Source organism: Amblyomma americanum, chromosome 10 (genome assembly GCF_052857255.1).
Source record: "Amblyomma americanum isolate KBUSLIRL-KWMA chromosome 10, ASM5285725v1, whole genome shotgun sequence".
Taxonomy (NCBI): Eukaryota; Metazoa; Arthropoda; class Arachnida; order Ixodida; family Ixodidae; genus Amblyomma; species Amblyomma americanum.
Genome location: NC_135506.1, coordinates 71,904,212 through 71,975,515, shown reverse-complemented (window position 1 = coordinate 71,975,515; position 71,304 = coordinate 71,904,212). Strand labels below are relative to the sequence as shown.

Here is a 71,304-nt window from a genome sequence, read left to right as displayed (position 1 = left end):
GTTTGTGTCGCAGTCGTGACCACCATCCCTAGGATTATAGGCGTGAGCCGACGTAGGACCTTCCGCCGCCTTCCTCGCGTGCGTCATACGAGCCGCCTCCAGATTCATCTTCTCCCAGTTACCATCCCCGCTCCCATCGCTCGCCGTCTCCTGGCCACCGTTCCCGTTCTCCGATGCTACGCCGCCAAACCGCCGTCCACGCAAAAACTAACTGCCGCAGTTCCGGAGGCAAGAAATGCGTCTCCAGCGACTAACTCGAGACCTGTTTCTGTGTCTGCCAATAATATTACCGTGTTTGTTGAGGGAGTCGCCGTCGAAGCACTTGTTGACACTGGCGCAGCCGTTTCCGTTCTTAGTGACACCCTCTGTCGCAGACTCAAAAAAGTGACGACGCCCCTTCCTGCCGTTTCTCTCCGCACCACCAGTGCTCAGGGCATTCGACAGTTAGCCGGGTGCACCGCCCGCCTGCTCATCGAGAACGTTCCCTACACAATCGAGTTCATCGTCCTCGCATGCTCCTCTCACGACGTTATGCTTGGTTGTGACTTCCTCTCCTCACATCACGCTGTTATTGACTCCGCACCTGCTCAGCTTGACTTATCGTCCTACCGCGACGCTCTCTTGGATGTATTCGGTGCTGCTGCCGCTACTGTGGTCGTCTCAGAGGAAACAGACGTTCCGCCTTTCTCTTCAGTGCTGGTGCCTCTTTCTTGTGCTGCTCTCTCAGATGCAACTATCACGTATACGCCTATTTACGATGCACTGACCAGAAGTCTGTTTTGCTGCCTCATGCCGTGCTGACAATTGTTCGTGGCTCCAGCGCTATTTATGTGGCCAATCCGTTTCCCTGCCCTACCACTTCACTCCGTGGCCAATCGCTTGGTAGTATTGCCTTTTTTGATGCCGCCTCGGCATATCTCTTCGTCGATAGCACGGCGGACCTTCATGTCAGCTTCATTACGCCTGTTCCCATCGCCAATCAGTCTTCCGTCGACGCCGCCTTGACGTCTACCCGACGAGACCATCTTGTCGCTGTTCTGCACCGTTTTCAAGCTTCGTTTGGCTACCAGCAACCTTCCTTGAGCCGCACCCCCATCGTTACCCACTGTATTGACACTGGAACCCATGCCCATTTGCGCCAACGTCCATGTCGCGTGTCAGCCGCTCAACGCCGCCTCATTGATGAGCAGGTGACCGACATGCTCAAGCGCCACGTGATACAGCCTTCGCGAAGCCCGTGGGCATCGCCAGTGGTCCTGGTCAATAAAAAAGAAGGTTTCATCCGGTTCTGCGTGGACTACCGTCGTCTGAACAGTATTACACGCAAGGACGTTAACCCTCTCCCCCGTATCGACGATGCCCTCGACTGCTTGCAGGGCGCTGAGTTCTTTTCTTCAATGAACTTGCGCTCCGGTTACTGGCAGGTGCCGATTGTGGAGGTCGATCGCCCAAAAACTGCATTCGTCACATCCGACGGGCTCTATGAATTTAATGTCGTCCTTCGGCCTCAGCAATGCACCCGCCATATTCGCGCGCATGATGGACAACATACCCCAGGTAGCACATCACCGCGGGTCAATATTAGAAAGCCACAGACAAAGCATGGCCCTAAGTAGGCCCAGAGTTGCCAATGAGGATTCGATATTGGCTGTGCTATCAAAAAATCATGGCTATGATGGGCCATGTTAGCCAGAGTTCTCCCAATCATTGCCAGAATGGGCTAAGCCATTTTCAAAGCCTGGCTATCATGGGCCATGTCAGCCAGTGTTATCCCACTCTTCGCCAGAGTGAACTAAGCCATTTTCGAAACCTGGCTATTTTTGCCTTGGCTTGCCACCCCTTATCCAGTTTTAAATGTATACTGGCAGGTGTTGGCGAACATTCACCATCCATTATACAGGGTAGAAGATTGATTTTATAATCCATTATTTATTATAGTTTATAATTTTCGAACGCGCTAAAACTCGTTTGAGCTCCTGGGCTGCACTTGGGTGAGTTCAAAGATTTAAAGTTTTATTAATCTTTTTCTTACCGAACACTTTCGTGGTATATGTGTGGAGTTGATTAAAACAACGAATATTTTCCGACTGCGCTGTCTGAGATAGAGGCATAGTTACGACGAAAAAACTCAGTGAAACTGAATTAAGCTGTCAGCAGATAGCGCCGGCCAGAAGGAGTTCTCGCACAAAGGAAACTAAAGGAGAAGCGTGTCGACGCCATCGAGGCGCGGCGCGGCGACGTCTGCCGCGTGCTCCGCCGCTGATGAATTGTGTTCTAAGGTGCTTCCCAACAATTTCCAAACACATTCCGAAGCATTCCAAACCCATTCGCTCGCTGTGTGCTGCTGCCATCGACTTTTGTTTGGTCCGTTCGCTGATTTTGAGTTGTGCAACGACATCACGGCGACTTCGGTGGTGGTCAGTCGCGTGTGCATATTCCGCCACAGAGGAACCGCTCTGTCCATAAGGCCCGTTTCACATGCGGCAGCTAGAACGAAAACAGTCGGCCTAGCCGGTGATGCTGCAGTGCGATTTTCGGCGAGTGCTTTCACATGCAACTCCGCAGCGAATTCGGTCAAAGGTACAGTCCAGGTTTCTTGTTGTTTGTAAATCCAATCTATGATTAAACGCGACAGAAACGCTGCACGAAATGTGTTGATAATGTTATTACGAGTGTATTTTTAGATGTGGGGCATTATTTCAATGTTTTGATTACAATAAATAGTTTTCCTTCCACCGCGGCAACAGCTCCCACGTGACCGCACGTCGCACGCAGTCTCGGTACTCCCCATTGTTCAGTCTCTGAGCAAACACACCGAAGCTGGGACTGAATATCAACCGGACGGAACTCGATCGCAAGCCGTCTGCGACTAGACCGACGGCCCTCCTCAGTCACAGACCGACGGAGTTCGCTGTGTCTCAGGCGAAAACTGCATGCTTGTGAAACGGGCCTAAGGCCGACGACGACACCATCAAGACAGACAACTATGGATCTGTAGAATTCTATCGTTAATACTGGGAACTAGAAGCGGCTGCAACTAATCACTAAAATATGTTTGAAAAGGTCTGGTAAATTTAGTAATTAACGAATATGCGCTGGCATGACCCAGTTGCAATGATTCGTGTAACTATATATGGCTTAGCCACGCCGCTGATAAAAAAAAAATACTTTTTTGAGAAGTGCACAGAGCTGATGCTGTTGCCTTTGTCCGATTCCTGGGCATAATAACCCGCCTATTTGTATGAACTTTATGTATTTTAAAGCGTTTTTGCGCGCTCTGTTTGCGCGAGTATCTGAAAACCAGCCCAAGAGGGCTTCCTTTTAAAAAAATCAAATGACTTTCATTTCATGATTTTTTTAATGAGAAAAGCGCTTTTTTGCTTCACTCTAGAGAATTCACTGCCACACTGCGCAGTGATATGCCCCACACTGCGCAGTTAATAGAGATACTAAATCAAACGTAATAACTTAGTGCAAGTGCATTCCCTAAGCCGACTTTGTGCGCAATTTTAGCAACGTCCAGAAACGAAGCTGTGGCCTCGTAATTTACAGTTATAAGTTGCGCACGCGCGAAACACTAGGCCGCCGCTTCAACACGCGCTAACAGATTCCTACGCTTCCGTACGACGTTCCCTGTGGTCGCGCCTTGCCCTGTGCTTTCCGATTTTGTTTTTCTTCTTTTCTCCAGATCGTGATGTTTCAAAATGTCATTTTTTGTGCATTTTATTGCTCTGTTGCGTAATTTGCATTGAGGGCTATAGCTCTTGCTGACGTCTTTACTTATTTGCTCACAAATTAATTTTTTTTCTTTCGATTATTACCTTTATTGATGAAAAGCATCGGAAATAGTTGCGAGCAACAGTTCAACACGATGTTGTTTCTTTTGGCTTTTTGTATGAAATTTCCACACCAACAAAACGTTGGAGCACTATTCGACGACCAGCGAATAAAACTATTGACAAATGGTGTTAGACGCATGTTAACCTAGCTTGTTTGCCACATGTCCCGTATGTAATACTATGAAAAAGTGCGAATTTGCTTGCATAATGTTTAATTTATTGTTTTATGTTTTTGTTATTTCATGTCATCATTTAAGCCATCTTGAACTAACACACGGCCCCGCAGAATGCGCGAGTGTCTGGGGTCGTTTTGGCGAAGTCCATCTCGAGCTCCACATTTTTACTTCAAAGTTTTCGGTCGCCAGACATGATGCTTCTATAGCCGCTTTGCAAGAAAACTTTGACGCTTCCGCGTTTTCCACATCCTTACCCACGGTGTAAGAAATATTTCTGGTGTAGTAACAGCGCCTCCGCGGCCGCGGAAATCGCGTACCAACTTCGACGCTTCACCGTGAGATGGCGCTACCGTACAGGAGGCTTTCAAATGTGCGCCGTGACGCGTGCTATAACAATTCTAGCGTTGTCGTTGATGCGTCACCTGTGCGAAATGAACTTAATTGATTTTAATGGTACTTTTCAGCGAAATTAGTCAGCTAGATTTCCAGGTTATGACCTGATGTTACTTTAAAGAAGCGATGGCGTCTGACACCGCGGTAATTTTTGGCGTGTGGTCGGCTTTTCCTCAGGCAACGAACGCCTACCATTGCCTGTTATTGTGTTGATAAAAAAGCACAATCGAGCTGCAACAATTATACCACGGCTAGCCATGTCTACCAACGTCCCCTATTTCGCATCGCCACTTTTGCTTTCGATGTGTGTGTAGAACAGCAAGACACTGATGTAAATAGCTCAGTAACAGGTCAGCATTCTTACGGAATTTAGAACCAGAGGTATTGGATGTAATACTGACACCTACAAAAGTACTGACAAGGAGTATGCGTGTATATTTTTTTCTCGTGGCACACACACGGCTTTTCACTACAAGTAGGTGTTTGTTGAGCTCGGGCTAAAAAGAGGGAAGCAGCTGCAAGAATTTCAAAGCCATACAGAATGCACTTCAATTTATTCTCTGAAAACACAAGCAATGAAATGCACCAATTCATTACGTAGTTATGACAACAAACTGGCCCCGCGGGCGATACTTCACTCTGTGACAATGCAACGAAAAGATAGTACTTCAAAGTTTCAACGAGGATAAAACAGTTTTAAGCTAGCTTCGATAGCTTGCGCAGCTTTTGTGTTTTGTTTTCAGCATTCTTTTTCAGCTGCTTGCAATACTGACGCATGCGTAGTGCTACGTAATAATGCACGACTTGTGCCATTATGTCGACTTTATGCTCACTGCATGGAAATGACATCTTATGATTGTCTAGAATGTAGTCTACAGTTATGTCGTAGACATTTTTATCAGAAGCATGCTTCTGAAACTGTTCTTCTATTTCGCTTAAGAGAGAAAATATGGCAACATTTGCATGTAGCAGCCCTCCTCGCGTTTTCTGCAAAACTAAGGCTGCTTTGGGCCTCGTCACATTTGCAGAAGCCGTTAGCCCAGTTTTGCACGCTGAGCAATCGGTGCATTTCAGCAGTTTCCTGCATAGAAACCCGGTCACATAATAAATTATACAATCGGTTACACTAGCTCAGCCGGGTTCGTTGTGAATCAAGTCCTCACATTCACTCTCATTCTCTACAAGACCATCAAGTTTGGCCTTCAGCTCATTGATTCGTGGCTCGTAAGGTTCTTTGAAGGCTATAATCATGTCGGACAGATTTATCAGACGCGAATCTTCATTGTCATGCACCTGGCAGTTACCATATCTTGGAGGTTTCAACATGCTGTACACAGAAAGCATGCTGTACAGCTGCAAGAAAGTTGGTAGACACGGGTGCTCATTTTGCCCACCTGCTTGGCGGATAATAAAAACACCAGTCCGTGGTCCGCTAGCTTCTCTGGTGCTGCCACACCATCCCCGAAGTCTGCAAATCCAGTGTAGGTCATCGTTCTTGCGTTTACTCGCATCTCTTTCCGGACGTGAATCTCATCGAAAATAAGAATACCATGCCGCTGGAAAGTGTCTTTTTTTGCGAGCTTCTTCTCAAAAGCAGCAAAAAAGCGTGGATCAAAACCACAGTTCACACGTACCATTGACAAGTACTTCTTTATAGTTGAGACACACGGCAGCGGCAATATGTCGTTATCCCTCAAGAATGAGTACGCTGATGGGCTGGGAATGTGAAGAAGCAGGCAGAGTAGTAGCCAATGTTCTGTGTAACGTCGGCCACTTTTGTTCGTGCATTTTGCAGCTGCAATGCACTCTTTTATGGCCGTTGCTTGGCCTTCAGGAATATTTAAGCCACTTAGCTCCTCACTTAGGGTTTCATCAGAAATTGAGGAGAGTTTATTCTTCGCCTGCTTTAGCTGTATCGTGATTGTTCGGAGCCTTTTTCGTAGAGAGTCAACTGACCTCTTCAGCGCATATCGGGCTCTCCTGAAAGCAGCTATGTTACTGGCTCCGGGCACAGTCATGCGGAAATAGCGAGGACACTTTTTCTCTTTGTTTTTCTCGACCATTCGTTTCTTGTGAATTCAAAGTGTCGTTGGAACACGCTCACAGTTATAAGCACACGCTTCCACTGTGTTTCAGAATCAACGCACATTTTTTGTGCCGCCACTGGCCTGTGATGTCAACAAACGCACTTTCAGGCCGGACTTCAGGATAGGCTCTAACGTTCGGTCCACCAGAACACAAACGTGTTTCGTTGACGCGGGCGATCAAGGACTCAATATCTTGAACACAGCTAACCTCGGAAGGAAACCTACAGGAGCGAGGGGCTTCTTTTCCGAGCAGCGCAACAGTAACTTTCAGCTCGCTGTCAATAGAAACTGCTTTTCTTGTAATGACACGGCTTGGAGGAGCAGTGAAGTACTCGCTGTCATCGTTACCTGACGCGGTGTTTGAAAGCAGAGTTGCTGACTTAAGAAAATGCAATTCTGCATACACAACTGTTCGCAAGCCGTCCAGGTCAATTTTATGACAGGCCCACGCAGTGTTCGGGAGTGCTAGGCTATCTGCCGTTTCGAAAATCGCAGAGAACGCATTTGAAGAAAGCATCGTTGGAAGTGCTACATGAACAATAGCCTCCCTCAATGGATCTGGCGGTTCCGACGGCATGTCACCGGCAGCGTCAGTAGCAGTTGCAGATACAGGGCAGTCAGACGTTACACGCAGTTTTTTCCTAGCTACAGGCGGTTGGCAGTTCGCGGGTTCCTTCCTTTTTCTTTCCTCCATCGACATGTAGCTAGGACAACCGGGGAATTTCGTAGGACTGCGTCCTTCGCCAGGCTAGCTCTTCGCGGCGCACTAACCAGCACATGCCCTTTGTAAACAGCATCCCAAGTCTTTGTAATATATTTTGGGTCAAAATGTTTTCCGCAGACGTAGTCCGTTGCCTGCAACACACGGTCTTTACGCGGAATAGCGTGGCGCCATACCTTCAAGCGTTCCTCTTCTTTCGGAGCCGCAAAGAGCGATACTTTGTCAGCTCAGCTCTGGTACCCGGAGTTGCACCGGGGCACAAAGCACTTTTTCCCCATTTCTCTTGCCTTCAAAGAGACTACTTGACTACACGCATGAAGAAGATAATCTTTGGCAACCAAAACGCCACCACACAAGTGAAATCATCACGAACAAAGCAAGACACAAACGTGAAAAGCAAGCGCAAAAGCAGCACGCTACGAACACAGCGCAAGGCGCGAAACCCCCTCGGCCCTACTGCCATCTGGTGGCATGGGAGAGAAATAGGTACTGGTTTCCCCTCTCCGGCCGCCGTGTGGACGGCGCGGTGAGCTGTATCACCTGAAAAATTTCTTACACCGTGTCCTTACCTTCAAAACTGCTTATGACTCATTCTCGGAGAATTCCAAACCTCTTTGACATGTTTCCGCCTCCTCTCTCTCTTGAAGTCTCCTATCTCTTCCAACCGATCTCACGGACGTGCCCTTTCAAGGCAGCGCGCTACCTCCCCCCCCCCAAGGCGCTTTTTTTACTCACTTTCTCCTAGCTGCTTCTCCCAAGCGCACGTATGCGCTGCGCCTCTCGTTGCCCCCCCCCCCCCCCCAATGATTTTCTTTTGTCTACCTTTCAGCTCGAAACTTTTTTTTGGACCACAAAAGCTGCGTAAAAGAAAATGACTCCCTTCCTTGCTGCCCCTCCCTCCCATCACCGTCGTCTCCCCTGAAATTCATCACAGCGCGATGGATCGCCACGACACATTCTTGACCGGACGAGTCTTGGCTTGCCTGGCACGGGGGCACCGAACCGCACAGCCATCGCGACGAAAGAGCATGCACACTCGAGCTGGCTCCGTTCACAGTCTGCGCAAGCGAAAACCCACATCCGATACTATGTGAGAGCTCCTACGCGGTTCACTACCCTGGCCTGCAATACCTTGCTTGTAAGTACTACAAATATTTTATCTTGAGATACGTTCGGAAATAAATGTGATTTTGGGAGTAAATGTTGCTCTGACTACATGCGGCTTTATTTTTTCTGGCAGGAGAAGAGAAGGAGACAAAGCACGAGGACGACTTCTATGTATCTACTCTCATTGCCAAATGTCTGGCTTGACGTCGTGCGCAGTTCAGATCTGCCCGAATGGTAAGAATTTTATTTTTCGTCCTTGGTGCAATGAATTCACCAAACATTCACTAGTTCGTCGAACAGCGGGTTTGGATTCTTCTGACCTTTCATCCAATTCATTCAGCAATACGTTTGTCATGTAAAGCTTATGCAGGATAGGAATCGAACTGTTTTGTGTTCCACTAGAGACCAGTCGGTAAGGATATGTATACTACTTCTGCGCTCTTTCTCTGTGGTTAACACACTTGCAGGTGCAATTGAAAATCCACACTTTAAGGCAAATGCTTTTGCCAAGTTATCTCTCAATGAAAAAAGAAGCAGTTACTCTCTACTGTCAGACGGGTGTTTTGTGTGCTTTTCAAGTCAGTTTCGAATGTCTATTACATGCATTGGAAGCGACTAAGATAAACTGTTTAATTTAAAAAAAAACAGAGGTGTTCTGAGTTTTTTTCATCCAGCGATTTATTTTTAACCCCATCCAAACAAACAAGCTTTGTTCAAAACTGCTGTTTTTACGTCCATATAGAGGAGATACTACATCCTGTGCATCTTTACCTGAATAAAAAATGCGCTCTCAATTTAGAGATACGTAGTTATGATAATAAACAAATTAAAACATTTACTTTCTCTCAATATTACAATACTTTGTTTTTTCACATTGAATACCTTATTGGAGGTGCGAAACGGCGCAAATAACTAAAAATCAGCAATTTGGGACAAGACAAATTAAATTTCACTTTGTGCAAAAAATGCGGTGCTAGTTGTTACAAATTATCATGTATAATGTGTGTCGAGTGTTTTCACGCCGACTGTTCCCCACAAAATTCAGTGTTATTTATAATTTCTGTTTTTGTCCTGTGACGGTCATATTTAGGTTCATAATGACATCATACCTCTCTTTGCAGGCTCGACGCATTGTGAGGTCATCGTGGAAGAGTTGGACAAGCAATTTGAGTGCAGTGGAAAAGTCCTTTTGCAAGAGGAGTGCAACGATTACTTCAGATATGACTGATCAGTTCACAGGAGGACAGCTTCGGTAAGCACTTTATGGATCTCTTAGCCGTGCTACAGCAGATTTCCGAGCTGTGTTGTCTAACCTGAATCATCGGCACGCAGCAAACATGAAAATAAATGTACCCCACCCCAAGTTCTGCCCAGGGCCCCACCACAAGTCCGGCAGCCCGCTTCAGGTCCTGAACCCTGCCCGAACCCTGCCTATAGGCACACCACCTCAAGAGCCTCTCAGCTGCTTTGAATAAAGATCTTTTTTTTAATACTTTTGGTTGGCTCTTTTCTTGCTTACCTTCCTGCGGGCTGGTAGGTGGAATAGTACCATGTTTGCGAAAAGGAACCAGGGTGCAAGGATTGCATCTCCGTTGTATAGGGCAGCCCTTACCTAAAGACGAGTGTTGGATTGTAAGGACGTCCTAGGGTTCTTACCCTGCACATACTTGTCACTCCAGGCAAGAAGCCAGCCATATAGCCTGGTTACTTTCGAAGAATAAATCGAAAAAGCTGGTCAGTAACCAGCAACCGGGTTTGCATGTGCCGGTGTTCGAAAGCTGGATACCATTGCTCAAAAACTGGATGCCGTGGTTCGAAAGCTAGATACCATTATTCTAAAGCTGGGTACCAATGTTTGAAAGTTGGATGTCAATCCGAGACGTTTACTGGCCCATGTTGCATAAAGCTGGATGTCATTGTTCGAAAGCCGGATAGCAATGTTCGACGGCTGCATACCAATGTTAGAAGGCTGGATGCAAATGTTCGAAACCTGGATGCCGATGTTCGAAAGCTGCATGCCAACCTGCGACCTTTACTGGCCCATGCCGCAGAACGAACGCCAGGCCTACGTTGGCTCCTTGATCGGACGTACATTGGTCCTAAATTGGCATGAAAGTAGGGCCAATGTGTCAAAAAGGTAGCCCTCAGCATAAATGCCAGTGTAGGACCGATGTTCGTGCCAATTTTTGTCAATGATAGCCCAACGGTCGACCAATGCTGTTGTGCTGCCTGGGACTCCGAGGGCTTAAGTAGCAGACATACCTTTGTTGCCTAGACGACGCTGTGACCTTTCCTCTGGACATTTCGCCTCTCCTCCAGAGCCTTGAGACTGTTCTTCGCTGCCTGGCCGACGGTGGCCTCCAACTCAATTTGAAAAGGTACCGCTTCGGAGCTCGGCAAATCACTATTCTTGGACATGACGTGTCGAAGGATGGCGTTCTCGAAGACCCGGCTAAGTTGCGAGCTGTGATCGAATTTCTGAGCCCCACTTCTGTAAAACACCCCCGCACCTTCGTTAGCCTCTGCTCCTACTTCCGCCGCTCTGTCCGCAACTTCGCCAATATCATCTCCCCTGACCAAGCTCCCTTCCAACCACGATCTTTCGGACTGGTCGCCAGCCTGTGATAAAGCGTTTACGACACCCCGTCGCCTCCTCACAACTCCACCAAGTCTGCGTCAGTTCGACCCTCATTCTCCATCGGAACTCCACACCGATGACAGAATCGTCAGCCTCGGTGCGGTACTCGTTACGCGCAAGCAAGGCTTAAGGCTTTGACGAATACGTAGTCGCTTACGCCCGCCGGACAGTTACAAAAGCTGAAGCCAACTATTCTATCACCGAGGAGGAGTGTTTAGCCATCCTTTGTGCAATCGTCAAATTTCGCCTCTACCTGTACGGGCGCCCTTTTGACGTTGTCACCGGTCACCACGCCCTCTGCTGGTTGCCCTCTGTGAAAGATCCCTATGGCCGACTGGCGCACTGAGCTCTGCGACTCCAAGCGTACGACATTCGCGTTATCTCTCGTTCCGGCCGCAAATATGCCGTTGCTCATGCCCTCTCACGTTCGCCTGTACCATCTGAGGCTGTGTCTTGTATACCCGCCCTGCCTTCTTTGACGTTTGAGTTCGCTGATATGACTTCCGAGCAACGCAAAGACCCACGGACCACTTGCCTCTTAGATCTCTTATCTGGCCAATCGGCTCGACCTCCTTCCCGTACTCTCCGTCGTCAGGCACAAGATTTCGCCTTCCGAGACGAGCTTCTTTACCGCCGCAAATACCTCCCGGATGGTCGCGAGTGGCTTCTCGTCATTCTGACACATCTGCGCTCATTCATTTGCTCTTCCTACCATAATGGTCCCCAATGTGCCCCGGCCGGATTCTTGAAGAGCTTGACCCGTCTACGACAGCGGTACTGCTGGCGTGGGATGGCCCGGTATGTTCGCCAGTTCGTTCAGTCCTGTACCGCATGTCAGGGACGAAAACATCCACATCGCCGACCCGCCACTCCTATGCAGCCACTGCCTTGCCCAGCGCAGCCCCTCGAGTGTGTTGGCATCGACCTCTACGGCCCTCTTCCCAGCACATCAACCGGGAACCGCTGGATCATTGTTGCCATCGACCACCTTACATGCTACACAGAAACGTGGCCTTCACCATCCGCTACAGCCCTCGACATATCATCCTCCTTTCTCCATCGCACCATTCTTCGCCATGGTGCGCCCAAAGAGCTGCTCAATGATAGAGGTCCGGCCTTCCTCTCTGAATTTCTATAAGGCCTTCTTCAGGAATGCAACATCGTTCACCACACACGCTCCGCCTACCATCCCCAGACAATTGGCATGGTTGAGCGTTTTAACCGCACCCTCGGAGACATGCTGGTCATGTATGTTGCTTCCGACCAATGTAACTGGAACCGCGTTCTCTCTTTTGTCCCATACGCTTACAACTCCGCTGCTCAAGCCACCAGCGGTTTCTCTCCATACTCCCTCCTCTACGGCCGTGAGCTTTCTTGCACAATGGACACCATTCTACCTTACCGCCCTGACGATTCTGAATTTACAACTCTTTGTCAAGCCGCAACTTATGCCGAACAATGCTGACAGCTTCCCCAGTCCACTTTTCACGCCCAACAGCGGCAAAGCACCCTTGATCCCCCTGCACTTCCTCCTGCTTAACCTCCTGACTCTTTTGTCTGGCTCTGGGCACCCTCCTCAGGTCCCGGCCTTTCCTCCAAGCTTTTTAGCAAGTATCACGGACCCTATCGTATTCTTCAGCAGACATCCCCCGTCAATTACCTCATCGAACCCCTTACGGTATCCCCTGATCATTGTCTCCGAGGCCGCGCCATTGTCCACACGACCCGCCTCAAACCATACTACGACTGCACCGTCGTCACATCGCCCTAGGCAGTCAGGATGGCGCCCTTTTGCCCGGGGGAATTCTAAGACTGGCCTTCGGCTTTGGAATCTTCGGAGCCTGGCGCTTAACGAAGAAGACGACGAGAGATGCCGAACGCTCCGAAGCTCGAGCGCCGAACGCTCCGTCTCTCGCGCGTGCTTCTGACTGACCACTGCTTCTGGTCTGTGCCTGGACTGTACCGCTGATTGTTCGCGATGCTGTGTTTTGCAAGACGTTCCTTAAACACAGGACGTTGCAAAAATATTCCTGATTATTTATGAGTGCCCAGAGGAGTAGTCCCGGAGTAGTAGTCAAAGAGAGCTTGGGCCGACTGGTGGCTGTAGGTCGAGTAAATGTGATCGTGGTGAATGGTCAACGACAAATACAAAAATTCACGTGCCCCTTCTTCAGGCGTTTTAACGGCGAAACTCAGGCCTGAGATTCTTTCTTTGAAAGCCTTCAATTTGTCACGGAATTTTCGTTTTATTTCAGAATTTTAAGAAAACACAAGATAGTCATCGACATACTTGAAAGTTCTTGAATTAGCCCCACCGAATTACACGGAATGTGTCTGTCCGCTTCGGCCGGGAAAATATTGCTCAGAACGGGTGCCATGTAAAAACCTATGCTAACACTAGTGCGTTGAAAGAAGTTCCCCATCCACCCGATGGCTCTTGATTTAGGTAGAAAGGCAATGGTCATGAAGTATTCTACTGAGACATCGCACCTGGCTATAAATAGAAATTACTCATTTTAACTAGTTACACACAGCTTCTGGATCTGGAACACTTGAGGTCACTGTCCCGTCCAGCCCTGAGTTGCCATGGCAGATTATGAATAGGATTTTTACTCTTCGCCTTGCAGTGCTATCGATAAAGGTTCCTTTCGCAAATTTTCTCCTTGCGTAAGCCATGAGTGACACATGATACTTGCGTTCCTTTTTCTCCTTCGACTTCTTGGGCGGAGCCTGCTTGTTTCATGTTTACGGGACAGCCTAAGGAGATTGTTCTGCTCAAAACATGGCGTCCCCCTTCTTCCGGCATCAGTAGATATAATCCCAGAATTCCTGAAATCATAATATAGAAAAAGAAAATAGCCAACAGCGTGTTTCGAACCAATGCTCTCTGGTTGCCAGGATAGCCAGAAACACGTAGAACACGAAGCGTCGTAGGCTCAAGAGTGTTAGAGGGGCACCTAGTGGACGCGTTGTGCTGTGCATGACTTTGTAGCTGCATTATGTTAGCGCAACTTCAACATTTCTGACAAACATGAATTGCTTTGCCTTTCAGCCTCACGGCTGCGCTGAGGTGGATGGTAATGTGCAATTACTTCATAATTGTAACCTAGCAATGCAGATCTCAAAGCACGCACAGACTTTACCTAAACAACATCAACTTTACACGCATATCCGGTATGATTTTACTCTTGAAAGTGAACACACCTTCTTCAGACGAACACAAATATCACTGTCTCCACCAACATCTTTAGCGCGCGCCGAAGAAGTGCACAACTTGGCGAAGCGACCTCTACAGGCCTCCTCTGTCGATCTCCCCATTGTGTCCGTATTGTGCTGAGCCGGAAACAATAGAGCACTTTCTTCTCTTTTGTCGTCGCTACTCATCGATCCAGAGGCGACTGTTAGAGGTCCCAATGAAAAATCTCAATATGCGTCTCTCTTCTGCGGTTGTACTGTCCCTTGGCGCTTCTATGCTTGGCCATACCAATGGGTATGTTTGCTCTGCCGTTCAAAATTATCTGCTAGAATCAAAAAGTCTACCTTCATAGGCTTTCGTACTGCCCATATCATCATTAGCTTTTGTATTTGGGTAACTACTTTTTCGATTCCTACTCTCTCTCTCTCAATCTATTTTTTAACTGATTCCCTTACCTCATTTTAAATTTCTTAGGCCGCCCTAACCTCCTGCAACCTCCTCTGCTATGGAAACAGAGTTACACTATTTTTTTAGGTCATCCCACGCTGGCCATATGCAATCTGCAATTTAAATAGTCACCGCCTAGTTATGGCCAATCCCCCTTGTGTGTATGTGCCATTTTGTGAGGGGAACAACAACAACGACAGGAGTATGCGCTCTGCTGTGCAAAATTTTCATCAAGAAACGCAGCGACTCCCATTCTGATTTCTTTTTTCCGCTCTGACTCAGTACGACATTGAAACATTACAGGCATTGTATACTATAATGCACATTAGCCAATGTCCCGTCTTTGATCATGAAGTTAACAGGATCCCTGCCCTTTCATCTTCCAATCTCTCAGACTACATACTATTACCACTCCTTTTCCCGTCAAAGCTTTCCTGTATCCTGCAATTAACCGCCTGTGTCTTGGCCACTGCCCCGTAGTGGGTATGTGCCAGCAACGTCTCAGGCCTTCCTTCCTTCCTTCCCTGCGTGTGCATTTGCCACGCTTACTAAGGAGACGAAGAAGAAGAATGCGTTAAGCGATCTGACTCCGCAGAAGGCTCCTGTCAAGCTCCGGCTCGTATTAACGACAATTAACGACCGCTACGACGAAGTCTGCTTGCTGAGCGCACGGCATGGCCCGGCAGCGGGAGACGTGGTCCAGCAAAGCGCAGCAGTTCGCGGCCCTGGCTGCAATCTCCATGAACCTGCGGAGCCTCCTGTGGTGCCCGCTGTTGGTGCTGCGGTACGGGATCGGTGAGTCCTGGAATGAGGCACTGCCGTTGCGCAGGCGATAATGTTGCAATCTGACGTTGCACAGCCACGCGCCAAAGTGCTTTACTCTAAGTAAACAAGCTATTTTTTTAGCGAAAGCTACACTACGCTACCCAGTCGAGCATTTCGCCGTGAGCCTGGGAGGCTGATAGTGCGCTCGCGTGAAACCAGAGAGGAGCAGCAGGTGCGCGGCGCACGATGCCAGAGTTCGCCGCCGCCCAAATACGCGCGCCGGCGCCGCGCGTGAATGCGCATACGCGGCAACTGGAGAAGGGCACCTGATGCGCAGTGCATGACGTCAGAGCTCGGCCGTCGACGCGGCCGCGTGTGGGGTAGCGCGGATAAACTGCGTATGTGCGGCTGTGTGTATAAAAGCTGAGGTGATATGACTTGGTGTATCACACTCGCTTCGTATGGATGACGAAAAAGAGATTCCAGTCGCCACTTTAAGGTCGTATCGTCAGGAGAAGATCAATTTTTTGGACCCAGAAATCGTCACCTGGCACTTGGCTGCTCTGCAGAGAAAGAATGAACGTCAGAAGGCTAAACGAGCGGCGGAGACACCTGTGCGAAAAGCGTCTTGCCAAGCGGAGATGCCAGGAGGCGGAGCGTAACAAGCGGCGCATAGCAGTTTGTGCATCTGAGAGAAACCAACCAGTCTAAATACTCAGTAGGCAGCATTGAGACAACTGCGTGTTGCATTACCGATTATCGGGCAGTGTTTATCTCTGTCAAGACAATTAAATACTTAAATAATGTGTTTCACCGAAGAATTCTTCCTTGAGTATCATTATTCTCAGAACAAGCTCGACAACATGCTTAACCAGGGAGGAACTGCAGCTCGTACTACGTCATTAATGGAACTGCCACCTGTCATGGTGGGCAGCTTGCTCACTATCCTGTGGGAAGGTTGTGATTACGCCACAAGGTCACGTGCCCTAAGTGACTCACAGATTTTGTGGAGCACAGGGCCTTTAAGGCTATCTCGTTAATATTCGTTTTTTCGTATGGAGTTTATTTCATTTTAGTTTGCATTCTGAGAATCTCTGTGACCCAAAACACCCTTCAAATATCTCGCTGCAAATCGATTGCCTTGGCTGCTTTGTTATAACCAACAATTACTAAGCCGGAAATCATTTGCCAATTCCCATGGGTGTGTGTTCTTTTAGGTTGCATTCTGAGACGTGGTTGATTAAATATATTGTCATGTAATGGTTGCTTCTAGGCTTATGTGCTCGACTGCGCCAGTGTGATACATCGACAGTACAGTCACATGATCATAGGCAGCCAATGAGAGAAACTGCCGCCAACTTTGGCGCCTTTGTTCCGGTTTTGACAGTACCCTATTTTATGTAAGTGCGTCCGCAAGAGAGTGTGATCTTGTAGACAACACTCACACTCTGATATATATATATATATATATATATATATATATATATATATATATATATATATATATATATATATATATATATATATATATATTTTTCATGTTTCATTCGGTGTGACGCTATTGCAAGCACTACCATATAAGCTCACAGATGCTGCCGGGATTTTTTCTCGAACTTATTTCACATAGAACGATCCTGTGAGACCAATGTCGATGTCTCATCAGCTCTCTGCCCTCTTTACGCGATGTAATATCTTGTTCATATACGGGATAGGCACAACGTTAATTTTATTTTCTTTGGTGCCTTCTTCTTGGGAATCAAGCAACACTTTAAACTCCTAAGGTCGCCGCGTTGGCTCAGTGGTAATGGCGCTTGGCTGCTGGCCTAGAAGACGCGGGCTCGATACCGGCGGCGGCAGTCGAATTTCGATAGAGGCGAAATTATAGAGGCCCATGTACTGTGCGATGTCAGTGCACGTTAAAGAACCCCAGGTGGTCGAAATTTCCGGAGCCCTTCACTCCGGCGTCCCTCATAGCCTGAGTTGCTTTGGGGCGTTAATCCCCCATAAACCAAAACTTTAAACGTCTTTGAGCTACGGAAATAAGGAGCTGTGAAGTGAAGGCGACGTTCTGTTATGTCTACTACGGTGCACATCAGGTCAAATAAATTAAGTGGCGAGATAATTTCTGCAAGCCGTGGGTAAAGCAGCGCACGAGTGACGATTTCAACAGCTTCGAGTGCCCGCAGCAAAACGCTGAGTACCCTTTACCCCACTCGCTTAATAATTCAATCCCGTGCAAGTCTTCCTAACGTACTGCATGAGGTTGGGGTAAAGTTAGCACCCTTGGGAGCTTGCGTGAGCCAGTCAAGAAACAGCTGTTTGGTAACATCAGAGGCCGGTTCGAAATAGATAACCAATTATTTACGTACCTAAACTTCTACTCTCTACATATGTATGTTAACTTCCTTTTCGCTTCCTCGTGTTCGTCCTGCTGCTTTCTTTGTCCGTGCAATCATATTTTTGTCACAGAAAAGCAACTTGGAACTTAGTTTCCTACTTCTCATCTAGAGTCCTGTAAAATCATCACCGCCTCGCCTGTGCAGGGACGTTCATCGTGAGCTACATGATCGTGACTGCGTTCATAAGCTACCCTGTGCTCTACGTGGAGTCCGTTGTCTCCCAGTTCACCAAAAGCGGGAACCGCGGCATCTTCAACTGCTGCCCGCTGTTCCGAGGTGAGTGCGCGCTTCCGTTGCCAAGGAAATCGCGAGCCAGGTGGTCACTGCGTAGCGCGCTGTTTTTTTTACCTTCAGAAATTTAAAACCGAAGAGCACACTCCCACACTTCCAAACATTTTTTTTTTCCTCATTTGTCTTGTGAGGACCAATGCACATATTGCTTCTGGAACAAGAAAAAGAAACGTATGTCAAGTTACCTGATCTTTTCATGTTAACAGAGTTTCTATTCGTGTCTCGGATTTTGTGTTAGGACAGTTTATTAGATTTGCAGTTGGAAGCGGCGGCGTCCTAATCGCCAATGGCTTGCTTTGGTTTCCGTGCGGATGAATTTAAATCACAGCTTGCTTGCAACGACTCTCATATCGGTCGAAAATTGCAAATCACACTCTTTTGTGTCTCATTGTTATGCTATACTGCATTAACTTACTTTCGTGTGTAGTTAGGCTCAGGTTGGTGAAGCAGGTCCGCCCAGCGCAGCGTGGCGCGGCAGCTGAACAAACCTACTCTCTGTCTGAGGGCCAGAGTGACTTAATCGGACCTCTCACAACAGCGTAGTGTTCCTGTATAAATATGCTACCACCGCATGAAACACTTGGACGAAGGGTGACGTTGGAGCGTGCCGCATTGAGGATTAGCAGTGAACGAAGCATTCACGTTGCTGCCACTTTAAAGGCGATGATCTGAGAGGCATTCTTATTAGAGGAGGCACCGCTACGTGCGATCGTTGGGCAACTGAGCAGGAGGAAGCTTCTTGGCGTCATGCTACGTGCAGTTACATATTAGTTGCCGGCGGAAGCAGCAAAGAGGCAAATGCAATTAACATAAGTGTTGATTCCGTCGAATTTCCGCTGCATTAGCGCACTGGCCAAAAATGACAGACTAACATAACTCAATGGGGCATTTTTCTCTGCGTATGCCCATGTAATACGTCCCTTATGAATCATGTTTTGCATATCAAAAATAATTATTGAATAAATTAACTCTAGAACAGAGACCGTACGCGATGGCCACAAAGTCGGCTGTTTAGTTCTGCACCGCACAGGGCTCGCGGTATTTTATGCAGCAAACCGTGAACTATTGTACCGCTTCGCACTAATTATTTCCGTAATTTTATAATAAACAGTAAAATAATCGTCCACAAGAATTTTTTCATCTCTCCTACCGTAAAAATGCGGTCGCCACGTCGAGTTGGGGCCCTCGAAATTTTGCTCAACAGCAGAGCGCCACAAGGGCTGAGCAGCCACTGAGGGTAATGCAAAAGGCAGAAACCTTCCGTTCACAAACATTACAGATATCAAGTTGCGAAACACGCTAGATATGGATATCCGAATAGTGACTGTCTTGCCCCTACTAAACATTTGATAATTCAAAGTTGATACATTGTTACTGAGAATTGTAATGCCCGGATGCTTTATGTGCAGTTGGCGGCTAAGCTATGAATTTCCAGCCAAGAAGGAGCATCAAGGAGGTGGTAGTTTTTCCTGAAATAGAGTAACAAATCGTCATTAAATGCTAACACTACTTCACGAAATGTAGGTTTTCCTATAGCGCACTCCATAAATAAATTCTTTAGAGACTTCTTAGAGGGCCATCAGGTGATTCACAGGTTTCCTAGGGTCAATTTTAGGAGGGCCGAGCCACTAAACTTGAAAACCGTAAACGAGTGTCCCCGATGGATCATGTTTTTTTTAAGACTTCGAAACGAGAATTCGTGAAAGCAATGCTACGAAACAAATTCATCACCTCCGTTTACACAAAAGTTTTGATTTAGTTTAGTGCTCTCATCGCTTTCTTTTCTGGCGTTCAGGAAATCAGGAGACCGGAAAACATTTAAAGCCTCACGGCGGTCCTCTTTTTTCCTGAGGAACTTCTCACACTAGAGAAGTGAACAAAAGAGTTTTGGTTTGGTTTGGTTTGGTTTTTTGGCGTTTAACGTCCCAAAGCGACTCAGGCTATGAGAGACGCCGTAGTGAAGGGCTCCGGAGATTTCGACCACCTGGGGTTCTTTAACGTGCACTGACATCGCACAGCACACGAGCCTCTAGAATTTCGCCTCCATCGAAATTCGACCGCCGCGGCCGGGATCGAACCCGCGTCTTTCGGGCCAGCAGCCGTGCGCCATAACCACTCAGCCACCGCGGCGGCTCAAAAGAGTTTTGAAAATTTGACTTTGAAGAAATGAAATGGCGTGGTAATTGTCGGACATCTCGGCGGACACGCGAACCGCGCTGCTAGAGAAGAGATAAAGGGAGGTAGTTAAAGAAGAAAGGGGTGCCGTAGTGCAGGACTCCGGAAAAATTTCGACCGCTTGGGGATATTTGACGTGCACTGACGTCGCACAGCACACGGGCGGCTTTGAGTTCTGATCTTGCGCAACTCGAGGGGATAATGCACTCAAAGTGAACATATGAGACATCCCTTCCTTGCCGACACTTGCGTGCGCTCAGCTGCTCCTCGATAAAAGACGGCGCCTCGCTTGCCATCTGCCGTGCTCCTTCTCAGGACTGAGCTACTCGATGGCCTACTTTGCGGTGATGGCCAACCTGCCGCAGTACGGCGTTGTGTCGCACGCCTTCATCTACCTGCTGCGCTGGGTCGAGAGCTCAGCCCCGTGGACCAGCTGTGATCAGGCTACGTGGGCGGCGGACAACGGCAGCTGTTACGCGCCCTCGGCCGCTTACGTGAGTGACATCTCGCGTCCGTTGACGCTGCTCCGCCAGTTATCCAGAGCTGCACGCGCTTGCTTTGTCTACTGAGAAAGCAGAGAAACTTGGAGGTCATCACCGTGATGACCTCCACACAAACAGTTAACCTTGAACCGAAATCAAGTAACAGAAGTTGAAAAGTTTCAATATGTGGCACTCTGGCCTTAGTAACTGAACAGCGCTACTTTTAGCGCCTCCTTGTTCCGAGATACTTTTACGGGCATGAGCCAACAGATTTTTGGATATGTTTATTGAGATGTGCAAGCACTCGCTCATTCCAGCTACGTTAGGCTTATGCTGGTTACGAGGGCCAAGGGGGCGACGGAGGCCAGCGATATTCTGGAATCGGGAAGACCGTCCACTGCAGCTCCAAATCTATCTCTCAACCATCTCCTGAGCCCTTACTCTGCTCTTCTGGAATAAATGTTTTGCGGCTGGTAGTACTAGTAAACAGACAGCAGGGATGTCTCTCTACCCGCGAGGTTATTAAAGGAGCACCTTACATATTTGGGGATGCCCTAGGCCGAGTTCTTTGGGAATTATTATGACAAATTCTTCAGAAGCATAGAAATAGTGCATACGCCGGGCCCCCAAAGCCATACACTGCAGTCGTTATGCAAGTCATGACAATTGCAGACTCCAAATTACAATGATACATTCGAAACATAAATATTGCGGCGCGGAGAAGCAAACGGAGAAAAACCGATTATTTTATCAATGCTGTACAGTACTGTTAAATACATAAACTAGAGCCGACGCTGCAGGGCGCCACAGAGGACAAGAGAGAGGATTTTGCAGTGAACAGGAATTCCGCCCACCACTGTCGGTATCGATAATAACAATTCCATCTCCGAATAGAACTGATGACTCACTCCTGACATTCACTTTGGCCCCGTCTGCTTTTCATTCCTCTTGGAAGACGTCTATAGCGGGAGAATGCTTGACACCCCTCTGCCTCACCCCCGTACAAATTCTGCCTTTTGCCAGCTTGCAATCGCGTAGTCCATCTCGTCCTGTATCCACCGGGTATAAACCTTTACATTGTGGGCGATGTGCAGCACGGAGCCATGTTAGCTCGGTGCATGAATCTTGGCACTGTCAGTGACTGCTGGCTCCGCGCCCTGTCACTTCCGTGCATAAACTGCGCTGTTGAGAATAATGTGCTGCATAGTGTCCTGTCCACACCGCGCATGAATTGCGCCATTTTAGGGTCTTGCCGATGCCTTCAGTCCAGCGCTGGTAGAGAGCGCGGGAGTTGCCATTAAGCCGCGTCATGTGGGCTGAGTTTTCTAAACTTTTATTGTGTTGTGTTCCCCGAAAGGCTTCGTTATGAACGTGTGCATATTACAGTTGAAACTTACACTTTATGGCAGCAGTAAAGGGTTCAATTTTCGATTCATTATGAGCCACAGGTGGACCACGATCTTACGTCATTATTCCGCTTACATGATCATCATCAATAAAATATAGGAGGTGGCGGAAGCATAAAGGCATGAATTAAGTTGACAACTAAGTGACGTTTATAATTGTTGTCTAGGGAAAGACAACGTTTAGAAGCAGCCGCAGCATATAGTACCTCAATATTATCTAGTGAGAAAAGTGACGGTGCGTTAGGTCATCCACCATGGAGATGAGTAAGAATGCAGGGATGATGAATTTTCGTACCCGAATCAGTTATCGTTGTGCACAAAACGTGCATTCGACCGTCACAGTACGACTCTTCTGGGCGGAAACCTCGAATAAAGGCGGTGCAAGTTTGCATGCCAACCTAACTTCAATCTTTCAACTTGCGTTATGTTAATTAAAGACGTGAAAAACGCAGTATTAAAATAATTTCACTTGCGCAGAGAGCGGAGCATTGCAGCGAAGTTGCGTATTTCGCGGCGGAATCCACATTTTTCGCGCAACAACAGCGCATACAAATTCAAAACCTCGTCTGCCCGGCATGTCCTTGGTAGTTTAAATCCCCTATGGGAAAGTGGCATTGACGGCGGCGCCACTGTTGCATCCAGACTTTGATAAGCTCTAGGGCGAACAGGGAGTCAAGTCAGGAGAGAAGATTATCATGTTTTTTAAGAGGGGCGCAGCTGGCACAGGATTGGCTAGAGGTCAGCAGAACAAGCCTGCCTCTTTCAATGGACGGCTTAAATGAGTATAGACAACTAAATTTTGGATGCGTGTTTTCTTCTTTGTATTGAGAGTGAGGCATTATTACACACGGATTGATATGTGGTATCCACCTACGACAGCTAAACAATTTATTATTGAAGTTCTTTGTCATGCTGTTTCTTTCCGTTTCAACAGCTGAACGATGACTTTGACGTCAATGAAAGTTATATATCACATGAATCATGAAAAACTGCAATATAATCGGCGCTTCTACATTCGCTGTATCCCGGCTCTTGAGGAAGGCTGGCTTCAGCACTGCAAGTGAATTTAAAACGATAAAGCAGCGGTTAAATCTGAGATTTTTTATGTCACCCGTCACCAAAATCCTCTCTTCGACGTCAAAGTTATCGTTTGGCTGTTGAAACCGCAAGAGCGTGGGAAAAAAATCGATTATAAATTTTTTAGCGGTCGTTGACGAACACTGCAACGTGGTTTACGCATAGCAGTGCCTTCCGCATCACTATAGAGAACAAAAAGTGCCACCAAAATTAAGTGTCTATACTGCTTTAACATAACTACGATGACGCAATGAAGTAGGGATTAAAGAATGACCTGCTCCGTGCGCTGCCACTGAAACTCTGAGTTGCGTTGTGCACAACCCCCTGCAGACGCCATGCGACACGGTGGCCACGGTACTGGCTCGGCGCTTCTCCGGCCACGGTGTCCAGGACGGCTACCCGCTCATCTACCGCGGCCGTGTCACCATCGTACCCATCGACGAGTTCAACAACGCGTCGGCCAACTGCGTGCCGGGCACCGAGTCAGCCGTCGCCGGCTTCTACAAGTGCGTGCGCAGCGTCGCCCACTAGACGAGGACCCAAGCAGCACAAGTTATCGACCCATTATTCCCAATATATTGGCAAAGGCCGGTTCTTTATCGGTCCAGATTGAAACCATTCATTTCCAATATTGTTCTGAATACCTCTGCTTGAAAGGGAATGTTGGGCGTTTGGATAGCAGCAGCAGAGGGAAGGACAGTTGTGCCCTGTTTGATACCTCTCACGAAGCTTTGTGTTACGCCTTTAATGTAGCGGAACTAGCTAGTAAAGCCTCCGTGAAGATCTTCCGGCCACATGATTTTGCTCTGCAGCAATGCTGGGGGGAGTTTATGGTGCCCCTAAAGTTCTAACTTTGTGCTCCAAGCTTAAGATGCCCTTTTCATCAAGTTTTAAAATATTTTGGCCTTCATTTCGCCACGGGAGGAGGGGGGGGGTGGCTTGAAGATATACTTGCGCCCAAATGTAAATCCTGTGGCCCTAAGGGTTTTGACCGAGGCTTTGCATTGGTTCGAACTGACCGTCACTTTCACGAAATGGCATCAGCGTCAAATAGCGCAAAATAAAGGCAACGCCACCTAAAAAGCGGGAAAAACTATAGCTGCCAACTTTTCTTTCGCGTACACTTGCGCCTGTTTCTGAACTAATCGGCCTCAGCCTGGCGAAACTCCACACCGAATATTCACATGCGTTGTTGCTATTCGTCGCTTATATTTTAACGACTTCACGGAAGTATTCGCTGCTCAGATTCTCTGGAGACTTATTTTGTGACAGTAACCGCATTTGGAATGTTTTGTAATCTCGTTTCATTTGTTCCTTCTCTTCGTCTTCACTTCACGGTATGGCGCTTTTAATAGCTTTACTTGTTTAATTTGTGATATTTTCCTTATCATCTATAACCCGCTTTACCTTAGTGTAGAGTGCTTGAGCGGCGCACTGCGTTGCCAACCGAGAGGCATCCTGGACAACATGGTAGTTCTGCATGCAACGCTTGGGTGACAGTAGAGCCACATAGACCTGCAAGACAGGTGGTCATGAAGATTTCCTTTGGCAGCCACCAGGAAAATGTTTAACATGGACACTTTTGTACGCCGCTCGACCACAGTGCATCACACAATAAAAATAATAACAATTGTTTTTTTTATTGTGTGATGCACTGTCTTCGAGCGGCGTACAAAAGTGTCCCGTCCACTGTTCTCTGATTATATTAAGAACGTTTGGTACAATTTTTTTATTTTTATTCATTCAAATATTTACATGACTCTACCTGCGTTTATGTTAGGCTTTGACCGAAGTACACAGTGGGACAAAAAGTACAGCAAGCAAAAGCACCGTGTACCACAATTACATGAATCAAAGAATAAGCATTTAGAAATATAGGCTGTGTGCTCCTTGGAAAAAAAGCCCTTTATCTAGTAACTGCAGATGCGTACTTAAATTTCATGCAAAGAACCGGTACGCATGTTGTTTACTTATTTTTATACTGCAATTTTTTATGTGTTAGCCATATGGAAGCAGTTAATTCTTGGTCTACTTTATTATGAGGTGGTGGTTCCAGATGTGCTGTTTAAAGCCGCAGCTTCCCTTAGTCCTCGAGCTAGCTGCCCCAGCTTTCCTTATATGTAACAACAAATAACATTAAATAAAACTAAGTTAAGAATGGTACCAAAATAACGACACTCAATGAGAGCAAATAAAGATCAGAAATTCGTCGTAAGCTCTTCAGCGTGGCACCGCGACACAGGACCTTAGTAACGCCACAGTATATTTGGACCCCTGAATTTCTTGCGTACGTTGCACTCAATAAGAAGGACGTACGCAGCAGAGCTCATGTTTCTATGTAGGTGCTAGTCACTTGGTTTTCCTGTAATTTACCGTTCGAAATGGGCTTTTATGCGGGCGCCACCAATATTCGGTGCGTTTTGGTATATCGTAGTACAGCCACCTTGTAGTATCCGTAGATGTCGCAGTTTGCCAGGTGAGTATAAAAAAGAAAACAGCGCAAAAGAAAAAGGACGCAGAAAGAAGAACCACCAGGGGCGATGAGAATCAACTGAGCGTTTCTTCACAAAGCGCCGATTACTTACAGTCGTGAGCAATATGAGAGGGAACAAAATTTTGCACAAAATCGCCGATTTTCTAGTTATGTCGCCAATATATTTACGAAGGACCTTTGGATGTTATATGCCAAAAAGAAACGTAGTTAGAAAAGAGAAAAGACAGTGCTGATCGAGAATAACTATGGGGAGATAAAAAAAAATGAATGCTCAAGATTTGTTCCCTCTCATATTTGTCACGACTGTACGCTCTGAAAACACGCATGCCCAAAACAGCAGTAAAATAGAAGAAATTAATAAGGCATGTCTAGATATGGAAACTTCCTTTAATGCAGCATAACTTATGGGTCACTTACACATGTGTGTTCTTTCTTAGATATGATAGGCCTCCGATACTGCCCTTACGTAGACGCGCCTCAGTGATTTCTTTTGTTCTGTTGTTGTGTTGATATTTTTCTTAAAAATGGCACGCCAGCTACGTCAAATGGCACTTTTTGCCAGAGGTTGCGCATTGTACAGATATCGCGTTCCGCGCCCGTGTTAGAGCACTCCTGTCGCCTTCACCACGGTTACCGATGCGCAGCAACGTAATGCTGGGACTCGGAAGCAGCGTGAGTGACCTCAGGGGCCTGCGGCTGAACACGGTAATGATGTCGGTCGTCCTGTTCACAGGCCTCTTCGCGCTGGTCAGAGACGGCTTGCCCAAGATGCGACACGTGAGTTGGGCCTAGGCTCTCGGGATCAGGCTAGGGTCTTCACTTGCAAAAAATTCTTTAGGCAGTCTATAGACTGTCCGTATTCCAAATATCTAAGCGAAGCGAATTTTTTTCTTCCACAGATTTCTATCTATAAAGTATGTAGACCCTCTACAGACAAATCTTAAATAACAGTCTATAGGCAATACAAATCCTATAGACAGTCTATAGACAATCTATAGATTTATGGCCATACACTTTGAGTAGGCTTTTGTCTATACACAGGCTATAGACAATGAATACACAAAAGGAATTATCTATAAGAAGGCAATACACTCTATGGAAATCTATAGACTGGCTTTAGACAATTTTATAAGGGTTAGCCGTTTGGCGGATCAAGCTCGGAGGGCATTCACTACGCTTGTAGCATGATGGATTCCATGGGTACAGAGAGGGACGAAAATTTAATCATCCAGATCCTTCTCCCTCTGTTTGGGGCCAAGAAGCGAGTGTGACGCCTGTGTTGCAACCTTTAACATATTTACTCGTCCACTACTACGCTGACACGGATCACGCCTCCATTGAGGCCGTTGTCTGCACTGCACCCACTCTTTGATTCACATCGATGGCACTCTCACAGACCGACACGGGAATTCGGTGTGGACAGGAACGTCATTCAAAATTCTTGCTGGCTCACGGCCTTCGGTATACGATAGCAAGCAGGGGATGCGACTTACGCTCAACGGTATTCTCTCTATAACTGTTTAGAAATAAAATACAATTCAATTCAATGTAAGTCCAGTTATAATCGCTGAGCTCCGTCCCCTCAGTTTCCACTAGCTTATTTCTGACGATAAATGTGAAATTTTATGGCGCAAGGGAATCTATGGCCACAGAGCGCCATGGCAAAAAGTATTTTTGACTTCTCAAGCTGAGGTCAAAGACCCATTTCCCAAGCATTTTATCCGAAATAAGCCGAGCGCGAGACGAGGGGAAAGCTTGTACTCGTTGTATCACCAGCTGGTACCCGGCGGCACTGGGGATCGAACCCCACACCTCCCGCATGCGAGGTGGATGCTCAAGCACTTGGCCACCGCTGCGGTCCTACACTAGCTTATTTCTGCTTGTGTGTGTACACTTCTGCGTATGTCATTTTCAAACGATGATTCCGTACTGAATATGAAATCGTATTGGTCCAGTCTCTGTACTTTCTGGCTGCTGCCAAGTGTTCCCTGCTGGTCGGGCTCTTCCTTGGAACCATCTTCCGTGAGGGCGCCTTCCGAGGCATCGGCCAGCTGCCTATTTGGAAGCTGGAATCCTTCGCATCCCTGCCGGTGAGCGACACGCGCTTCGGACTCTTTTTTTGTTTACTGGGAAAGCGGAGACGGAAGCAGTTTCGGACTGGTCGCTTATTCATGATTGTTTCAGCGGGTTTCACAAATAACGCTCATGATTAAAACGTTTCTCGCGAGAAGAGCCCTCGCGAAATAAGGCCGTACGGATATCACAAGCTGTGAATACTCACCCCTCGAATGAATAATGAACAGCTGGAAGTGAGCACACTGAACTCCTATCGTTTTGATGCGAAACCATCGTTTGACTCATCAGTAACGAAACCCGGCGTTGGAGTTGATCAACAGCAGTGGTCCCAAAAATCCCATATGACGTCAGCGTGGTATCAAACAAAAAATAACAATTCCGAACGTGCTACAAATTAAACCCAGAACTTTCGGATTGCGAGGCAAGCACCCGCAGTCCACAAAACCGCGTGGCTCCTTGGAGAACAAAGGTGAATCTAGGGTGTGAGTTCCCTTACGACGGCATGCTAATCAGTAGGTGTATTATTGCAAAGGAAGAGAAAAATAAAAAGAAACGAAATAATGCTTTCGCATTCAAAGCACGCAAGAAGCTGTAAGTGCCCTTAGTATACTTTTTGTTGTCTTTGTGTTTTCAGCGCTTATTGCGTGGCAACCATTGCCCAGCAACGAGCCCAAATAGGTTATGCGGATTCTAATTCGAATATTCGGCAAGAATTCCAAAAAAATAACCCATTTTCTTCATCCATCAAGATAAGTATACTTGATATATGTGATTTAACTTCCCTAAGTGACACACAGGCTGGAGACGCCACAGTAAAGTGGTAAGATTAATTTAAACCACGTGCGGTGCTTTGTGTGCACCGACGTCGCGCAGCACACGGTTATTCTCTGGTCTCCATCAAAAGCAAGCCGTCCGGGCTAGGATTCGATCCTGCGACCTTGGGTCAGTAGCAGAAGGCCAAAGCGAATGCGCCGCCTTGGAGGTTCTTAATCGTCATGCAACGATAATATAAAAGCTTCCAAGCATATTCCCTTCAATTAATGCGCTAAACATGTTCCACAAAGCACCCTATGGATACGTTCATGAGCCTCTACTTCTAATTAGGGAGAATTTTAGGGGATTTCGTACGTTACATACTAAGGGACTGATTTTACGCAAGGGCCACGCGTAAAGAAGACGAGAGGGTGTCGGCGAAGACTGTTCTGAATTGCCGGTTTTGTGTAGACTAGCGGAGTTTTGAACGAAGAATTTAGCTTTGTTACCAAGATGTCATCATCAGCAAGTACAAAGTGGGCGATGAAAAGTGACAAGAATCCGAAGAGACTACCTTAAAGCGGGCTCCTACCATTCATGATCACGTTTCGAAAAGCATTTTGCCATTTTATATTTCAGTGAGTTTAGTACGTGATTCCAGAGAACACTTTTTCTTGATACAAAGAATAAATACTGAAGCGCGCAACCCTTTGACGCCAAATTGTCACATCATTCTATGCTAAATGCGAACAGCTTAATTATGAATTATAGCAAAGCGACTTTTGCGTAACGCCATGTTCCTGGTCCATCGTCGTGCAAAATTATAACCTTTCGAAACGTTCCGAAACTGTATTGCGGTGGAAAAATCGCTTCCCGATGACAATTAATAAATTGGTAACGTCTGCATCTTGTTCACGATAGTGGTTTCTCTTTTGAAATCGAACAGTGATTCACGTTGCACAGTTGGCACAGTTGGTAGGCTTTTCTACTCTCCTTAAGGACTCTTCTCTGGGCAGACGGTGAATCAGGAGATTTATATCCGCGTGCTCCAACACATGCGTGATGCACTGCGACGCCGTCGCCTTGTCTTATGGGCATCTGAACAATGTAGCCTTCTCCACGATAACGCAAGGCCGCACACTGCTCTCAGCGTGACAAAATTTGTTGGCAAGCACCGCAATGCTGTAGTTCCCCATCCGCCATAGCCACTTGACCACACCCCGTGCGATTTTTTCGGTTTCCTTGTGTGAAGATAGCCCTAGAAGATCGCTTGTTCGGGAACATGGAGGCTATTCAAGACGCCACGACAAAGGAGCTAGCTGACCACCCTGACAGAAGCGTTTTCCAACTGTTTTCAAGACCTCAAGAAGCGTTGGAAGCTCTGTGTAGACTGCAACGGAGACTATTTATTAGAAGGACGCTGCACGGTTGATTTCAATGTCAAACGCATTTTTTTAATGTACTCAGGCTCGCAACTTTACGGACAAAGTTGAACGTCCAATTGCAAAACACGCAGAAAACTGCTTGCAGATATTTTTGAAGCGAAAAGCTTTACTGCGGTACGTAAATCAGTCTTCGGGTAGGCAGCACACCGACCTTGAACGACTTCAGCCCAAACAAGGATAGCCGTGTATGACCATATGTGGTAGTTCTAATGTCGAACCCCTGACTCCGGACCTTTAGTTGACCTTTGACAGTAGATGGCCTTTGGGTTGACCTTACACCTTAAGAACATCAGATAGGGTGATATGAAGCCAGGTGACATCAGATGGAGGTGCCGCAAGACCATGCAATACCGCGTCATAGGCACGTGGTCGTGTGGGTATATACATAAAACGGCTGTCGCGAGCCTGCAGAGGAGCTGCCAAGGAAGAGCCTTAGAGGCTTAGCAAGCGTGCTTGCTTTTTGCTGAATTCTACGGTCAGCACAGTTAAGCCAATGCGAGTTTTTTTAACACTCGATTCAAACGCGTGTCGTGTCGTCATCGCCATTTTGGAGTCTTCGACGATGCAGCCCAACCTCTGATATCCGGGCAAAGAAAACAGACTACGCGTTGCAGTTTAATTCGAAATCGGCTGGAGATGGCCACATTTGTACCTAAATTTTTGGCCTTTTCCTGCATACAAAATCTCTGTTTTCAGATAAAGTATCTTCAATATCGTTATAACGCGGCAATTTATCGGCACAGTTTAACCTCAGCTTATTGTGAGCATGTAAACTTCCAGGTTGTCGAAGTTGGAACACGCAAGCATTAAAACATGTGTATGTTTGTCCAGTGTTCGTTTCTTATTTTCGCACAGATGTGGCAAGACGTGATCGCCTTCGCCGCATTCGGCACTGGTATCGGGGGCTACGGGATCAGCTTCATCAGCGCCCACAATTCCTTCCAGAACAACTTCTTCATGTGAGTGCCTCAGTGGGGCTTTGCTCATACAGTCATTGCGCGTTTTACCTTTATGCATTTGCCAGGGGTGGAGAAAAGGCAGTGACTGTGGTGCCACCATCTGCAGTCTTCCCTTCCTCTTCCGAAATACCCACACTAGGAGTACTAGCCGCCAAATGTGACCGCATGCAACATCGCCCACTCCTTGCCCGCACGTCTTTTATCAGCCATCTAGGGGTGTCCAGACAACCTTACATTTGACCTTTTGGTGGAACGTGAAGTTTTTGGCTACGATGTACCACTCTGGTTACGATCGCGGCACCTTCAAGCGCGAATAAATTATCTCAGAGATGTCAGTGTAAATAAATAGGGACTGCATGATAGGGAGACTAAGATTTTGGCTGATTGTTCTTGCATAGTTGCAGAAATAGGTGAAAAATACGCACTCCACAGAAGACTCCACAGCATATGACAAGGGCCCTACTCTGTGCCATGGTCTACACCATCTGCCTATGGTCATAACTAGAGGGCTTAACTGAGCTTCATGTAGTGTTTTCTCTATCTCTTCTATGTGCTAGTTTTATTTACGTTTTTGCTCCAACCATGTCGTTACTCTGTCCTCGCCAACATCAGCGCTGCCGTCTGCCAAGCATTCCGTTTTGGTACAGCCAGTCCGTGATGAAATTGGCGCCGCAGATCTCTTTACGCCTTTGCGGAGTAACAGTGCACGAAGCTTAATACGCAAGTCATGGCATGAAGTTTGCGGCCAGTACTTGCTTTATGTGTTTGTACACATAACGGAATGCTTGGCAGACGGCAGCGCTGATGTTGGCGAGGACAGAGTAACGACATGGTTGGAGCAAAAACGTAAATAAAACTAGCACATAGAAGAGATAGAGAAAACACTACATGAAGCTCAGTTAAGCCCTCTAGTTATGACCATAGGCAGATGGTGTAGACCATGGCACAGAGTAGGGCCCTTGTCATATGCTGTGGAGTCTTCTGTGGAGTGCGTATTTTTCACCTATTTCTGCAACTATGCAAGAACAATCAGCCAAAATCTTAGTCTCCCTATCATGCAGTCCCTATTTATTTACACTGACATCTCTGAGATAATTTATTCGCGCTTGAAGGTGCCACGATCGTAACCAGAGTGGTACATCGTAGCCAAAAACTTCACGTTCCACCAAAAGGTCAAATGTAAGGTTGTCTGGACACCCCTAGATGGCTGATAAAAGACGTGCGGGCAAGGAGTGGGCGATGTTGCATGCGGTCACATTTGGCGGCTAGTACTCCTAGTGTGGGTATTTCGGAAGAGGAAGGGAAGACTGCAGATGGTGGCACCACAGTTACTGCCTTTTCTCCACCCCTGGCCTCAGTGGGGCTTTGCTCATACAGTCATTGCGCGTTTTACCTTTATGCATTATCTCAGAGATGTCAGTGTAAATAAATAGGGACTGCATGATAGGGAGACTAAGATTTTGGCTGATTGTTCTTGCATAGTTGCAGAAATAGGTGAAAAATACGCACTCCACAGAAGACTCCACAGCATATGACAAGGGCCCTACTCTGTGCCATGGTCTACACCATCTGCCTATGGTCATAACTAGAGGGCTTAACTGAGCTTCATGTAGTGTTTTCTCTATCTCTTCTATGTGCTAGTTTTATTTACGTTTTTGCTCCAACCATGTCGTTACTCTGTCCTCGCCAACATCAGCGCTGCCGTCTGCCAAGCATTCCGTTTTGGTACAGCCAGTCCGTGATGAAATTGGCGCCGCAGATCTCTTTACGCCTTTGCGGAGTAACAGTGCACGAAGCTTAATACGCAAGTCATGGCATGAAGTTTGCGGCCAGTACTTGCTTTATGTGTTTGTACAATGATTGTAAAGGAGAAAAGAAAATTTTGAGCTGTCGCCGGAAACTCGCATTCCTTTGCTGCAGGCTCTAGTTTATATTTCTATTTCTCTGTGACGCAGAGACCTCGTTTACATCCTGGTGGTCGATGCGCTAACTTTTTTCGGCACAGCGTTGGTCATATTTTTCATGCTCGGCAGCTACGGCCACAAGACGGGCCTCGAGATTGACCAGATCATGGGCAGCAGTAAGTATTGTCGCATTGGCTGGTAACAAAGATTTCGACGGAAAAAAACTCTTCGCGAAGACACGCCTCATTACCCTGCCTCGACATAAAGAAACGGAACTAGAGATATTGATAGCGTAGTAGGAGAATGAGCTTGTCGGTATTGCCTTTTAGAAAGATACTTAGTGCAGAAACAGAGGACGAAGAAAAAAATACTTGAAAAGCGCTAACTGTACATCTGGTGGTTTCATTCGCAAATCACATTCGAACAAAAACTGCTCAGGTCCAGCCGCACAGATAACAAAGTACATGGAAAGATTGTGGCTGTGGCTGCAAAAAAAAAGGCTTATCATAGAATGCCACGGCACGACACTACGTTCCGTCACATAATATTGACGGCAGTCCGGCGGTCAGGTAGTAGGCGAAAGGATTCTAAAAGAAACACTTTATTGCGGTAGCTGTGCCCTCAAAATATGAGCTCGGCGGACGCGATATCAGCAAACAAGTACAGCGGTTGTCAAAGAACAGAATACCTGCCGCTATCGGTGGCACTCAGTTTAATGCTTAACGTGCGTCTTAACGAGAGCTATGAAATACAATAAGTGATGTGCCTCTCAGCCCCGCTACATTATTATGCAGATTTGCCGAGTCTGTCTTGAACCGAATGCTGGGCATTCTCAAGCTCGCTTTCTCTGTCTCTCGCATTCTACCCTGCGCAGACGTCGTTCAGGACTTGGCCTTTATTGAGATTCCACAGGCGCTGCTCTCGACCGAGACGACCGGTGCTCTTCTGGTGGTGTTCCTTCTATTTCTCGCCTTCACTGGGCTCGGACCTTTGGTATGTGGCGCCCCTCTGAAGGCATGTGCCTCAAAAACCTATACTCAACTTGTTTCAAAGACACAGACATAATTCTTGTTTATTTCCAAAAGTTGTATTGGGAGTGGCGCGAGACACACGCCGAAAATTTTCATGGCCTTAGAACGTGAAGATATAGAAAAGGCGCACACATGGTATTGGCGAGAACGGCAGAGATCGCAAGCTATATTACTGAGCATGAATAGATTGGTTCAGCAAAGAGCTGTGTGGTGTTAGACTTAAGCGAACAGATAAACAGTGCGTGTCCGGAGAGTAAAGCTCTGGTCGTTAAATACTACTTAGATACATAAATCGGGGCACATGCAATAATATAACTAGTGGCGCTGAGACAGAGCGGATTGCTTCTGCCTCATGGAAACGCCAGAATTGAAGCCTCAAAGGAGTAGTCGTCCGGCAAGTAGCAGCAGTGTTCTTAAGGGCGCAGGTACGTTTGATCTAGTCACATACAGCCTAGAACATTTTTGGATATACTGTTTTTGCAAACTAACTAAGCAGCTCTGACCGCTGCAGTCGTTACAGGAATCCTTGTGCCATTCAAACAAAGATAGCAGCGGTGCAGGTTCAAGCCATGCAGGCCGTGTTGTGAGCCGCCGTGACCTAGAGACCGAATTGCCAGCTGTCGCCGCGAGCTCGTTCCAAGGCAGACCGCTTATTGTTCTGAACGACACTCCTTCCACATCGTTTGCTGTCCCAACTTGTGTAGAGTAGGCATACTCATTAGCAAACAGGGCACATCTAACCACTTTGACTTACATCCGCAATTCACCCCATCCCAGCTATCACCGAAATTTGTATGGCCACAAGTGTGAATGTCCGGTGAATTTTTTGTCCCTTCCTTACTTCATTCACTGTTAATGTGTCAACTCGTAGTGTGACATTTACCAAGCCTTTCGTTCCCTTTGCACACAATTTTTTTCTTACAGTGAGCGCACCTCTCTTAAGTGAGCCAGCCCTCACTCTCTACTTTGAGCATGGTCTAAATGCACTCAACTATTCTTTGTCCGCCAAACAAACTGTGTATCAAATCAGCTGCAGTGTTCTGTGTAAACGATGGAATGAGGAAGAAATTGAGAACAGCGAATATTGCATCAACCTCCCTTGCAGCGTGAATTCGTACCTCTGCTTTCCTAACTCGTTTTACGTGCTTCATGAGGATTGGTTCCTCGCCGAGCTGAAAAATATACCAGGCAGTGAGAATTTTCTTCACAGAACATGGCGCAATAACGGTCCCGGATACAACTTTGTATTTATTGGCTGAACCAACAATTACAGAGTTTATGCCTGGCACTTCTAGGTTTGCATTTGTTCCCTGTCAGTCACATTTTGTACAAGCGCTGAAAAAGGCACCTTCACCCTTGCTTCGAAACGCTTGCAACATGGGCTTAAATTTTCCATATCGCTTGCTATAGAATAATGTGCGGGGTCAATTGCGAAAATCCCTAAGTCCTATTGTGTTCAGACAGAATGCTCAGTTAGGTAACCATAAAAAAGTGCTTCACTCGAGCTTCACCGGACTGCTGGCCGCGAAGGTAAATAGCCCCGAGGGAAACATTCTTGTGAAACAAACACCAAGGTTACACCTCTCTTTAGATGGGTGCGACAACTGGCAGGAAAAGTAATTTTTTGTTACCTGGTAAAACTACCACATATAAAGTAATACACACACTAGGGAAGCATTGGTTGATTTCCACTGCCATTGGCCACGCTAAAGTGAGGCAACAATCTTGAAAGGTCGCTAAAACTACCGCTCATTTTGTTTATTTTTTAGTTTTTATGCCTTTTTCTTCCCGGAGTCAATACCATATTGGAATCTGCACACTCTACTTGACTTCATATTATTAACGTCCAGAAATATCTCTCCAACATCAGCAAAAGATTTTGCTTGCTAAGGCATGACATGGAGAAGTAGTTCATGAGACGTCTTGTTAAAAATATTCTAGAACGTTAGCTCTTCTCAGATTTTCTCTATTTTTTTCGCCGTCGGCGTTGGCGCCGTTCATCTCACACACTGAAAGGGAGACGATAAACAACCAGTGGCAGGCGCCCTTCTTCATCAAAGCTGATCGCCCGCGCACGAGTCTCCTGTCTGAACTGTTAGCAGCTGTTGGCGGTTCCTGCCCCATCTGCCTTGGCATCTCCATGTGCTCGTCGTCTGTTTTCTACAAAAAAAAAATCTCGTCTTCAAATGTAAGGTTTTCAGACAGTGAGCTTTGTAACAGCTCGTTCCCAAGTTATGCGCCATCGGCGTCGGCGCCATCCGCCGCGCAGACCTTGGCTGCTGACGCTTCTGCTGTCGGCTTTGCCAGGCTGTGTATAAGAAACCCGCCGAGACTATGAGCATGGGGCATAGTGCACAAAGCTACGCATGTTGAAAAACGTTCACCTCAGCATCGGAGAGGAGCCGCCTAGTTTAATCCAGAAAACTAGAAGAACTCGTTGCTCATTCACCATAGCTAACACAAACATTCGTGTTTCACACTTGAAAGCATACTGTGTAATTTTTGACTCATTGTGTCTTATAACGCGATAGCATTAAGGGCCTGCTTCAACGGAAAACTCGATGTCGGTGTTGGCACTGATGGAGTTTCGAGAAATACGGATTGGTCGACAGGGACGCAATGCCACAACCGCACTACCTAGCGCGGGTAGTTCAAACACCACGCAACGATCACACATTACAACAGTGATGACTTCACTGCACAATTCCTCATTGGTCTACAGCGTCGTGACCTCACAGCTACATAGCGCCCCTGAAGAAGTAAAAGCAACTGCGCTGAAAACAAAAAAACGATCCATCCGCGATTCGAACCGGTACACCGCTTGACCACTGAGGATTGTTCGTTCGACTTGGTTGAAGGGAGGCCTTCTCTGTCTCATGGTAAATAAACAGTAATACTAATAAACACAATACCAGTCATGATAAAAACGACAAAAAATGAAAAAAGAAGCACGCCCGTGTATGCGAAATGGCATAAAAAGAGTACCCTAGGCCGCTGATGCTGGCCCATTAACGCTATCGCGTCGTTCCCTTAAGGCTGAGCTGCTCAGCTTAAGGCCCCCCAATTTCGTATCAGGAAGTGTATAATTTAGATGTCAGATTCTAGCTCCGCTATGGCGCCTTCATATTAAAGATGCCTTATAAGAACTCTTTTTATTCCTGGTCTAAAATAGAAAAAGCGCTATAATTGGTTCGTTATAATAAGTGCTCAGGCAAAATGCAACCACGCTTTAAGAAATTTATGCGGGGTGTCCTTGGTGCGTGAATCCATCCCTCTGCTCTTTACAGTCGTCTGGGTTAGTTTGCAGTATTTTTTTATTATTTTGGCAATTTCGGGTAAATAGTAGAGAGCAATTAGATAACTTTTTAAAAATATTCGCTTCGGGAAAACGTCAGTTCTGGAGTAGCAAATCGTCTTGTAAAACCGCAGACTAAAATGTCTACGTCATGGGATAATTTACGCATATTTTTAACTCGCCTTTAAGCTCCTGGCGCTTATATTCCTGCCAATGCGAACTCAAAGCTTTGTAGGGTACAGTACTCCGCAGACGAGTAGATATTGTTCTTGGACAGCTAGTCGTGGGGCGCTAAAATAAAACCGCTCACATGCGATGATTCTGGTATCCCGCGAAATTTTTTTCAGACCAGCAATAAGACCAATGGTACCCTGCTTCAAATATTTCAGTCTATGGTTTCTCATAACCATCAATACCTTTCAAATGCTCAGTATTCCCGAAGCATTAATTTGTAATCTCAGGTAACTGGTATTTTATAATAGAGTAACTCTACACAGCGAAGAAAATGCTGCAGAGTAGGCGACACGACTGTCAACAGCATTCAGTGCGCTTCACTTACCTAAGGCACTCGGTATTCTTAAAAACCTTGGTGTGCAATGAGCTTGATTACTCGGTACGTAATAAACATATGTAACATAAACCGATTATCAGGACACGGAAGACGCAGTAGTCCCTCACTCTCGCTCAACACGCGAACGGCGCGGTGAGGGAAGGAGTGAAAGAGGGAGAGAACTAAAGAGCAGAGAAAGAGGCCTCGTACAGGAGAGCTCCGGAATAATTTCGACCACCTGGTATTGTTTAACGTGCAGTGACACCACACTGTGTCCTGTGTTTGAATGCCTGCCCTTCATGGGATCTTCCCACAATTGCCACCCGAGCGTGCCCTGTCCAAGCAGCCGCAATCTCTGATGTTGCCGCAGAAGAGCATTTTTTATATTCTCTCATTTTTCGCTGAAATTATTGGCAGAAATCTTTAAGTATAGAGCTGTAAGAAAGCAATCTAAACGCATTCGTTTATTGTCAGCTTTTATTTCTTTGGAGAGCTTAATTGTAGCTCGGATACACTTGTACTGAGATGACCACCACCATGACCGGAATTAAATACAAGCTAGGAGCAGCTTCTTATTCTGCTTCTTACAGTGTCCACCTCCCCCATGGTTTACGATTTTTCACCGCAAACAGTGGTCAGGAATTCTGCGGTCAAGATTACTTGACACCGTTCTGTAACTTGGAACTTTCTTGGTGCCGTATATTCAGAATCACTGCTAAGCTCAGCAGCTAACCCTGTTTCATGATATGTTTCGCAAATGTTTGCTTTAGTTCTTTTTTATGTAATGAATACAGATTGTCTCAGTGCAGTGGAATGAATAGCTAAAATGCCCGTCTACAGCAGCAATATTCGAATAATCGTAATAATCGTGATGTATTGCGTGCGGCGTTCTCCGAAGCTCTTACCAGGTGTTTTGGCGTTGAACAACGGAACGTGCCTCTCCACGTGCTCTTTGCAGCTGCTCACGACTGAGCTGGTGGTGGAAGTGGTCGACGAGGAGTTCCCGCACTCTCACGTCAACAAGAGCACGGTCCGCGGAGTAACGTCGGCCGTCTGCCTGCTCGCGAGCTGCGTCTACGCCACACCCGTGAGTCACACGGCCAGTTTGAACGCTTTTCCAAGGGGACACATCAGAAATACAAATATTGGTTTAGTCTTTTTTAACTTTTTAGTCTTTTTACACATGCACCCCAACAGAATGCATGTTTTTATATTACCAGTTATATCCTTCCATAGCGCCTTTTCACTTTCTATTTCATGAAGACTGGTGCATGCTATGGCGTCATTTCCAGAAGTGACGCGGATAAGATCCACTATGCTTTCTTAGAAAGCAATTATTCACTATATTGCACTATTCGCCTCTAGGGTTCATCACGGGAAAAAAATTTACATCCATCAATGAGACTTTTAAGGGCTGCAATAATGTCACTGAAATTTCCACTACCCTAAGTTCCGCAAGGAGATATGCCAAACCACAATAAAAAAAATCGGTTGGAAGTTAACTATTACGCATTCACCGATTTTGCCCAAAAATTGATTATTCATATTTGAATGCGAGCTCTCTTCCAAGAAACAGACTACCTGGAGCTTTGAGATTATAATGACAATAATGACGAAAAATTTAGGCAGGAACGTTTAAACACCTTGTGTTGGGCACACGTAATATGTTCAAAGTATATGGAATTTAAACGTGTACAAAACGCAGACAATGTCAGTGGAAATATTTAGCCACACACAGGGATAAAAAATTGAAGCTGCGTGTTTTAAGGAAGTTAAGAAATGGATGCGCTATTCTATCCTCTCACCAGAACCTCCCGTAACAGACGAAAGTTTGCTTCCCGCTTACCGTGCTACGATCACATGACGTGCTTGCGGTAAAGTCAACGCTTTTTCTTAGACGCAGAACAATCACAGATGCCGGAAATTAAATACCACTTTGTAACGTTTATTGCAATTCGATTTTTTTGCTAAGTAGAGGTAGACATAAAAAATTTGCAATCTACGCTAGCGTGGCAGCTCTATGCGTCAACGTGGTTTTTCCTGTAGGAACAGAAACGCAGTACCGTTGCAGAACGCAAACTCATACCACTACACTCGCTTTCGAAGCCAGTGAATGTAGGCGACTAGGCACAAGAACCAAGGCAGTAGCCGGATAAGCAGATTACGAGACAAGTTGGACGGAGCCATTAGTGTGTGTCATCCTTGTACTTGCATCACTTCCGCTGTGCTGCTTTCATTCTTTAGACAATGTATATCAACTTGTCATCAGCATCATCATCAGCCTGACTACACCCACTTCAGTGCAAAACCTCTCCCATGTGTCTTCAATTAACCCTGTCTTTTGCCAGCTGCACCCACCCTATGTCTGGAAACTTAATCACATGCACCCACCTAACCTTCTGTCGCCCCCTGCTATGCTTGCCTTCTCTTGGAATTCATTCCGTTAACCTTAATAACCAGCAGTTGTCCCGTCTTCGCATCACATGACCTGCTCAAGCCCATTTCTTCCTCTTGATTTCGACTTGGATGTCATTAAACTTCGTTTGTTCCCTCACCCACTCTGTCCGCTTCTGGTCTGTTAACGTAACACCTATCATTTTGCAGCGACAGCTACCTTACGGTAGCATTTGGAGCCTCCAGCGTGGCGGCGCTGCCACCCTGTGGCGGCACTGCCACACAGTGGCAGCACTGCCACCCTGTAGCGGCACTGCTACCCTGTGGCGGCGCTGCCATCCTGTGGTTGCGCCGCCACGCAGTCACGTGGTGTGGAGCAGTTGCCGGCGGCGCGGCGCCGTGGCTGATCACGTGGTTTGTCATGTGGTTGGTCACATGACCAAGTCCCACCCCACCAGCTATAGCTACCGCGTCACTTTAGGTTTATTGAAACCTAAACCACCGCCAATTTTTTTCTTTTCGTGGCTCGCTGCGTTGTCCTTAACTTATTCTGACCCCTTTTCGTTAGCCTCCACGTTGCTTCCCCGCAGGTGAGTACCGGCAAGATACAGCTGTTGTAAACTTTTCTCTTGGGGGATATTGGTAAACTGTTATTCATGATCTGAGAGAACCTGACATATGCGTTTTACCCTATTGTTATCCTTCTAGTCAATTCCCTCTCATTATCTGGATCAGTTCTCACTAGCTGTCAGCAGCGTAACAACTGCCAACTCCTTTAGGACAAGTGTCAACCCAAAACCTGCGCAACCAGGCAGGAAGAGAATAACACTACATCGCTGAGTTCACCTTTTCGTTCTATTCCGAAGAGAGGCGGTACAGCGCATTTTAAAGTGCAGGAACAAAAGGAAACCAATAGTGCCGATATTTGGTGCAAGAAGGCATGAGGCAGTGCAAAAAAATCCAAATTATGAGATGAATAACGACCAGTGTACACGACGACCACATGGACAGGTGATGACAGGCGCAGTAGAATTTCTGGGAGACTAAAAGGAGCAAGACCTTGGAAAGTTATAAAATTGGTAGCGGTAAATACGAGCCTTAGAATATTTACGCAATAAAGAATGTAAAACATAAAAGAATATATAAACTAGCTACACCGTACTGATGCAGTCATGGTTCAAAAAGATACCGCAATTCGCTTTCTGCCCGGTAACCGACCGTGGGCTGGATCAGTCATCTGTTAATCTGAAAATATTTTAGGGCTCGTTATAATGGCACGTGATTTTCGGCGTTTTCTATGCAAGGAAAGCGCATTATTTATTTATCTTATTTATAAGCAAGGATAGTCTAGGGATAGCAAATGGGTATGCACTGACGTGTATGGGACATTTAAGACAGCGCACCCTAGGATGTCCCTTCACAGTTCGGTGTGCATTATTCCACTGCTCCGTGAGCCCTTTGCTAAGACACCTATTGGTCAGGCCAACATATTTCTTACCACTGCTTAGACAGATTTCGCAGACGGCTAATACACTGCATGCCGAGGACGACAACGCGTGCATAATTGCGCGCTCTGGGTGACAGCTAGCCGAGGCATTAGCGTTATTACACAGCCTTGACAGCTTGCCAAAGGCTTAAAAAGACGACTGGACTCCAGCTCGTTGCATGGTCTTTTCCTCTGACGTGATAAACCGTCCATACGCGAAAGCATGACGAATCATTAGAGAGTTTTAGTTTCACGTACGTAGCGGCTTCACGTACGTAGAGCTCTGACGGGTGACCAGTGCGCATGCGCAGAACGCAAAAGGTATGCGCGAGTCTCAAGTACGTACCTGAGATTCAGATTTTTACGTTGCGGTCCTTGCGTTGCTTTCGCACGTAGCGTTGACAAAATGGCGGCGCCCTGCCCGTCGCTTCACAGCGATAACAGCTTCGTCGCTGATCCCACGACGTGACAACGTGTCCTAAACTGTTGTATTCGCCTCGATTTGCCCATTCTTACCCGTGAATAAAGTTTCAAGCGACAAATAGCTTTTGTATTTCAGATATAAGGGTGATTTCCCAGCTGTTAAGCCTAACGAAGCAGCGCTCTGACGCAGTTCGACTGGCTTAATTGGCTTTGACTCGTCTTGTCTTAGAGTGGCTACAGCAGTGTCTTCATCGGTCAGTAGATGGCGCTAGGAAGAACGCGCGGCGACTGCCACGTACGTGCAACTGAAAGGGTTTGAAGCGACATGCGCGTATGCTACATGGACTTCTCACGTTTCCGTACGTGAACTCTGTACGTACGTGAAACTAAAACTCTATTTTGTAGCGCTAGCTAGATTACGGTAGCGTTTCGAGCCTTCTGAGTGACTGCGCTGCTATACCGTGGCTGTGCCGCCACACTGTCACCTAGTTGGTCACGTGGTGCGGAGAAGCTGCCGGCGGCGCTACGCCGTGGCTGATCACGTGGTTCTTCACGTGGTTAGCCACGTGACCAAGTTCCGGCCAGCTCTAGCTATCGTGTCACTCCTGGCTTCACCAGAGCTAAACCACCGCCATTTTTTTAGTAGCACCTATTAGGGCCGCACCTCGATCGAATCTCTTACTGCACTAGCACTGAGACTTCAACTCAGCCGAAAAGCCATTGTCTGTCCGAGTGTGCGGTCCCTCTGTGTGTCCACTGGGTTGTGGGCAACCTTAGGTGGCCCACCTGCCACCTAGGTAGCAGGTAGGGTAACTAGGTCCCGTGACCTTGTGACGTCATAACAGCCTACCCGCCGGATTGTAAGCAAACTGCCTACCATGCCAGGTGATAGTTCAGTTAATGATTGGTCACGAGAGGCTGCTAAGGGAGAGGAACGTTAGTCGCACAAGCCCCACCGATGACAGCGCCTACCATCGCGGGACAGTGGCGCGTCGGTTAACCGCTGCACCACGGCGCCGGGAGTGGTATGAGGACTGCCAGGTATCTATGAAAGTAGAGAAACCTGAAAACCGAAGATCGAACCAAAAAACGAAATTCCAGCGCACCTAGTTTCTATTTGGCTTAAATACATTCAGCAACCGTCATTTTTTATGATAATGGTAGTGAATTTTTATGGCGCAATGGCATCTGCGTCCAATGAGCGCCATGGCACAAGGCTTTTTTTGTTTGCTCAAGGTAGCGTCAAAGATCTATTTCCCAAGCATTTCTTCCTGAATTAGCTGAGCACCAGGCCAGAACAAGCTTGTGCCCATTGTAACACCGGTGGATACCCCGTGGCACTAGGGATCGAACCCCGCACCTCCCACATTCGATGGGGAGGATCAAGCCGCTAGACCACCACTGCAGTGTGATTTTTTTTACCTTCTTCAGACGACTTCCTGCCGTTGAAATGAGTAGGTGCTCGAATAGTCAGATTTATCGAGCCGGTAAGCTGCTCCCTTAATATGCGCTTATTGAGTGCGCGTATGATTATCTCAATACATTTCCGAAAGAGAGGTCCACAGTGCCTCTCCTTATGAAATTTCAGTGAGCGTATTTGTCGGACAGAAGAGGCTTGCTCCCTCTCGGCTCAAACAACTAGCAGAGGTGTCCATCGCCTACACCTAATCTGAGATCAAGGAATCGCGAGGATCGGCGCTCTGCTAACTCTTGGGTGAACTCTATAGGACAAAGACATGCACGAATGCCGTGATGAGTTCTCGTACCGGAGATTTAAAAGAACGCTCGCCGCAGTCCAGACGATAGAGGAAGCCTTGAAGGAATCTGGGCACCTTTTTGAAAGCGGGCGTGACAGAAAGGCCAGCGAAATGTCGCTGTTGATGTCGCATGTTGCAGATGTAATACAAAAAGCGAGCTACACGATGCGATGCACAACCCGTTTTCTGTATATCAATCCGCTCTACCTGCGAGACATAAGTGAATTTGAGGTAACAGCCAACAATTCAATGAATACACCGTCGAAATGCCACAAGAATTTGAAACGCTTAAGGATCGAATAAATCATTGAAGCCCTCAGTAATGTCATCAGTATTACTCGTTACAGAATTTTCATGGCGGAGGACAAAGAATATATTTAATGTCGACCTAAAATGGCCTAAGACTAGCAAAGAACTTTGCATTTAACACAATGTTTTACGTCACTCATTCACGCATCTACGCTGGGTTCGAGACACCCACCATTAATTAGACGATGGGCCAAAAAAGAGCTGAAAGAGAAGTGCGGATGAGATCTTGCAGTGACTCGTTGGAAGCTGCAGCGGCTGCAATTGGCAGTAAAATTGGAGGCCACAACTTACAAAACTGGAGGCGAATACTCCACTACAAATTTTTCACTGCGGTAGTTGTGTTCATGTTCAGAGAAGACGAGTATGAAAGCATTGCAACCCTTTTCCATTACAATAATGAGACTATCGGGGTTACTTCGCACATTTCGAGAAAAAAGCGCCAATCGTTTTTCGGCCTGTTCACACCTTAATAAAGTTAGTTATACATCTATATGCAGCGATGTTTGGTTGTCTGGTTTCCTAGTCGCTTTTGTTGGTTGTCATGGACAGTGAATGTTATGATTTCGTGCCTTGCTTCAATGGGCCAGTTTGTTATTTACCACGACCGCCATTTTCTTGTTCGCAATTATATGCGCATGTGATTACAGAATTGCACATTTGTCAGGGCTATTCTCTATTGCCTGGGCTTGTCGCCAAGAAACGTTCGTTCAAAAAGAACCTCGACGAGGGACACTGAGCATTATGCCACCCATGAGCTCCGTTACTTCGCTTCTCTGCACAGGTGTGTTCAGAAAGGAGTTGACTTCTTTTTACCTCTGAATTTATATTTGCTGGCTGGCGTTCTCCCCACACCGCAATGTGTAAGCAGCTGATTCCTTGCCAGTGCTCAGCGCTATCCCTGAGCTTTCACTTTTCAGCATTTTAATGTGTGCAAGATGCTCTTGTTTGAAATATGAACGATCTTTTTCAACTTCAGGCTGGTCCCTACATAGAGGTCCTTGTCATGGAGTACCTGTATCACGTCATGGGCTTCGCCAACATCATTGGAGAGCTGCTGGTCGTGTTTCAGTTGTACGGTGAGGTGGAATTAATCCATTACATCACACGCTCAACGGGAAGGAAGAATTGGCTTATCTATGTTGTGCGATGAGTTATGAATGTAGGGTAGTATTTCTTGCGCATACATTTATTACCAACCATAACGAATGTAGGTGGGCGGTAACGTTTTTAGTTATCTTTTCAAGCACAAACGAACAAATGCAAGAGAGAACTCTCACTATGTGCTTCTTTCTAGGAGACTCGAAATACTAGTCTAAAGGCATCTAAAGTAATACAAGACAAAAACAATATCCAGCACGTAAAGCTTAAAGGTCACGTGAAACAAATGTTAGCCTCGCTCTTACAAAGCAAACCAGCTACTGCAGTGCTTCAGGAAAAAAGGTTCGTCACCGCTATTAGGCTAGATCTCCAGAGTCTGCTTAGCCTTTTGGCAGGGCCGCTGAGTCATACCGCAGGAATGTCGTGAACGGCCAATATGCATCGTACCTCCGTCAACTATGTGACATTCCTTGTGTGCTACGAGGTACATTCCTTGTGTGTGCTACGAGGTACATTCCTTGTGTGTGCTACGAGGATCCACGTTCGACGGCGCGGCGTAGACGGAGACCCAGATGACAGGCATCATCAATTACCCAGCCATGCTCGTTGAGAGTGACAACCAGAACGAAGTGGTTTAAGCCAAACCGGACCCAACCGGACCCGCCGCCGCCGCCGCGGGGAAACAGGCTTTATCCTCCCCAATTTGCGTGGCCGTTCCAGGTGCGGCCCTCCCAGGCACATTCCAGGACAAGGGAGCTGTCAGCGGGCCAGAGCGCGCCGTACCACAGCCGACGCTATGCGCTACCGCGAAGACAACATTCTTTCCCTCGGACTCAACACGTGAGGGGGGGGGCGAGACCACGATGCGGTGGTATGTTTGTGCGCCCAAGTGAAAGCCCTAGCCCCCCTCCTTCCCCTTACGACGTGGGCTATCGCCGGGAAGGCACCCACAGCTTCCCGCCGTGCCTCGTGAACAAAAGCGCATTCCCAGAAGGGCCGTGACAGACACCTGTCATGGCGGACAGGCAGTACTCGCCAAGAATGTGGAAAGACAGGCGCTAGTGAACAATAAGCGCATTCCCAAGATGGCCGTGACGGACACCTGTCATGGCGGACAGGCAAGACTCGCCAAGAATGTGGGAAGACAGGGGCGACCCTTAGTCTGGTTTCCCGGAGCAACAGACGAACCCATTCATGCTTATTAGCTGTGTCCCGCCGTCGGTAGCGCGGCAGCATCGTGGGCCCTTTCGCCCCCTCCTCTGTTGTTGACGAGCGACGCGGACCGATGGTGGGAGGCGGTATGCATGCCTGAGGCAAGGATTAGCTCCGGAGAGAGAGCCTGTGTATACTCTCACTTGAGAGAGAGTGGTGGCGTTTTTGTTGTTTATTTAGTTTGTATTGTTAACAGACTCTGGGTTCGAGGCTAAGCCCAACCCAAGGGGTTGTCCCCATCTCGCATGTTATTTTTGATTGGAGAATTGATGCTTTGGGCGGGCCACTGGAAATGACCGCCCTTAGTCCTTTGTTAATCAAGTGCTTAAAAGCACATGTAAACGGATGCAGTCCAGTCCAGTCTGAGCTGAGGACGACATCGTTCGCCAAGAGGGCCTTCAGCGCCGAAGCCCGACGGCGTGCAGCTTCTGCCAGCAACCGCTCGAGCCCAACTCCGGAGCCACTCCATCGCCCCCATGAAGTCGTCGGCACGTAAGCTCGGACGCCCCAGCCTCTGATGTATAACCTTAAACATGTGTAATTATTGAATATACCTGTTTGTTTAAACTGAGCCATACGGTGTCTCTTTGCATCTCCGTCCCGTGTGGACCTGCGCATTATGGGGGTCATCACACTGGTGTCAGAAGTGGGGTCTCAAAAACGAATGTCCTCTGAATGCTGCGACATTCATGACTTCAAAATTGTAATCAAAAGGGAATCACGGGACTGATTGTGGGACTTTTACCCCCATTTGAGAGGCTTGAGGCACTGGAGGGCTTGAAAAAAAAAATGACTGTATCTGAGGGAGCTCCCACTCCACAGCCGTCGCTCGGAGCAAGCATGCTGGCATTAGGAAGCGTCATTCCGACGTTTACGGGAGATAAGACAGGGGTTCCAATCTGCGATTTCTTTTCCATGCTAGAAGAGATTGGGAAAATGGGGGGATGGTCCGATGCTCAAATGCTGGGAATGGCGAGGTGTAAGATGGCAGGAGCTGCTCATGATTTTGCATGGCGAGACGAAAAAGTAAAATCCACAAAATCATTTGCGGAATTTAAGAAGCTCGCGTTTGAGCATTTCGACACTGAACCACGTCACGTGCGGGTACAGAGGTTCCGTGACGCCGTACAGATGGTAGGGGAGGACGTGCGAACGTTTGCGTCGCGGCTTCAGCGCTTAGCGCGCGATACGTTAAGCAGGGAGGAGGAAGGAGACCAGCTAAAGAAGAAATACGCGGAGGATATACTTAAAGAGGAAATGACCGCTTTGTTCGTGGCTGGTCTGCAAGACCCCGTGCGCCGGTTCGTGCTCTCGCGCAAGCCGAGCAATTTCGACCAAGCCGTGGAGGCCGCATTGGATGAGGAACGAAATGAGGCGTTAACGACAGCCGCAGCGAGAGTGCGCGTCATAGAGAGAGCGGTGCTCAACCCTGAGGTTGCTCTCTTGACAGAGCGATTAGATCGCTTAGAACAGCTGCTATCTCAGCAGGTAGAACGCCAGGTTGAAGCGCGCGCTCAACAGCGCTCATTCGCTGGAAACCGGAGACCGCCACAAAGCTACAGGCGCGGTATGCGAGATTTTGAAGAAATCGTATGCTTCGCTTGCCAGGGTCGCGGACACATCGCCAGGTTCTGCCAAAACGTGCGCCGTGGGGAGCCACAAAGAGAAGCAGGCGAGACACGCCCTAAGCAAGCCTACAGCGGGGCTCCAGATACCGAGACAAAAAACTAGTTAGTCCTCCCCAGCCTGAGGAGCGTGGGGAGGGAGCAGTGGATGATGAGGTGGTGGTAGTTTGTGTGGCCGACGAGGCATGCCCTGTTGTGCGTTGCAAGTTAAATGGTTGTTGCATGGAATTGTTGATAGATACGGGGTCAAAGGTGACATTGCTTAAGGAGAGCAGTTTTAACACGCTTCGAAGGAAGGGGACCGCGAGGTGTTGGAAGCGTCTGGTGGTATGGCAACCAAATTTGTAGGCATAACGGGGGATCCTCTTGGCATAAGTGGACTCTACCGGTTACACTTCTCTCTCGGCGGAATTGCATTGGAGCACCCCTGCTACGTATGCCCGGACACGGTGTCTCTGCCAAACGGAGTGTCAGGTATATTAGGGCAGGATTTTTTGAGAAAAGGGAAGGTAGTTGTCTCATTCTCTGAGGAAGAGGTTAATGCGGGCGGCTCAAAGGTTCCGTTTTTGAACAGGAGAGGGGCTGAGATTCGCATTACCGATATTGACACCCGTCAAACAGTGGGATTATTGGAGAAGGTATATTCGCGGGTTGCCGTCCGGCTGGTCGAGGAGGCGGTCGTCCTTCCTTGGTCGGAGCACATTTTGTACGCGTTTGTGCCTTCAGATGTAGAGAGCGGCGCCGTGGGAGTGCTTGAGCCGGTCGACTCCCTCAGCAATGGCCTGAAGGCAGCCGCGTGCCTCGTGACAGTTAATGACGCCCACAGAGTGCCCCTACGGGTGGTTAACTGTAGCCAGCAGCCACTGAGCCTTCCCAAGAACAAAACATTGGCTTTCTTCACCTCTGCGATAGAGCAACGTGAGCCCACCGATACGGTACTCGCAACTGTAGAGCATGCTAGTCCTTCGGCTGCTCCAAAGGTGTCGTTCGATCTTTCTCACGTAAAATCCAGGGAGAGGGAGGCTCTGGCTGGTTTGCTGAACGACTACTCGGAGGTATTCGCTGCGTCCAACCTGGATTTGGGCTGCTGTGGCGTTATAAAGCACAGGATAGAAACCGGCACTTCATCGCCCGTTTACCAGCGTGCGTACAGGATTCCTTACTCCCAACGTGAGGAGATGGAGCGGCAGGTGCAGGACCTGATTGATCGCGGCATTGTCGAACACTCAAAGTCACCCTGGGGAGCACCAGCACTATTGGTGGAAAAGCCAGATGGCTCATATCGATTGGTAGTGGACTACCGCAAACTAAATGCCTTAACTCGCATCGATCCATACCCCATCCCCAATATACAGGAGACGCTTTCTCAGCTGGGCTCTGCCAGGTACTTCACGGTAGTGGACATGGCGGCGGGATTCTGGCAGATAGCAATGGATCCGGCAGATGCCGAGAAAACGGCATTCAACACGCCCTCAGGGCACTATGAATGGAAAAGAATGCCGATGGGTCTGGCCAACAGCCCTGCTGTCTGGCAGAGAACCGCTGATGTTATCCTGGCAGGTCTTCTGGGGAGGCTGTGCTTCGTGTATATGGATGACATTATCATATACAGTGACAGTTTTGATAACCATTTGCGCGATATTGAGCAGGTTTTGGTGCGACTAAGAGCAGCGGGTCTCAAGCTGAAGCCCTCTAAGTGCCAATTCCTCAAAAACGAGGTGAAATACCTCGGGCACGTTGTTTCAGCTGACGGCGTGCGACCGGACCCTGAGAAACTAAGGTGTGTCTCGGATTTTCCATCCCCGACTAGCGTCCGCCAGGTCCGGCAGTTTCTCGGCCTGATCGGTTACTACCGAAGGCACATAGAGGAGTTCGCCAAGCTCGCTAAGCCGCTCACCGCCTTAACAGCCAAAAATGTCGCCTTTCGCTGGGACGAAAACGCGGAGAATGCTTTTGGGGCCCTGAAAAGGAAGCTAATGAGTGCACCGCTGTTGCGCCACCCGGATTTTAGTTTGCCCTTCGTTATGGACACAGATGCGTCAAAGTTCGCAGTTGGTGCCGTGCTATCTCAGGTTATCGAGGGCAAAGAACATCCCGTTGCTTTTGCTAGCCGACAGCTGAGCCCCACAGAGCAAAAGTACGGAGCTACGGAAAGGGAGTGCCTCGCCGTTGTCTGGGCAGTAAAGCACTTCAGATGCTACCTTTACGGCCGCAAATTCAAGCTAGTCACAGACTGCCATCCTCTGAAATGGGTGATGAGTGTCAGGGACCCTAGCTCGCGACTCGCTAGATGGAATCTACACCTGCAGGAATACTGCTTTGAAGTTGAGCACAAGTCAGGAAAGACACATCTGAATGCTGATGCACTCAGCCGCACAGCTGCCGTGGCAGCTATAGATGAGTTTGTCCCCGTAGTCGACCCCGCCGAATTACGCACAGAGCAGTGCAAAGATCCTGACCTGAAGCGAATAATCGAAAGCTTAGAGGGCGCACCGTCTCACCCCGAACAGCTAGGTTATTTCATTGGCAAAGACGGCACCCTGTGTCGGCGCACGAGGCCAACCAGGAAAGGGAGACAAGAGAAAACCGCTTGGGAGAGAGTCGTCATACCTCGGTCGTGGACAGAAAGGGTTCTTCGCGCGTTTCACGATGCGCCATGCGCCGGTCATTTTGGCGTAGCGAAGACACGCAGGCGTGTGGAGCGTTTGTACTTTTGGAGTGGCATGCGACAGGATGTTAGAGACTACTGTGCGAAGTGTCATTCCTGTCTCGAAAGAAAAACACCCAAGGGACGAAGACCAGCTCCAATTCAGCCGTTCCCTGAGGTTTCGGCTCCCTTCGAGCGGACAAGTATGGACATAATGGGCCCCTTGCCCACGACCACTTCCGGAAACAAGTACATTTTAGTATTTGTCGATCACCTTTCAAAATACGCGGAAGCGGTAGCACTCCCAGATCAGAAGGCAGACACGGTTGCAAGAGCATTTGTCGAACAGATCGTGCTCCGACATGGACCTCCGAGGCAACTCTTGACAGATCGGGGAACGAACTTCGTGTTGCAGCTAATGAGGAGAGTTTGCGAGCTGCTTAAGATCGCTAAGAAGCAGACAACACCGTACCATCCGGCTTGCAACGGTGCGGTGGAGCGACTGAACCAAACCGTGGCCGGGTTCCTGTCGCATTTTGTTTCGCGCACCAGCGGGACTGGGACTTGTGGCTCCCGTATGCAATGTTTGCCTACAATTCCGCAGCACACGAGAGCACGGGCGAATCGCCATTCTTCTCTACGGCCGAGACCCGGACCAGCCTAGTGAAGTGCCAGAGGGCCCCCGTCGTGTCCCATACGCTTCACTGGACGACTATAAGGTTGAGCTAGAATCGCGCTTGCAAGTGGCGAGGGACATCGCAAAGGAGTCCTTAAAGAAAGCGGCGAAGCGCAGGAAGGAGGTGCACGATCGCAGTGCTAGAGACGCGCCGTTTGATGTGGGGGACAGCGTGTACATTGAAAACTGCCAAAGGCAGATTGGGCTAGCTCGTAAGTTCCAGACGAAGTGGAGAGGACCGTGCGAGGTTGTCGAGAAGCTTTCTCCGGTAAACTTCAGAGTCCGAGACGTGAACCGGCGTTTGATAAGGATACACGCAAATCGCCTCAAGTCGGCACCGGTTCAGTATTCACGAAATGAGGAAAGGGAAAGCGCGGATTTTGATGGGGACAGAAGTGAAGCGGAGCGCGCAGATAGTTCGCAAGAAACGCCCTCTCCTGCATTTGTTCGGCAGGCGCCCGAGGTGACGGCCGGAATGCCACCGGATTTACTTCATGCATTGCTAGAAGAAGAAGCGCGCGAGGTTGCCGCGCAGATAACGCCAGGAGAGGCTCCTGCCACGAGCCCTCGCGAGTCCCAAAGCAGACAAAGGGGCACAGACTTACTTAGTATGACTCATGAAGGCCGATATCCGCTGCGAAATCGGAAAGCTAAGTCGGACTAATGGCGTAAACAGAGCGGAGTTGTGAACTGGTTAGAATTGTGTAATGCCGCAGCTCATAACATTGCTATGTGCTTATGTGTTAAGTTATCGGAGTTGGTAGTGAAACCTTTCTGTCATTAAGTAACACCTTCACAGGAGAGCATGCGGAGCGCATGCAGAACCTGCCCTACTTCCTTTCGTTATCTATATTTTTGTCTGTGCCGTGATCGTGCTAGAAGTGGGAGCTCCTTTGTAACTGTGGTAAATTTATTTCGTCCAGTTTGGACTAGAAAGGAGAGGCTTGGGTGCTGAGTTTCATGTTTATCTGTAAAAGAAGATCAGTGCTGCCCCTGGAGACGCCAGTTATGACAGCGGAGGCATATGGTGTTGTGCAGTGGTGTTGAGTGCAGCGAAAAGTGTTTTGTCGGACGCACTGTGCGAGGCGATTCAGAAAGACAAGGGGAGCTGCGTGGACTCAAATGTTCGGAGAACATTCTTCTGGAGGGTGAGCGAGTGTGACATTCCTTGTGTGCTACGAGGTACATTCCTTGTGTGTGCTACGAGGTACATTCCTTGTGTGTGCTACGAGGATCCACGTTCGACGGCGCGGCGTAGACGGAGACCCAGATGACAGGCATCATCAATTACCCAGCCATGCTCGTTGAGAGTGACAACCAGAACGAAGTGGTTTAAGCCAAACCGGACCCAACCGGACCCGCCGCCGCCGCCGCGGGGAAACAGGCTTTATCCTCCCCAATTTGCGTGGCCGTTCCAGGTGCGGCCCTCCCGGGCACATTCCAGGACAAGGGAGCTGTCAGCGGGCCAGAGCGCGCCGTACCACAGCCGACGCTATGCGCTACCGCGAAGACAACATTCTTTCCCTCGGACTCAACACGTGAGGGGGGGCGAGACCACGATGCGGTGGTATGTTTGTGCGCCCAAGTGAAAGCCCTAGCCCCCCCTCCTTCCCCTTACGACGTAGGCTATCGCCGGGAAGGCACCCACAGCTTCCCGCCGTGCCTCGTGAACAAAAGCGCATTCCCAGAAGGGCCGTGACAGACACCTGTCATGGCGGACAGGCAGTACTCGCCAAGAATGTGGAAAGACAGGCGCTAGTGAACAATAAGCGCATTCCCAAGATGGCCGTGACGGACACCTGTCATGGCGGACAGGCAAGACTCGCCAAGAATGTGGGAAGACAGGGGCGACCCTTAGTCTGGTTTCCCGGCGCAACAGACAAACCCATTCATGCTTATTAGCTGTGGCCCGCCGTCGGTAGCGTGGCAGCATCGTGGGCCCTTTCGCCCCCTCCTCTGTTGTTGACGAGCGACGCGGACCGATGGTGGGAGGCGGTATGCATGCCTGAGGCAAGGATTAGCTCCGAAGAGAGAGCCTGTGTATACTCTCACTTGAGAGAGAGTGGTGGCGTTTTTGTTGTTTATTTAGTTTGTATTGTTAACAGACTCTGGGTTCGAGGCTAAGCCCAACCCAAGGGGTTGTCCCCATCTCGCATGTTATTTTTGATTGGAGAATTGATGCTTTGGGCGGGCCACTGGAAATGACCGCCCTTAGTCCTTTGTTAATCAAGTGCTTAAAAGCACATGTAAACGGATGCAGTCCAGTCCAGTCTGAGCTGAGGACGACATCGTTCGCCAAGAGGGCCTTCAGCGCCGAAGCCCGACGGCGTGCAGCTTCTGCCAGCAACCGCTCGAGCCCAACTCCGGAGCCACTCCATCGCCCCCATGAAGTCGTCGGCACGTAAGCTCGGACGCCCCAGCCTCTGATGTATAACCTTAAACATGTGTAATTATTGAATATACCTGTTTGTTTAAACTGAGCCATACGGTGTCTCTTTGCCTCTCCGTCCCGTGTGGACCTGCGCATTATGGGGGTCATCACAACTATGTTCAGTCCTGACAGGGACAAAGTGCGTTTTTAGTGATAGGCATTTCTTTTTTAGTGGTGTGGTACTTGTCTGCTGAGGGCAGCGAAAGGAAACTTATCACAATGAAACAAGAAGGATGGTTACATAAACGAAAAAATAATAGGAATGACCGTTGATCCACTCCCTGCATCCGACCATCATAGACCAAGCAACTGCACCGGTTCTGCGCCACCCCGACAGCAACTCAGTCCATAATTTCCTCTCTCCTTCAGACCCTTTACCACAAACGGCTACCTCCCGTTTCTTTTGCTAATTACTGCATTACATTCGTATGCATAGCGCCCCCTCGCTTCCCTTGATATCCTCCTGTCAGTTAAAACTAACTGGCCTAACAACCATGCATTGTTTAGCAACTCTCAACGGTGAGCAATTTGTAATCGGCACGAGTGCCTCTTGAATGCCAATAGGCTGACGCAATGGCCAGTTTCGGGCAAAGCTGCGCATTAATTAAGTGAAACTTAGCGGACTCTACTGCCGAAGAGGTGTGCAAGAGGTGTGCATCTTCCTGTGAGGACCACCGATCACCATCCCGCACGCCCTCGGACGCCCCTGCCGCCACCGATTCAGTCAACCGGATCGTCCGACGTGAACTGGAGGCCCTCGCACCTGTGATACCCCGCAGCTCCACCAAAGATATTACGTGGTCCAGGCGGGAACGACGCGAGAACGCCCGGGCACATCACACAGGTCAAGACCACAGGGCGGCCCGCACAGAGCACCAGGCACAGAGCACCGAATCCCAGAGCACGCGCGCTTTCGAAAGTCTTCATTCATCTCTTCTATCTGTTGCAATATATAGCAGGCGACTCAATACAGTTTTCATCAGGCGGAGGCCCGACATCATATGGACATGAAAATGCGTTTTCAATGCAGAAACAAGGTTATATAAAAAATGGGGGAAAAGCTGCGAATTTTGCTTCTGAAGTTGTTAATCACTCGTTAAGAACGTCCTATAGTAGAAAGAGCTTAGCTGCTCTGCGGAGCGTTTAACGCTCGCATACGGGGTGCAGACGGCGCCTACACCCAGAATGACTCAGTCAATGGACGTTTCTTTTTTTTTCTTTTGCACATAACCACTCCTCATGCTTGCTCAGGCAAGGAGCTTCTTGGGGCAAAGAAAGATTTACAAAGTTCAGTGCACTGTGTGGGGAAGGAGTAATGTGCCGTAAGCTGGACTGGAAAATGCAGTGATTTTATACTTACGCTACTCAATATTTACTTCTCTTTGTGACTGACTGAATCTACACCACGCCTACCTTTGCTTCTGGTGACTGCGTACAGCCAAGCGGCAATGGAGGTGTGTCCTCTAGCCTATTACAAAAATCAAAACCGAGCTAGACGAAATTCGGCAGGAATGAAATTACTATAAAACGCCTTCCCAGCTGGCTTTTATCGTGCGAGAATCAACCAGCTAGAAATTGAATTCACGATGCCGTCTGCGTTCTTGAGACTGAACACTACATACAAGCGCTGACAATAAGAAAGGAACAGCGAGCACCTTTCGCTGTTTTTCGCTTATGCGCCTGCAGGCCTGTTAGTCTCTGAAAGTTTGGAAGCCAAATTTTTGAAAGCACTTTGTTTCAAAGTGGTACCGTTAATACAATTTGATCCACAGCCCTTAATCTTGCTTCTGACTTGACTGCTGTGCCTGTCTTGAGGATCTTTTCAGCCTGCTACCTTACCGCTTAATCTAGTAACTCTGCGCTACTGAATATTAACTCAAATTTATCCCTAACTGCTCCAATGCCAGGTCTGGAGCGCGTGGTGATTGACTGCGGCCTCATGCTGGAAAAGACGCCCGGCCGGATCCTGCAGGTGCTGTGGTCGTCCGTCACCCCAATGCTGCTCACGGTAAGAGATAGAATTTTCCTCATTAAATATGCATATATAATATACAAGTTGTTTCACGTAACTTAAACAAAGGATTTTTAAAAAGTGGAGTACCGGAGCTAAGTGAAACTAACGACATATTGTGTCCCGTCGTGTGGCGTTCCTCGGATTACTTTTTAATTCAGCTTATAGTTGATGAAGTTTACAAATACAATATTATACATTAAATACAAATTTTCTAATATTCACTTTAGGAGGTTCAGAAAGAATGGATCCAGTTTTTTTGTAGCAGCGTACTATCTGCCGCAAGTTTGCGGGACCTGCGATGCGTGGCGGAGCTAAGCAAAACTGCACTGCTGCACCATCTGCGCCACAGAGCGCTGTGTCAAGGCTCACGGCACGCCTGCGGCTGCAGTACTCTGAGTGAGGCTCGACACCATGCTCTGTGGCGGCAGATGGCGCAGCAGTGCAATTTTGCTTAGCTCCGCCACGCATCGCAGGTCCGGCAAACTTTTGCGGCCGACAGTACCTCATACGCGGTTCTTTTTCTCGGCATTTCAAGAAAGCCCGCGATATATGCAAAACGTCAACAGCTGACTGCGTTTACGTGCTACCATATTCGAGCGCTTTAAACCGTGTTTTGAACGAACGAAACGTGCTCGCTGACGATGCCTCAGTGAGCGGCCGCTGCTCATTTCGAAGGGCTGCAAAGTTATAAAAATGACGGAAGTAAAACGGAGGCTACCTTCACATACGCCAATTTACTGCTTTCACTTCCTTTTTGGTTTTTATATGCAATGGCTGAGTAGAAATTCCGTCTGAATTGGTTGCCAATGGCGTGCCTGTCACTTATCGCAGATCACGGTACGCGCTTTCCGCTTTCACAAAGAATGTGCTGAAGCACTTTCGAGACTATGCTGAGAGCCGCGTCGGCCAGTCACTCAGAGGCGTTAGCGCGCACGCTTCGTTCACTGAGGACACGCCGCGCTGCAATACGACACTGGAAGAGCGAAACTCGTCCAGTCGACAACGGAAGACACTGGAGAAGCGGAATCATGAGTATTCTTTTTCATCTTTCGCGGGTTTTCTTCAAATGCTGGAAAAAGAACCACGTATAACATACGTTGCCAAAAAATATTAGATTAATTGCTTCGTAACCCCATCTACAATATAAGAAACCGCATGCGATGCTTAAGTGACTATGGAAATTTTTCGTTAATAATCTACGCGAAATACCTATTTACACGAAATTTAACATTCACTCTGAGGAGCACCACACAGTGGGAAACTACATGTCGCTGTTTTCACCCAGCTCCAGTGCGCCTTTTTTTTTAATCCTTGGTTCAGCTTGTGTAAAATACCCCGCATATTGAGCCTTACATTTTCGGCTTGCGTTTCGTTCCTAATTTCACTTCAAATTCGGGTGAAAATTATGCTCTCAAAAAGAAAAACTTCCAAAATTTGGGGTATCGCGGTTGGTGTCCTTGCAGTAAGCATAATTGACTTAATTAAGCCCCATTATAGGCACTTCTTCCACACCGTTGAACATTCGCATTGGCTATCTGCGACACTTCTGATTGCAGCATGGGAAATAAGAAAGGATCCACGAGGCCGCAATTAACTATACCCGTTTCCAACCTTTGACATGACACTGGGCGATAATACGGCTCGCCGTAATGAACGCAACAATTTGTCCTGCAGTGCAGGAAGGGAAGAAATTTTTCGAGTCTGTTTGTTGCTTTTGCTTTGATGTCACGGGAACAAACCCACCTTCAAAAATGAGTGAAGGTACGAGTATCATTCTACTATTGTTTTCAACGCCTGTACGCCTAATCAACGTGGATATTTTGGCATGAAAGCGGCCCAAATCTGCACAACTTTTCCTTGTGTGCCGAAGCACATCAGTCGGTATCCTTCCACATGCCTATACATGTCGATACGTCTGGCTCATCTGTTTTTCAACGGATCGTGATTGAAAAAATTTGATTAAGAGCCATCGCAATATCTCAGTGGCTATGCCGCTCGGCTTTTGTCAGGAAAGATGATGGCTCGATCCCGAATGCGGCGGTCGCATTTCGATGAAGGCGAAATGCTAAAGCCGGTGTACTGTGCGATGTCACTGCAAGTTAGCCAGATGGTCAAAGTTATCCAGAGCCCTCTACTACGGCGTCCCTCATAGCCTGGGTACGTTCAATGTCATTCGATTAATTTTTGATAGTGTTTAAATACCGCATTGTGTTTATGGATGCTTTACAGCATTTTCTAACGCAAGAAATGCAGTAGCTAATAAGCGCTTCCATTCTAACGACGATTGAAAAGGCGAAACTGCGACATTGCACCAAAACAGTATTCACCTGTCAATATTCAAGTTGACGTTCTCACCGAAAAGACACGTTTTCTCAGGTGCAACCGCATTTGTTTTCATCACGTGCTTTCGCTACCATCGTCGCATTAGTTGTTCAATGTTGCTGTCATCTACATACAGAAAGCGAATATATGCAGGAATCCCAAATTTTTCTTCACATTTTTTATATACCATGTACAACCTCTGCAATATCAAGCAATCTGGAACCAACGCTTTTCATTACCATCATCAGCCCAACCAAGCTCAATGCAGTGCAAAGGCATCTCGTATATCTCTCCAATCAACTCTTTCCGTTGCCAGCTGGGGGTCACCCTCTCTCCTCAGGCTACTTAATCTGATCTGCCGACCTAACCTTATGCCACCTCTTGCTACGCTTGCCTTCTCTTGGAATCCACTCCGTTACTATTAATGCCCACCGGTTATCGTGTCATCGCATTATATTCGCTGCCCAAGCCCATTTATTCCTCTTGGTTTCAACTAGGATGTCATTAACCCGCGTTTGTTCTCTGAACCATTGTGCCTTCTTCCAGTTTTAAACATTACACCTATTAAGATACTCTTTTTTTTTGGCCGATAAAGCATTCGGTGCTGGAAAAATACAATTTGCATGCCTCGCCACTTATATCCCTGGTCTTTGCGACAGGTGCGATGTATCTGAAACGTTATGAATGCCTTCCTCTGGTTTGAGAGTAAGAGCCAGTTTTTTTTTATTACAGTTTTGTCGAGGGATGCGATTCTTTGGTGACCAAGCTGCAGATTCAGTCAGGACTATATGTGGTATTACACCTACACAGAAGACGTATAGTACAGCTCTGAACGTGGGCATCAGAAGCCCATCAAGGTTGTGGGAGCTTGCATGTAGGGCCAGTGCCTGTATTACGCGCTTCCGCGCTGGTAAATAAATCTAAAAGCCGGATTTGCAGCATTTTCAATTTAATTTATTCAATTTGTTCATTTACTGTAACGGCTATTGCTGTCCTCACGGGGGGAGGGGGGGGGAGTTGCCTAACTGGAAAGAACGTGTACTTGAACGAGCATTTGCACATAGGAAAAAATGATACAGCACAATGGAGCACTCTGTGGTAGAAAACCACATAATTGAATGGATGTTTCATAGCCATATCCTATTAAAGTAACCATTAAAAACATGTGGGACACTTAGCACGCCTTAAGAGTGGAATGGAAGAGCACTATAGATCAGCATCAATGCTGCTTTGGTGCGTTCTGCCTTCTCTTCATTCCTTTTTTTCTTCCCTTTCTTGATTCTTCAGTGGGGAGGCTGTGATGAGGGGACCAGGTCACGCGACCTCTCTCTTCCAATCGATAACCAACCTCCGAGTCAAATGGGCAGATTGTTCACGACGAAATGGGCAGGTTTATTTATTTATTTCAATACATTCAAACTTCAATACCTTCAATACCTTCAAACCTTCAACATTGTTGTAGCGGGGCGCAAACGTCGAGTGTTCATTAAAAGCACTGCTGCACTTACAAACACAGTCAATGTCGCAAAGGAGCACTGAAGCAAGAAACACCTCATATGCATAGAGATATGGAAACATACATGTAAAAGTTTCAACACAAGCATTTTAGGAGTCATATCAAACACCGCATGCAAAAAAATTCGACGAACGAAACATGGTGCAAATTTTTTAACTGCCGGTCGTTTACGGTTCGCAGGTGTGTTTTAAAAGCATTTGGAAAGTGACTCCTCAAAATGACTATTCTGTTTGGACGGCTGTTCTATTCGCTTATTGTGCGTGCAAAGGAAGATGACTTAAACAAAGCAGTTCGACAAGCTATTTCTCTTATTTTGTCACTATGGTCGCTTCTTTTTGAAATGTATGTTGGAGGTTTTGAGGCAACCGTCCCGCTCAATGCCAATATTTTCATTTAAAATATCGTTTAAAATGTTATCCCGAAGACGGCGCGACGGAATTGTAGGGAATCCTAGTCAAGCTGCCTTTTTAACCTGCTTGCACTGTTGCCGTGATCGCGACAGTTCAAAACGAAACATGTTGCGCAATTCTGTATGCTTTCAAGTTTATTATTAAGAAAAATTTTTTTTTCCTAGATCCCTCACACCTGGAGAATATTACAAGGCCGAACGCACATTTAAGGCATGATGTAAGGAGGTCAAGGAACCTCTCAACTCGGTGGGCTGGTTGCCACCTGCCCGGGTGGGCCGATTGTGATCATCTAACAAGATCACGTAGCCTCTTTCAACCGTTCAGCGAATTTCGTGTCACAAAGTAATTTTTGCGGAATGTGGACTCGAATGTTACAACATTAAAATGCAGTAGGTCAAGCGCGTTAGCAAAGCGCCTGAGCAAGTTTTTGTGGCATCATGAGGCCACGGCGGGATCTGCGCAGATCTGTCTGCTGGTGGGCCTGCTGTTCCGGCCGAGTCCCACGTTCCGCGACTACGAGTATTCAACGCCGGCCAGGATCATCGCAGAAGCCGTGGTGTTTGTGGGACTGACATTCGTGCCCTCCTATGCGTACACCGTTCTCGCAGCCAACGCTTTCGTGAGTACATCGTGAATGTTAGATTGTTCTTAACGCGTGGGCTCAAACATCGCTTCTCTGTTTCGTTGAATGTGCACGATGATATTTGGCTTCTCTAAGCGGGCACCAAAGAAACAAGAACTCAACATGCAGTTGCCTTTAATTGCAGTTGACGCTTTCGTTCTACACTAGTGCATTAGCGCATACCGGAGTGTTGATATTTGCACTATTTTTAAACACTTGTTGGTTCTTGTATTTCATTGGTTCCCCCCCCCCCCACGTTTGAATTTGTTTATTTTAAGGCGAAAGCCTTTAATGGCTCATGCTCGCGATCCTGTCCGTCCGTTACGCTATTCAGCAACTCGATGAGAAAAAAAAACCTTTGTGCACGATGGGATTGCAACCACCATCCTTCCGTTCAACAGCCGAGCGTGCTAACGACTACGCTACTTCATGCCAACGCACATTTAGTTCTCCTTGTCTAGGACTCTGGAGAGTGTTTGCAGAAAGACGTCCAATCAGTCGCTTGACTCCCAAACGCCCTCCAGTATCTCTAGATTTTAAGAGTCGCAAACAATTGTGTACTTAATTAGCATCTTAACCACACATCAGTGACACAAGGAGCAACACCGTATTAAAGGCTTTCGCCTCACCGCACTTTAGGTTAGCAAAGTGACCTGAATGTTTTTTGCGGTTTTCTCTTAATTTTGTACCTATTTTCTTTATTACCTGCTTTTTAATCTTTCCATTTTTCATCCCTCTCTTCTATCTAGCTCAGTGCAGTTGTGGCCAGTGGCAGGTTTATTTGTGATGTGTCTAGGAATGTAAATTTTTGATAGCATAGTTCTAATGCACATGCGTCGAAGTACAAAGTAAAAATTGGAAATTTTTACATATCTGCCCTAGACAACATTTCAACCTTTCAGCAGGTTTGTATTGTCTGTGCTATTCGCGCAGACGTATTAATGGGTAAGCACTAATCCGATGGATGCCATCCCCGATAAAAAAATAGATATCACTGCGGCTACCTGCATTAGAGGAATGCGAAACCGTTGACACCTCCTCGACACCCGTCACCTTTCAAATTTGGCGCCATGGATGCTTTCCCGTCCATTTTATTCTTCATATTTTTGCATTTCCTTAATTACTCACCTTAACTTAACCAGGTTTACCCTGATTGTACCCTCTTTTCATATAAATCATTCATTTTGGCCCTTAAAAATTTGGTGCCATGGTTGCTTTCCATACACTTACTATATATTCGTCCAGCCTATTCAACCGTCCTTGATATTTTATAAGTAATTAACTAATTATATTATGCAAATCAAACTTTTCCTTCGATTAATTATCACACATCGAAAACATTTCATCTCATTTCAAACTTCATGTTCACTTCCTTGCCTATTCTTGCGCTATTTTGTCGTCCACGGCTGTTTTACCATCCACTCACTATATCGACGCTGCGCTATTGCGTGGTTTTTGCATTATTGGCTCTAATTAAATAGCTAATCATCCTATTCAAATCAACTTTTTTGCGCAGCATCCTCGCATTGACCTATATTGAGCCCAACCATTCGTTTTATAATATCTCTTCTGCGAACGTTGCAGTCGGCGCGGACACGTTTTGGTGATACGACCCTGCCGACATAGCCTAGAAAGGCTTTCGCATTAAAATCATCTTTTTCGCGCTGTCTGTTCACCTAGCACAAGCTCTCCGTCCCGCGGCACTGCCCGCTCATCGTCGGCTTCTATACATATCAAAAATCCATGCTTTCGCACTGATTCGATTGTAGTAAACGTTCTTCCCAGACCATTTTTTGGCTAAGGCTAGTCTGACTACAGGACTTGGCGGTTAGAGAATTTCAGAAAATACCTCACAGCTGCAAACCGGCACGCATGACTCGTCTAGGCCTTTAGTGTTACTAGGGGGAACGCAGCTGAATCACAAGTTGGAACACGAAGGCGATCAATGCCACGAATGCTTACCAACCGGTGTTCCATTTATTCAGGTGTTGTAACTACACAAACATCTCTTAGAGGTCTGAGATATTGTTTGTCTTCTTTCCCGTCTGCTTTCTTCAGTAAGCACTGCTCAATTCGTGCGACAGAGAGTAAGGAACAATTTCTTGCAGCGCAATTTTATTCCGCGCTAGTGAAGAAAAACATTCTCTTCTGAAAGGCGACAGACGCTAGTGGCTCAGAACAGCCGACCAGCGCCACTACTATACTCCTCTTGTCGCTGAAATCAAAATTGCTTCGCAGGAAAGCGTTGCCCAAAGCCGCTGGAAGCTTATTACTCCGGCAAGAGAGAGCGTTCTTAGTTCTTGGTAATTCCGGAAGTATATCTGATTAATACAAAGACAATGCAGGAGTGACTCCCTGTTGCCAATTTCCGATGCGCAAAACGTTTTTGTCAATCTCGCTATTATCGGCAGCCGGTTTCTAAATTGCCAATGCTTCCAGGGCTTCACAGCCCACTTCTTGGTTACACAATATTGAAATTTATTCAAAGAATAGTATAACATACAAAAGAATTCTTTTTTTAGTTTAAAGCGGCAAAGGGCGTTTGACACACATTCCAATCAATACACCTGTGCTTATGATTGCGGCAGCAAGGTCGTGTTGCGCACAGCCGGTTTAGATCTCCTCTTCTCGGAGACCCTTGATTGCTTGCTCGGCCATGAAAACGAGATTCGTATTTCAGGAAATCGGGACAGTGATATCACTGTACAACTGACTTGTTAAGATTCACCTCATTATTATGTGGAGTGGAATTGCAAAATGCAATGGAAGTTTTTGATAGCCAGCTGGCTAGTTAATGCGTCCATGCAGCTTTATGCATCGTACCGAGACAATAGTATCCCGGAGAAAACATTCTTTAAATTTAGAACCTTATCTCTCAATATCCTGGTCAGAATTCGATTAAAAGAGGCTGCATTATAGTTACTGTGTTGTGGTAAATAAGGCAGCCTGCAGAAATATTCCCGCGATATTTTCTGTGTTAAGAGCACCTGTGGTCCCATGGAGCAGAATTTCTTTCCGTAGCTGTGTTCAAGTACTCGGTGCATGTCGCAGCCAGTGCCGGCGGAACGAAGGGACGCTGTGATAGGACGCGTTAACCGGCGAAACTTACAGCTTTTTGCACAAAATGATAATGATAATAATGTTAATAGTAACGTTCTTGCGCCAAATATAAACAAAATGCACAAACTGCTGGCACGCCTAAACCTCATAGGGCTTGATCGGCAGAGCCCGACAGGCAACGGAACTGTGCATATATATAAAGAGGGCATGTTAATACATACTAAACATGACAAAACATTAATGTAGTCCAATGACAAAAATAAATAAATAAAAAGGCACAGAAAAATTGAGTATTTAACACCACTCCTATGCGGTTCAGCGTTAAAGAAAAGAATGCAGCACGGCAAAACTAACATCCATGTAATTGGAAATGCAAAAGAAAATTTCTTCCAACAGTTGCGTTGAAGTGACAGATCACCATTACTACCTCGGTGTAGTTAGCTATGCCGGTCGATTTTTATGTCCAGAAACAGTTGTAGCATGTTTGCATGCAAAACAATCTTAACGACAGATAACCGTTGTACGACTGCGCTTTCCTAAGTTATTCAAAGTTTTGTAGCTTGGCGCTGCCTCTGTTGTCACTACAAAGCTGGCACAGTTCTAAGAGCTGCAAACTGGGTGAGCAGGACGACCAACGTAGGGGAACAGTTTTTCAAGAGACCCTGTCTTATTTTTAACGCACCCGGTTTCAACTCAGTAATGGCCAGGAAATGAAAATTTTGAGTACAAGTTGGAAACTTCCAGAATCTCGTTAGAAGACGCTGCCCTAATCGAATTTGATAGTTCATTTTTCATTAAAAAAATACGTTGCGCAAATTGAAAATGAGCTGATCTGGCGGTTCTCTGAGCACATAAAAACTTTAAAACTGTACACGTGTTTTTGATACATGTGATGCATGAGCAGCAATTTCTTTATGTAAAAATAATCTTGTTGAAAATTTCATTTTTATGCTGTAGAGGTAAGTAAAGGTTTGCCGGTGGTGTTGTTCCGGTGATATCCAGAAACTGGATGCACCGCTTGAAGGCTTCTCGATGATATGACTTGCAGGCGAAGCGATTTAGTGAGAAACGAACTTTTATACATGCTTTTTACAGATGGTTACAAACAAAAGTCAGTATACGGCCACAGCTATCCGCGGCCGGCATAGCCGACCGCCTGCACAGAGGCGAGGGACACCGCGTCCCAACAGTCAAACTGGCGCGCCTCGCACCAGCTCTCAACGGTCACTCCCTCCGCACTCGGCCGGATCGAGCGCCTGCCAGCTAGGAGTCGCTAGAGACAAAAGCACACGGGCGCGGCTCCCTTCGCGGGTGCACCCCGAAGATGCCCGCGCCCCTTTCCACACGTAAAAATAAACTGCTAACTGCGGCTCATCAGTTTTGACGAATAGGAAAGCTTAGAACTGATGTCAGCGTTTTCCCTTACCCCCGAGTTCCTCCCCCCCCCCCCTAGGCGGTCTCGCAATCCTTCGCCAAGGGGACAGGGGTCCAAGGTCGAGGCCGGCAGATAGTCCCGCCGTCCGGAGCTGCGAAGGAAACTGCAAGGACGAATGGGGAGACTAACCAAAAAGGCATGAGTCCCCTTCTAACGGCGTGCACCAAAGCAAAACAAAATAAAACAAAACCGGACGCGCAGCCTAGGTCACTGCCCTCTCGCGGAATATTCGCAACACATGTACAAAAAGATGCGACAGCGCGCCGAACCCTACAAGGTACCTCTTAATTAAAGTGGGATCTTTTAATTAAGCGTTCTGCATTTTTAGCAGCCCGCGTCTTCACTTGATTGTCAGAACTGCAACCAGAAATGCGGTTTACAGCAATTTTTTGGAAATCTCTCGTCATCACGCGCCTAAAAAAAAAACTGCTGGTGTTCAACGTGGCTTGAACCTAGTTATACTAGCGAAAGCGCTGTTATGCATGGTCTCCACTATCTCAGATTTCAAGGTCAAGATCAAAGGTCTTGGTTAGAAACCCAATTGTCATAGACATATTGTTCACGTGGCCTTACTACCATAGCTTGGGCCGTACCACCACACAGTAAAGTTCAGTTTGACCTTGTGAGGCATTGAAGGTCATTGTCTCATGGACATCAAAATCGGAAGCTAGCTGTACCACGGGGTGTAGAGCTCTCGTTTTAAAATATTGACATTTGTGCAGATTTTATTGCACGCGATGCGCTTGGCACCACAATGTGAAGTGAAGAACTTTCCGTTGGCATTTTATAGAGCGATGTTTTGTACTGCGCGCCACTGTGACTCTCATCAATAAAAAACATCCAGTCGAAATAAAAGCAGAATTGAACGCAGTTGTAATCAATGTTTTCCGTTCCTTCATTATTGTGGATGTTCTAATTCGTCGTTTCTGATTGGGTATTTCCGGGTTGCGAGATAAACGGATGATGTTTAAACCTATACCTGTTATTTTTTTCGTTTCCCCATGACCAGTTATTTGTTCTAATACCTATGTCTGTGCTGCAATGCATAGCGGTGCTTTTTTTACAAAGTGTTTTGTTTTGTTTCAACGTTTATTTGGAAAATTGAAAATCTCTGCCTGCGTACGGTACTGCCAAGTTGATAAAGGGGGCAGGACCTCTGTCAAGCTTACGAGCTTTTAGTCCTGTCTCCTTCTCTGTCCAAGAGAAAAATAAAGACTGAATGAAATGAAATGTCGGTCCCGCAGAAACTGGAGGTGGTGAAGGCGCATGCGTCCAGGTGGCGTCCGGCTGACCCGCAGTTCGCGCGCGAGTACAAGAACCGGCTCGTGGCGCGGGGTTTGATCGTACGCCAACATCGCCACGAAGCGGTCAAGACCACCGACGGGGTCACAGTCGGGCCCACGGGCACCTTCGTCGTGCACACCGACAGACCCACCGGCTCGGAACAGCGCACTGGGGAGCAACCCGCTGCTCCGGCCTTCCAATGAGGAAGAGAGGGCCGTGGGCGTTGCTTTGAGCGCAGCCGCGCCATGCGCCACCAAGCTGGGTGTGTTGGTGCACACCTGTGGTGCTGTATGACTGCTTGAGGGCGTGCAAGCTGAGGTAAAGCATTGCTAGTACATGCCACACTTCAAGTGTTCACTCTTAACGTCTACATTTTTCTTTTATACCTGTTTCTCTATTTTCCTTCTCAGACACAATAATTATGTTGTACTAATTAAATTTATTCTTTCTATAATGAATCATGAACCGACTGCACATCTATTATTATATTTCAGAGCGCACGGTTTAGTTCCTCACCGACACATTTGTTAAAAACTTCGTACGTTAAACTATCATATGTTAGCCCGGATGTTGAACGGCTTGCAATTTATACAGGCAACGAGTGCTACACTTCTTAAGGTTCAGTTTTCTAGAAGTATTGCCAGACACACTCGTCGCTACAAATTTGCATATAGTTTTTATAAACTACCTGCCTAATGTTTAAATCATCACTTACCGTCTTCACAGGCTATTCAGTACTTTATCGAGCAATGACTTCCAGCACCCATGTACCCTTTGTCGTATGACTTTAAGGGAATTACCAACTCGACAAGCTCCTGGAAGGGAAGGGAGAGATAAAGGAAGGAGTTAAAGAAGAAAGGGAGGTAGAGGTGCCGCAGTAGCAGAAGTCTATATCGTGGTATATGACTTTCGCTACAATGCGTATGCTAGCACTCCGTTTCGGGGAAGAAAAGGCTGTTTTCCCCATTTGCCTCTCGCACGTTTCTCCATTTACCTGCTGCAGGAGCTCGACGTCTTTGGCCGCCAAAGCACAAGGTAGCGAGATCAAATCCTGGCTGATACAGCCCCATTTTTTTTTTGGCTGCGGTGGTGGTGGTAAATTTGTACTGCATGCACTGGGGCGGATTTTAGAGGAGAGTGGACGGTTTCAGCGCTCCCTTGCCTGGGTGGTAGTCCTCATTCCGGGACACCATTGGCGGTTGCCGCTGCCTGCGTTCTTTGTACCTGAACCCTCTGGGACTCCAGGTCCAAGCAGCTGGACAAGGTCGCCTCCCAGTCCTCTCTCTTTGGCTGATTTGCGGAAGTTTCTGGCAGGCCCAACCATATGATATGCGTCTGCCCGCATCTCAGAAAATTTACAGTACCCAGAAAAAGTTGGGTATATGTGTTTTAGAATGGCAGGGCTTAGAAACGACCCCGTTTGAAGACTCCTGATGTGTCGTTTCTCACTTCTATCTCGGCCTTTGGTGGGATCTGGGAACTTCTGCCTATTGAGGTGCAGGTATTCTGTAATGTACGCATATATGTGGTAAGCGGACTTGGTACAGGAGTCCCATAAGAGTCTGGGAATTCAGTGGAACTCTGGGGGAGAGACGCTCAGGCGGCTGTGTAAGCAGCCTCGTTCTTTTCTGTTTCTGATGTCCGGACACCCATAACAATTGTTTTGTTTGCTGCACTAAGCTGTGTTGCGCGTTTGCTAAAATTTTGCTGGCAAGCGGCGCGATTCTTCCCATTATGTAATTCCGGCAGGCGTGTTGAGAATAACAAATTATCGGAGTGAGTGGCTGCCCGCGCTGTCGCCGCTTCCTCGGCTAACGCCGCTTTAATAGTTTTCACCGAGAGTCCATCCACCTGCTTCCACTCGTGTATGACCGCCACGGTGCAGAGGCCCACTTGCGTAGGTCGCGTAGCGTCTATACAATACGTGCCATTTTTGCTGCCGAAATTCTTCTCTATAGCTCTAGCTCCGGCATCTCTCCTGCCTTGATTGTTCTAGGGATGCATGTTTTTGGTATTTATTTAGATAGCAGTTTATCTCTCCAGTCCTTGGGGATGTTTCCTTTGTCTTCTGTTATTGGTGACAGCGCTATGTGCAGATCCTGGAGGCCTCGTCCACCAACTGTGGTCGTTCATAACCGCATTATTTGGCTTGTTTTTTGAGCTTGGAGTAGTTTTCCAGCGTGTCCTTCCAGTAGTCCTTCCAGGTGGAGAAGGCGATACGTGGACGTCTTGGAGGTGAGTGCAAGCGCCATCTTGGCGGTAAAATACATAAGCACTCGTGCACTGTGCAGGTCATTTTGCCCGTTAAATAACCAGAGGTAGTCTAAGCTAACCTGCAGCTGTCCATTGCTGCATCGCACACAGCCGACATGCAAAATCACAGTTTATCCCGACTAATCCGAAGCCATCCGCTGCACCATGACACAAAGCTCTCATGCAACTTCGGGACAATAAACTTCATTTGACGCCCGTCTTAACTTCATTTTTAACTCACAGGAGGCGGGTTCAATGACCAGATTCCTCCAGAGGCTGCGCATGTCCATACTACTACTTTTTCTCCCAGCGGAAAATGTGCTCAGGAATCTCAGTGAAGCAAATAGGACAGAACTTCAGGAACAAACACATGAAGGAAACAAAAGATCAATTCCGTGCGTTGGCGCCACTTCGCAGTTTTTCAAAAAAGGAAGGGGCTAAAGAGCCAAAGATCACAATTTTACGCTCCACATAGGCTTGCCAAAGAATGTGTAGACTATTGAGGGTTACCTTCACAGAATCTGTCTGGCAAGCAGTAATATTACAGGTTTCTAAAATTTGTTGAGATTTATGCTGCATGTTTAATTATCCTGTGGCATAGCAGGTGTTGGAAAAGAGCGGGCAGTAAAACTACTTAAAAATTTAGGTCAGTGACACAGCAAAATAAAGGATTAATGGTCATCTTGGCCTCTACTCAGGAGCTGCACAGATCTTCTGACTGAAAAGTTTTCAGAAGCGTTGGAGATTGAAGATGTGGGCACCCCTATGTCAGCTGCACCGCTGTTTTAAATTGTCCGAAGAGCATTCAAACCTTGCTGCAAACGTGTGCAATGTGTGAAGTTTCTCTGCAGATGACATTTGGGGTTCTACTGGGTTTCTCTGTATATATAACATGAATGCTCCCACTATTCTGCCGCAGACAAGATATAAACTAGGTCGGCGCGTTCACGTGTTCCTGCTACTTCACCTTTTTTTGTCTGGCTTTCGGAGTTCATGTACAAAGCAAGTCTAATTTGTATTGTACGGCGTGAAAATCCCCCTTTAAAGTCGTGCAGAGTAAACGAAGTGATTGAGTGAAAGCTTATTTCCATTCGAAGTTCATCTCCTGCATAAATAAGAGCAGTGCACAACAATGATGTATTCCACATGCAATAAAAGTTTTTATGGTTAGGTAGACGTTCGCCCTTCATGGTTCCTGCTTTTTGCAGCGCCTATGCACTAAAACAAGTGGCAAAGATTCGGGGTGAATATTAAGCAGTTGCTACACCGGTCTCCAGTGGCTTTCAGCTGGCTCATGGCTTGCTGCATCTGATTGACATTCAATATCGAGCAGGCCGTGAGCCAGCTGCAGGCCTCTGAACGCGAGTGTGAAAAGACTGGTTGATATTCCGCGCGAAGCTCTCAAGTTTACAAGAATAAAGAGGAGGGGGATCCAAGACAAAGCCGCATTAATACAGCTTGTCATTGGTTACCGGGGCAATGTTGGTGGATGGTTAGACAGAGGTCTCAAAGTGATTGGTTCTTACTTGGGCTGGCATTCGCACATAATATCGGGCCACTTACGAAACAATTCAAATTCGGTATCGGCTGTGCATAGGCTCCCGCTCGGCCCTACGTTGGGAAGAAAAACACCTGTGGCTGCGGAGCACTTCCAAAAGCGACGTGACCGCGGCGTGCGAAGACCCAGCTTCTATTGCCCACGTTTGAAGCTGGTCCGAAAAGTTGCTATGTCCTCGTCACCACTTTCGCGATCTGCTTCACAATCACAAAAGTGTACAACAGCGGTATCTTACCGGTACTCGCCAAATGGGCAGAAACCTAGAGGCTCACGAAAAAGGGTAAGCTTAAGTTAAGGACAACGCAGCGAGCCATGGAAAGAAAAATATTTATTGCAACCTTAAGAGACTGGAAGCGGGCAGATTGGGTGAGGGAACAAACGCGGTGTAATGACATCGTTGCCTCAATTGAGATCAAGAAAGAGGCTTGGGCAGTACATGGAATGTGAAGGCAAGATAAGCGCTGTTCCTTACGGGTATCGGAGTGGATTCCAAGAGAAATTACGCGTAGCATAGGGCGGCAGAAAGTAAGATGAGTAAGAATTTTTCAGGCAAAGGGGGATGCAGCTGGAAAAAGACAGGGTCAATTGGAAATACATGGGTGAAGCCTTTGCTCTGAAGATGGTTTAGTCAGGCTGATGATGATGATGACGACGACGATGATGATGATTATCAACCTGAGGGCAAAGGTCCTGATGATGGCAATTAGTGTTTAAATCTAGAAAAACCGATGAGGTCCCAGGGTGAGTGTCTTCACTTCTGGGGCCACGACACGGCACGTCCACAGTGTCCGGCGCCAAACATTCGGTCCCACATACATAACGCTGTAGGTGGTTTCACTGCTTTGACATTGGATCTGCACCAGCTTCGGCCCACGCAGGGAGCTGCAGGCTACCCTCAACGCGTCTTTTCCTTCTGCGAAGAAATTTCTGCCCATGACTATCGGCTGACCTTGTTCAAATCTACTAATGCATCTTTCACTTTTTCCGAGAACTATCGATCCTGCCACAACGCGCATGTGCGAGTCGCATACTTGCATCGGCGTTACAGTGAACTATAATATTTGAT

At 47.3% G+C, this 71,304-nt stretch overlaps 3 protein-coding genes across 3 annotated transcripts; all 3 read left to right on the top strand.

The window, feature by feature from the left end:
* The first annotated feature begins 15,278 nt into the window (after nt 1-15,278).
* LOC144108403 (sodium-dependent dopamine transporter-like) lies at nt 15,279-23,818 on the top strand. The gene is made up of 4 exons (XM_077641649.1): nt 15,279-15,399; nt 17,913-18,044; nt 20,550-20,728; nt 23,530-23,818. Exons 1-4 carry the CDS (start codon nt 15,279-15,281, stop codon nt 23,728-23,730), a joined length of 633 nt encoding a protein of 210 aa, XP_077497775.1. The 3' UTR covers nt 23,731-23,818.
* Nucleotides 23,819-25,658: 1,840 nt separating this feature from the next.
* On the top strand, nt 25,659-39,992 carry LOC144108402 (sodium- and chloride-dependent neutral and basic amino acid transporter B(0+)-like). The gene is made up of 8 exons (XM_077641648.1): nt 25,659-25,675; nt 26,338-26,470; nt 27,649-27,783; nt 30,823-30,926; nt 32,882-33,006; nt 33,705-33,823; nt 38,665-38,793; nt 39,951-39,992. Exons 1-8 carry the CDS (start codon nt 25,659-25,661, stop codon nt 39,990-39,992), a joined length of 804 nt encoding a protein of 267 aa, XP_077497774.1.
* Nucleotides 39,993-45,068: 5,076 nt separating this feature from the next.
* LOC144108401 (uncharacterized) lies at nt 45,069-66,630 on the top strand. Its single transcript, XM_077641647.1, has 4 exons — nt 45,069-45,151; nt 55,672-55,772; nt 60,490-60,645; nt 66,388-66,630. The coding sequence occupies exons 1-4, from the start codon at nt 45,079-45,081 to the stop codon at nt 66,628-66,630; spliced, it is 573 nt and encodes a 190-aa protein (XP_077497773.1). The 5' UTR covers nt 45,069-45,078.
* Nucleotides 66,631-71,304: the final 4,674 nt, after the last annotated feature.

What these genes read in the sequence shown, in the direction of transcription:
- LOC144108403 (XM_077641649.1), top strand. Translation starts at nt 15,279, where the DNA reads ATGGCCCGGCAGCGGGAGACGTGGTCCAGCAAAGCGCAGCAGTTCGCG. An exon ending in GGTGCTGCGGTACGGGATCG is followed by an intron (nt 15,400 to 17,912) that starts GTGAGTCCTGGA and finishes TCGCCTGTGCAG; the next exon opens with GGACGTTCATCGTGAGCTAC. An exon ending in CTGCTGCCCGCTGTTCCGAG is followed by an intron (nt 18,045 to 20,549) that starts GTGAGTGCGCGC and finishes GCTCCTTCTCAG; the next exon opens with GACTGAGCTACTCGATGGCC.
- LOC144108402 (XM_077641648.1), top strand. An exon ending in GCTTGCCCAAGATGCGACAC is followed by an intron (nt 26,471 to 27,648) that starts GTGAGTTGGGCC and finishes GTATTGGTCCAG; the next exon opens with TCTCTGTACTTTCTGGCTGC. An exon ending in GCTGCGTCTACGCCACACCC is followed by an intron (nt 38,794 to 39,950) that starts GTGAGTCACACG and finishes TTCATTCTTTAG; the next exon opens with ACAATGTATATCAACTTGTC.
- LOC144108401 (XM_077641647.1), top strand. Translation starts at nt 45,079, where the DNA reads ATGGAGTACCTGTATCACGTCATGGGCTTCGCCAACATCATTGGAGAG. An exon ending in GGTCGTGTTTCAGTTGTACG is followed by an intron (nt 45,152 to 55,671) that starts GTGAGGTGGAAT and finishes CTCCAATGCCAG; the next exon opens with GTCTGGAGCGCGTGGTGATT. An exon ending in TCACCCCAATGCTGCTCACG is followed by an intron (nt 55,773 to 60,489) that starts GTAAGAGATAGA and finishes GGATCTGCGCAG; the next exon opens with ATCTGTCTGCTGGTGGGCCT.